The 72,089-nt window shown below is 42.4% G+C and overlaps 1 long non-coding RNA gene and 1 pseudogene across 2 annotated transcripts; both read left to right on the forward strand.

Moving 5' to 3' along the window:
* Positions 1-23,693: 23,693 nt before the first annotated feature.
* Positions 23,694-33,740, forward strand: LOC112587404. Of its 2 annotated transcripts, XR_003111883.2 has the most exons (4): positions 23,694-24,449; positions 28,669-28,779; positions 30,559-30,683; positions 32,656-33,740. It is a non-coding gene; the product is annotated as an uncharacterized LOC112587404 (long non-coding RNA). The 2 variants fall into 2 exon arrangements; XR_003111884.2 differs by lacking the exon at positions 30,559-30,683 and having other exon boundaries at positions 23,700-24,449.
* Positions 33,741-52,198: 18,458 nt separating this feature from the next.
* On the forward strand, positions 52,199-52,292 carry LOC112587693 (annotated as a pseudogene).
* Positions 52,293-72,089: the final 19,797 nt, after the last annotated feature.

A 72,089-nucleotide genomic window follows, 5' to 3' on the forward strand; every position in this document is an offset into this window, starting at 1 on the left:
CCACCAAATGCAAAGAGCTGATACATTGAAGAAGACTTTGATGTTGGGAAAGATAGAAGACAGGAGGAGAAGGGGGCGATAAAAGATGAGATGGTTGGATGGTATCACTGACTCAATGGACTTGAGTTTGAGCAAACTCAAGGAGATAGTGAAGGGCAGGGAAGGCTTGCATGCTGCAGTTCATGGAGTCGCAAAGAGTGGGACATGACTGAGTGAACAACAAAGCTAGTTCTCACAGGTTAGAATGAAACTGTGGCTTATTTAAAATGAAGATTCCAGCTCCAGCCTCAGGACTTCCCTCTCTACAGGTCTAAGGTGGGGCCACAGTCTTCTGCTTCTGTAAGAGGTACTCTGAAGATGTCTAACACCTTCAAGTTTTAGATTCACTGTCTACTTACTGAGAAAAGGGAAGGCTGAGAACGAGGCTGCAGTAGGAAGGGGGTGATTGATATATACATACAAGAAAACAAACACACACAAGAGTCTACAGAAGGAAGAAGAGTGCAGTTTCTCATGTTCTCTGGAAACGTCTATAGTAATATTTACACTTGAATTCTAATGATTAATAATTTCAACCTCTCAGGTTAAGAATGTATTTTTTTTTGACTAATCAGGCTTTCAGCGACCTTAAGCCTTAAACAAAGCCACATATTCTAGAGGAAATACCCCAAATGTACACAATGACCTCACCTGTCACTCTGAATTAAGAAATGATGTCGGTTGTTCCCCATCATTTTCAAGACTGTTCTTTTTTTGTTTGTAGTAATCCTTGCTTGGGCTTCCCAGGTAAAGAATCTGCCTGCCAATGCAAGCGACTCAGGAGACTTGAGTTTGATCCTTGGGTCAGGAAGACCCCCTGGAGGAAGAAATGGCAACCCACTCCAGTATTCTTGCCTGAAAAATCTCATGGACAGAGGAGCCCTGTGCGCCATAGTCCACAGGATTGCAAAGAGTCAGGCACAACTGAGCAACTGAGTGCGTGCATGCGCGGGCACACACACACACACACACACACACAATCCTTGCCTGGGGAGGAGCGGGACAATCTGTGAGAGATGTGTCTTCTGAAAAATCCTGTGAGGCTGTCTTTACTTTAAGCAGGACTTAGAAAAAAACAGGGTATTTTTCCAAAACCAAAGTTTATGGATCTCTGTATTTGTGTGTATGTATTTTTATATAGCAAAATGAACAAAGCTAGTGGAGGTGATGGAGTTCCAGTTGAGCTATTTCAAATCCTAAAAGATGATGCTGTGAAAGTGCTGCATTCAATATGTCAGCAAATCTGGAGAACTCAGCAGTGGCCACAGGACTGGAAAAGGTCAGTTTTCATTCCAATCCCAAAGAAAGGCAATGCCAAAGAATGTTCAAACTACTGCACAATTGCACTCATCTCACATGCTAGTAAAGTAATGCTCAAAATTCTCCAAGCCAGGCTTCAGCAATATGTGAACCGTGAACTTCCAGACATTCAAGCTGGTTTTAGAAAAGGCAGAGGAACCAGAGATCAAATTGCCAACATCCGCTGGATCATGGAAAAAGCAAGAGAGTTCCAGAAAAACATCTATTTCTGCTTTATTGACTATGCCAAAGCCTTTAACTGTGTGGATCACAATAAACTGTGGAAAATTCTGAAAGAGATGGGAATACCAAACCACCTGACCTGCCTCTTGAGAAACCTGTATACAGGTCAGGAAGCAACAGTTAGAACTGGACATGGAACAACAGACTGGTTCTAAATAGGAAAAGGAGTATGTCAAGGCTGTATATTGTCACCCTGCTTATTTAACTTATATGCAGAGTACATCATGAGAAATGCTGGGCTGGAAGAAGCACAAGTTGGAATCAAGATTGCCGGGAGAAATCTCGATAACCTCAGATATGCAGATTGACACCACCCTTATGGCAGAAAGTGAAGAAGACCTAAAGAGCCTCTTGATGAAAGTGAAAGAGGAGAGTGAAAAAGTTGGCTTAAAGATCAACATTCAGAAAACTAAGATCATGGCATCTGGTCCCATCACTTCATGGGAAATAGATGGGGAAACAGTGGAAACAGTGGCTGACTTTATTTTTCTGGGCTCCAAAATCATTGCAGATGATGATTGCAGCCATAAAATTAAAAGACACTCACTCCTTGGAAGGAAAGTTATGACCAACCTAGACAGCATATTAAAAAGCAGAGACATTACTTTGCCAACAAAGGTCTGTCTAGTCAAGGCTATGGTTTTTCCAGTGGTCATATATGGTTTTGAGAGTTGGACTATAAAGAAAGCTGAGTGCAGAAGAATTGATGCTTTGAACTGTAATGTTGGAAAAGACTCTTGAGAGTCCCTTGAACTGCAAGGAGATCCAACCAGTCCATCCTAAAGGAGATCAGTTCTGGGTGTTCATTGGCGGGCCTGATGTTGAAGCTGAAACTCCAATACTTTGGCCACTTGATGCAAAGAGCTGACTCATTTGAAAAGACCCTGATGCTGGGAAAGATTGAGGGCAGGAGGAGAAGGGGACGATAGAGGATGAGACGGTTGGATGGCATCACCGACACAATGGATATGGGTTTAGGTGGTCCCCGGGAGTTGGCGATGGATAGGGAGGCCTGGCGTGCTGCGGTTCATGGGGTCGCAAAGAGTCGGACATGACTGAGCGACTGAACTGAACTCAATAAAAGTCTATGTAAATAATACTAAAATATCAAATTACACAGGATATCACATTACACAGGAAGAAAGGGTGGTTAGAGAATATATTCTCTAGATCCTGTTATATGATTCTACCTGAATTTAACTCCATTACTCAGTCATTTGCTGAAAACTAGCTCAAATAAGAGTATTGCTGCTATATGAAAGACAAAATGACTCAATAGCCTCTTCAGTTCTCTCATTACAATGAATTTCTCTCCAGGAGCAATCAATGCCTTCCCAAGGGCCCCACCCAATGGAATTTCATGCACAAGTCATTTCATGACTGTTCCCACCCCACCCTAAATCTCAGGGCAAATTTTCTCATTCATTTTTGAACCTGTGAGACTATGGTCACCAGTGCTTCTTCGGGTTCCATCCCAGAGGATATTCAATATTTGAAGCAACTGGGTCCATATTTGCTGAATATAGCATAAATCTGAAGTTGCTATAGAAAGGAAAGCTCAGCTCACGTGGGTCTGAGTCACAGCTTTTAATATGATTAGCTCCACACCCTTCCCCACCCCAGCTGGCCTGTAGCAAATCATCCTTTAGGGATTTTATGAGTTAAGAGAACATGCTAAACATAAAGGAATATGTCTGAGATTTTTCTAAGTGCATTTGGTCAGATACAATATGTTTAAATATAGTTTCACATACAGTGAAATTAATATGTTTGCACAATTTGTTAAACTGTGAAAATTTTATGCTACACTCTATTATATAGCAAAAATTCTTTAAATAGTAAGCCTAATTCTTCCAAAATCTCATTAATTATATGACCCTTTGAGAAAATATGAACCACCTGAGAGTTGATAGAAAGTGTGTAACTTTGGGGTAAATGTGATCAATAGAAGGAGCCACATTAGGTAACATAAGAATTCAGAAATATAAATACATAGATTAGTATATATAACAAGTCATAAGAGAAGATGCTTGGCGATTTAAGAACTTACAACTTCCTAGTTCAAATTGCCACTGAAGACTTTCTCTAGACGTTCATCATTCATAGGTTAAATTTTGAGTATCTGCTCATCAATAGGCAATGTGGGATTTAGGATGTGGGGTGCACGTGTACATGTCTCTGGATTTTTTCTAGCAATTAGAGAGTGGGCGCCCACAATAGCATTTTAAAATGAAATCCAAGGACCACCATGACATCAAGGGCATTTTTAGTTAGACAAATCCATCGACGCATTTCAAATTCATCAAGGAACCTCTCTGTATTTCACCGTGTTAAATTCTCAGTAATCACCAAGCCCTTGGCTTTTCAGTTTTAAACTGTGCTACTTCTCCACATTATTTAAAATTAATCAGGGGTTTCTTGGGCACTTAGTGTAGCTAGGAGCTGGGGAAATACACAGAGAGGAATGGAACCTGCCCTCAAGGAGTTTGTATTTGAACTTGGATTACAAGACATGTCATGACTAATATTGGATAGTCAATATTAATGGAAGTTCTTGTCAGGAAAATACCACAATTCACAATTCCTTACTCTTAAAGTGTCATGAGAGCCAAAGTATTGAATGTATAAAAGTTTTAAAGATGATGAATATAGCTCAGAGATGAATGAATGAAACTTTTCTGTGTAGGTTACTGCAGGCTTCCCAGGGGGCGCAGTGGTAAAGAATCTGCCTGCCAGTGCAGGAGATGCAGGAGACTGGGGTTCCCTCTCTGGGTTGGGAAGAACCTCTGGAGGAGGAAATGGCAACCCCAGCTAGTATTCTTGCCTGGAAAATTCCATGCGCAGAGGAACCTGGTGGGCTACAGTCCAGGAAACTGCAAAGAGTCAGACATGACTGAGCACAGCACAGAGGATTACTTGTACGCACAGCCCGTTGTTAGAAAAATCCATTTTTTCCCTCTCTGATTTTTTATTATAAAAAATTTCAAACATACAGAAAAGTTAAAAATTTCACAGTGAACATCCATATACCTTTCCCCTAAATTCTACAGTTCGTGTTTTGCTACGTGTGTGTTTCACATTTTGATTCAACTTGCTGTGCACGTTGGAAGGCATCCTCTGTACTCTGGCGCCACCTAAGGACAGACTGGCGCCAGGCAGAGGACACAAAATAATTGGAGCAACCCCTGTTTTCAAACCTCGGGAACAGAGTCTTCTTTCTTGAGAGAAAGTGGAACTCACCACAATCTATGACATGATAGTGTCCTCATCTTTAACTTTATTATGGGCTTCCCTGGTGGCTCATCTGGTAAAGAATTCGCCTGCAATGTCGGAGACCTGGGTTTGATCCCTGGGTTGGGAAGATCCCCTGGAGAAGGGAAAGGCTACCCACTCCAGTCTTCCGGCCTGGGGAATTCCATGGACTGTACAGTCCACGGGGTCACAAAGAGTGATGACTACAAATTCATTATGTATTGTAGATATTAAACATGATTTTCCAATATGATAGAAAAATCAGTATTTTAGTTTATAAAATATACTGATTAATAAAATTTATAGCATCAAACACATATGGTACACCTATTGCCAAAGAACTGGGATATAGCAGATATAGTTGATGGTATATTAAGCGTCATGGACTCTTTTCTTGATGACTAGAAGTCCCCTCTGTATTGTTACTGTCTTGGTAATCACCGAACATTAGAATACAAGTCTACAAGATGTACTGATGGTTCAGTTGGTAGTGATAATCTGAGATTTAGCAAGCGAGGTCAGCTATTAATAGAAAAGGAAGAGGGTCAATAAGGATGTTTGTAAGAGTTATTATTATATTAACTATAATTTTTACTAGAAGGATAAACTGAAGAAATGTTTAAAGTGAGAAAGATATCTGTAACTCCTCCCTGCTTCCCTGGTAGCTCACAGCTGGTAAAGAATCCACCTGCAGTGCAGGAGATCCTGGTTTGATTCCTGGGTTGGGAAGATCCCCTGGAGAAGGGATAAGCTGCCCACTCCAGTATTCTTGGGCTTCCCTGGTGGCTCAGCTGGTAAACAGTCTGCCTGCAATGTGGGAGACTTGGGTTCAATCCCTGGGTTAGGAAGATCCCCTTGGAGGAGGGCATGACAACCCACTCCAGTATTCTTGCCTGGAGAATCCCCATGGACAGAGAAAGCTGGTGGTCTACAGTCCATGGGGGTCACAAAGAGTTAGACACGACTGAGTGACTAATTTGAATATGTATCTAAATTTGATGATAAGTGCCCAGCCCCAGGGAAGATGGAAGGCAACATTTTTTTGTCCCTTTAAAAAGAGAAACATTCTGTACAACTCAGCAATGGCACATCTTAGTATTTACTCAAATGAGTTGCAAACTTATGTCCACACAAAGTTTATGACTGTCAAAATTTAGAGGCAACCAAGATATCCTTCAATAAGTAAACTGTGGTAACATCAAGGCAATAGACTACTCTTCAGTGCTAAAAAGAAATGAGCCATGAAACCATGAAAAAACATGGAGTAACCTTAAATGTATATTACTCAGTGAAAGAAGCCAATCCGAAGGGGCTACGTGATGTATGATTCTAATTGTATGATATCCTGTTAATAACAGAACTAAAGAAACAGTTTTAAAAAAGTCAGTAGTTACCAAGAGGCGGGGGGAGGGAGGGATGAACAGGTGGAGCACAGAGGATTTTTAGGGCAGTAAATTACTCTGATACCATAATGCTGGATACTTGTTATTATACATTTGTCAAAACCCATGGAATAGGTCAAGTCCAGACAAAATCTATCCTCAGAGTCATTTCATGTTACAGTTATGACTAGCTTATTTTTGAAACAAAAATTGGGGAACTTTATCTGACAAATACGGGAACCATGGGAGAAAATGTTTGAAGTCTGTGCTACTTATATGAATCCTTGACCTGAACTAAAATGTAAGTTGGATTTTCCAGAAAAGGCTACCTTAAAAGAAAAAAAAAAAAAAGAGAGAGAGAGATAGATCCCTTAGAATTTCTGGCATTAGCATCTGGCACCTATGTAAATCTGGCTCTTCCTAGATTGGCAGCTTACCCATTGCGGTCATTTCTAGAGCTTGTAACACTCTCAGCTACCAATTCCGTTTTGAAAGCTATTTAAGGTTCAGTGTGCAAAGTCATTCTCAACAAATGTCTGTTTTTCTCCAGTCTTTTCTTTGACTGGTTTCTTCTCTTGTTTTGGATACTCTATTCTTGGAAATGAATTTGCAACTAAGAAGACACTTGGGCACAGGAATTAGACTATGTGTTTGAATACCCATACATTTATTCATTCCTGTAGTAAAAACTTCCTGAGCACCTGCCATGGACCCCGCACAGTTATAGGTGCTGGGGACTAAACAATGAATAAAGCTGGGGAACTCCCTCCTCTTCTGGGTCTGACACTGTAGTGGAGAAAAGTGACCACTGTAAATAATCAAGTCTACAGTATGTCTGATGGTGCTAAGAACAATGCAGAAAAATGAAGCAGGGAGAAGTGAATCAGGTGTCAGAGGCACACCTCACAGATCTTAGGAAGTGAAGGAACTGCCATGTTTGTATTGAGGAAGGAGACTTGGGAGGAGTAAGTGGCCAGAACAAACATTGAGGCAGGGATGTGCCTGGTGTGTTTGAGGAGCAGTGTGGGCTGCAGCTGAGTGAGCAAGAGGAGATGAGGTCAGAGAGTAAATCGGGGGCAGGTCGTGCAGGGTCTGTAGGCCACCCAAAGCCTTTGGCTTTTACTCAGAACACGATGGGAACCACTGCAAGTCTTTAAGCACAGATGTGGTACGTTGGGACTCACTTTTTTCAATACCAAAGAAAATCATTTTAATGTTTAGTAGCTTTCTTCTTGGGCTTTTATTATTCTCCACTTCTTACATGTGTAATTGGATTACACAAAATATTTTTGTATTTTGTTCTTGTTTATAATAAGCATTTGCTATTGCAAACATTTTAATGGTTGCACAACTTTCCATCATGTGGATAAATCGTAGTTTATTTGACTTTCTGAGCGGACAAAACAACAAAACCAGAATCTGCAGAAGGAAGTAGAATTACCATCTAAGTTATGCGAAAAAGCGAAAGTGTTAGTCATTTAGTTGTGTCCGACTCTTTACGACCCCATGGAATGTAGTCTGCCAGGATCCTTTGTCCATGAAATTCTCCTGGCAAGAATACTGCAGAGGGTTGCCATGTGCTGTATACAAACGTTGTTGTTGTTTAGTTGCTAAGTCGTGTCCGACTCTCTTGCAACCTCATGGACTGCAGCTCTCCAGGCTCCTCTGTCCATGGCATATCCCAGGCAAGAATACTGGAGTGGGTTGCCATTTCCTTCTCCAGGGGCTTATTTTTTTAAAGGATCATTGGCTGCTGTGTTGGGAAGTGATGGAGGTGGGGGGAGGACAGGAATCAGGACATACTAAGACCTGGTGAAGTTGTCTTTGATTCATTACTCGAAACACTAATTCTAAACTCAAATCTGGATGGCCACTTGCTTCTCACAACTGTCCTGTTCTGGAAACAAGGTGGCTCCACAGGTTGGTGCCTACCCACCTTTCCTCGCCTCACAAGCGCCCCCTACTGGCTGTAATCAGAACTGAAGGGCTCTGGCTCACAGATTTCAGAGCCTAGGTTCCCTGCACTGTCAGCTAATGTGAGGAGGAGAAGAGGGAAGTGAGAGTAAGGGAACATCATAGGCTGGGATTCCTTATTTGAGAGGCATGAACAGATAACCATATTCACAGGGCTTTCCTGGAGAATTCCCTTTTTGAATCTGGTTTGGCTGTACTAGTCGACTCCCCCTATCACAGAAGGGTATCAAGGAGAGCAGAATCACAGAGTAACAGACAGACGTAAACAGATGGGTCATGTAGACTGACATGCCTGGTCCTGACCAGGAAGATAAGAGCACCTGGAGCAAGACCTGGGAGAGGTAATGTGGGGAGAACCAGTGCATGCTTAATCAGGAATAATGAGCCTCCCTGCCCTGCTCTGTGGCGTGTGTGAGAAAGAAATGAGTTTGAAGTCCTGTCTGGGATTTCCTGAAGTCTGGAGGAAGCTGGGTGGTGTCTCATGGGCAGCCCCTCTGTTGCCCATATTGCTACGTGGAAAGGTCACTGATGGTCACTATCTGCAATACTAAATGACATTTCTTAGCAACATCATTTCTGCTTTATGGCAGAAAGCAAAGAGGAACTAAAGAGCCTCTTGATGAAGGTGAAAGAGAGGGAAAAAGCTGGCATAAAACTCAACATTCAGAAAACGAAGATCATAGCATCCTGTCCAATCACTTCATGGCAAATAGATGGGGAAACAGTGACAGGCTTTATTGTCTTGGGCTCCAAAATCACTGCAGATGGTGACTGCAGCCACAAAATTAAAAAAAGCTTGCTCCTTGGAAGAAAAGCTATGACCAACCTAGACAGCATATTAAAAAGCAGAGACATTGCTTTGCTGACAATGGTCCGTCTAGTCAAAGCTATTGTTTTTCCAGTAGTCATGTATGGATGTGAGAGTTGGACCATAAAGAAGGCTGAGTGCCAAATTATTAATGCTTTTGAGCTGTGGTGTTGAAGAAGTTTCTTGAGAGTCCTTTGGACTGCAAGGAGCTCAAACCAGTCAGTCCTAAAGGAAGTCAGGCCTGAATGTTCATTGGAAGGACGGATAACAAAGCTGAAGCTCCAATAATTTGGCCACCTGATGCGAAGAGCTAACTCATTGGAAAAGACCTTGATGCTGGGAAAGATCGAAGGCAGGAGGAGATGGGGACAACAGAGGATTAGATGGTTGGATGGCATCACTGACTCAATGGACATGAGTTTGAGCAAGCTCGGGGAAATGGTGAAGGACAGGGAAGCCTGGCGTGCTGCAGTCCATGGGGCTGAAAAGAGTCGGACACCACTGAGCAACTGAACAACAGCAACATCGTACCTTATAGAGCTTGGCACAGAGCAGCCTTCATTAATGCTTAGGGAGAAACACTGAAGACTCTGTTGTAAAAGTGTTACCTTTCGAATAGCGATGTCTGAGTTTGTCCACAACACAGTGCCTTCTAGGATAAAAATAGATTATAGTTGATTAAATGTCTTGCAATCATATTCTTACAGATTGAATTTGTCATATGTATTTATATGACTATTCAAGAAAACAAACTGAGTGATGAACTTCTAATCACTGTCTCTATAGGTAAACCAACAGATGGCTTACAGAATTGAATTATTTCAGATAGCTGAATGTATATGGAGTCCAGTGTAATTTAAATGTTTGAGACATGACAGGAGTATAATGTCCACAGTAAAACCAAAATATCAGAGATATTCAGCTTCTTACCCTGGCTCTCATCTTACCTAACTGTATATTCTTAGACACTTATGTTTGAGATGACATAATATTTGTGTTTACCATCAGTCAGGCACTGTTTTAAGTTCTTTATGTGTTTACTTGTATAAACCTCACATGCTGCTGCTAAGTTGCTTCAGTCGTGTCCAACTCCGTGCGACCCCATAGATGGCAGCCCTCCAGGCTCCTCTGTCCCTGGGATTGGATGCTATTATTATTCCCACTTTACAGATGAGGAAACCAAAGCACAGGAAGATGAAGTGACTAGTTCAGAGACATATGTATGTTGGGCATCTCTGAGACCTACCCCAGGTTGAGTGATTTGCTAGGACGACTTACAGGACTCGGCATGCAGTCATGCTGATGGCTGTGATCCATTACAGTGAAAAGATACCAAGTAAAATAAGCAAAGGAAAAAGGCACAGAGGACAAAGTTGAGGGGAAACCAGACACAAGCTTCCAAGAGTCCCCTCTTGGTACAGTCACCCAGGATGCACTTAATGTCCCCAACAATGAGTGGTGACAACACATGTGAAGTGACTCCCAAGGAAGCTCATTAGTGACTCAGTGCCTGGATACTTATTGGAGGCTGGTCATGTAGATGATCTCTGCCCAGCATGTGTACAAATACCAGGCTCCCAGAAGGAAAGCAGATATTCGGTGTGAATTGTACTGCTTGCCCAGTTCAGGGACGGGAGGCACTCTTATCAATTTGGGAAATGGAGTGAACAGTCTCAAAATCCAGGTTGCTAGATACCAACCAAGGATCAACCTCACAAAGAAGCCTTTTCAAGACCAGCAGTCACACTTAATACATCAACACTTTTCTGTTCACGCATCTGCTAAGTGGAAGGGCTAGGCTTCCATCATAAATAGATTCTGGAGGCCAATTGCTGAAGCACTGTCCATGGGTTATCAGAGGTGTCCAGCAGATAGATTCAGGATCCCGGAATTCAGGGGAGAGTCTGGTTAGAGATGTTGGTACGGGAGTTGCTGGCCAGAGTCACACTGAAAGCTGAGGAAGTGAATGTAGTCTGAGCTGAAAAAAGGTCAGAGGACTCTACCCTGAGGCACTCCCCACATCCAGAGTTCATGTGAGGATGAAGTTCAGTGGACAATAAAAAGAGGCCAGTGCATTCAGAGGAAAACCAAGAGGAAGTCATGATCGACCAGCCAAATGAAGTTAGTGTTTCAAGAAGGGAGAGAGGAACAACAGATACTGCTAATAGATGCGACAAAAAAGACTATGCAGTGACCCTGGGGCTTGACCGTGTGCCGGTTGCTGTCTTTGGCCAGAACTCTTGTAGTGGGAGAGTCAGGCAGAAGTCTGACTGGAGTGGGTTCTAGAGAGCATGGGAAGAATGGAAGTGGACATCACAAAGGATTAAAAACTCTTTAAGGAATTTTGCTCTAAAAGAAAAGGGACAAGTGGGATAATAACTGGAGGGGAAAGTAGATTTCAGAAGATGTGTGTGTGTGACATGGGAGCTATTATAGCAAGTTTGTATGCTATTGGGACTGGGCTAAGAGAGGAGGGAAATGAGTGATGCATGAGATCAAGTGGGCCACGGTGTCCTTGAGTAGGTGAAAAGGGATGGGACATAATGTACAAAATTGGTTTTATTGACCTAATGATCATGGGCTGCTCCTCCAGAGTTACAGAAGGGAAGGCAAATGGTCCGAGCACCGAGGCAGGTGAGGTGGCTGGGTGAATGTGAAGATGACAGGGTGTGGAATTTCTCTTTTGGTTGCTTCAACTTTCACCATAAAATGGAAGCAAATGTTTAGCAGAGTCAGGAAGGGGGAGAATGTGATGGAAGTTTGAAGAGGGGAGAAGATGCGTGACATCATCTACAAGGTCACAGGAGTGAGCTGACTCGGGAAATATGACAGAACTGCTTGGGCTAGGATGGGCCTAGCAGAATCTCAGATATCTGCTGCCAGGAATTTAAAATAAGACCAGCTGCCACATGGGGTGTTTTTTCCAGCCCTGTGCGGGGGTAGGGCTGCAGGCACAGAGTGATAGAGGGTGGGGTTAACCAGGGTGGGGTTTGGCCAGGCAAGTGTAAGGAAGAGCATGGAGGGTGGGAGCAGGGGTGTTTATCTACAGAAGCAGAGGTAGAGTGTGTGGGGCTCAATTCTCACTCCTTCCTGCCGGGAGGGACAGGAGGGCCTCAAAAGTCATTTCCCTTTCAGGTACAGTGTATTGTGCAATAAACTCACCAAGAGTACAAGGCTTATCTGTGATGTAAAGTCTATTGCTTTTGCTGACTCTGACTTACCTTTGTACCAACGGCCCAGGCTGGTAACCACTAATCCACAGAGAACCAGTGACAGGGAGCAGCAACTTTCTCTGGTTGTCCGTCCCTGTGGCCTTGAAACAAGCATCCTCTCCAAGATGCTCTCCAAGCCTGACCCTCACCCTTTACAATCAGTACACACCATTCACCATGCCAGCTGGGAAGCGGCCAGCCCTTCCTTGATGGGAAATAGGTTTTGACAGGTTGACGAGTTGTTCCCACCCAGGTGTGAGGCCCACTTCCTCCCTCTCCAGCCCCACACCCATCAGAGGACTTTGTCCTGTCCGATTCTCTACTTCTTACTCAGCTTATAGCCTCTTGTCAAGCACACATCTCTGGGGTCCCTCGGTTTTTTCCTTCTTGATTGCAGCCTGCAGTGACTCAGCCTGCTTTCCCAACCCTTCCTGTCCTCTGAGGGCCAGGCCAGCGCCCCCTCCTGGGTCCCTCCCTTCCTAGTCATCTCTGAAGAAAGTTCCCCAAGTCCTTTTGATTTTAAAACACTTACTGAAGCTCCAATACTTTGGCCCTCTGATGCGAACTGCTGGTTCACTGGAAAAGACCCTGATATTGGGAAAGATTGAAGGCAGGAGGGGAAGGGGGTGACAGAGGAAGAGATGGTTGGATGGCATCACTGATTCGATGGACATGAATTTGGGCAAACCCTGGGAGATGGTGATGGACAGGGAAGCCTGGCGTGCTGCAGTCTATGGGGTCGCAAAGAGTTGGACATGACTTGGCGACTGAACAACAACAAAATTGCATATCACAAATGTATAGGACTACAAATAGATCACAGATAACTAAAACTGGCATAATACAGAATTTCTAGAATCCCAACACAGTTGGCGTAACTGTGGTTCGATTTCTGGATGGGTTCCAGCTTGGGATGGTGGCTTAGAAAACTATCCAATCTTCCCTCCTGTGTGTCTCTCACCACACTTCTGACATGAGATGGGAATCAGGTTTTCCCATACTGAGCAATTTCTGTGACACCATCTGGGTGTTCTACAATTTAACTCAGTTCTGTACTGTCTACTTAGAGGTAGCGTCTGACCCCACAGGTGAAGAGCTCAGTCCCAACAGACTTCCCCTTTTCCCACATCAGAAGCCAAATGCAAGTGGAAGTCATTGGGTTTCCATGGCTTCTGTTGGACATGGCTACACACCTGATCTTCTCCCCTTGGGACTTGATTATTTACTAGAACAGCTCACAGAACTCAGGGAAACACTTTTGTTTACTAGTTTGTTAAAGGGTACAGATGAGCAGCCTGATGAAGTGCTACATAGGGTGAATTCTGGAAGGGTCGTGGATTCAGGAGCATCTGTCCCCGTGGAGTTGGGGTGCATCACCAGCTGGTACAGGGATGTGTTCACCACCCGGGAAGTTCTCTGAACCCCTTACTTTGGGATTTTCCTGGAGGCTTCATCATATAGGCATGATGGCACCTTCACTCCATTTCCAGGCCCTCTCCTCTTTCTAGAGAGGTGTGGTTGAGAGGATGAGGCTGAAAATGCCAAGCATCTAATCATGACTTGGTCTTTCTGGTGACCAGCCCCCATCCAGGAGTGCTCTCAGAGTCTCATCATTAGCACAAGAGATGCTCCTAGTGTTCTTGAAAGTGAAAGGGTTAGTCACTCAGTCTTGTCCAACTCTGTAAGAATACTGGAGGGGATAGCCATGCCCTTCTTCAGGGGATCTTCCTGACCCAGGGATCGAACTCATGTCTCCTGCATTGCAGGCAGATTCTTTACAGTCTGAGCCACCAGGGAAGCCCCCTTAGTGTACTTACCACTTAGGAATTTACAAGAGTTTCAGGAGCTCTGTGCCAGGAACCAGGACAAAGCCAAAGATGTATTTCTTATTAGAAATCACAGCATCACATCTGGGCGATGGAAACTTCTGCCTTTAGCTAATTCCCAAGGCTGAATTTACCATCAACAACAGGAAGGTCTCCAGCATCCCCAGGGTCTCCTAAGAGCTCCTCCCTCCAGTTCCCAGGGCTGACGCACCCCCTCCCTAGAGATGGAGGCTGGCACCATGGAGGACCACAGTCATCAGAGCTCATTTCCCCAGAGGCCCTGTTGCTTACGTTCTCTGGCTACATTTCCTCATTTTGAATTAGGGAGAGTAACAGATGTTTTATAGAGTGGGCGTAAAACCTGGAAACATAAAGATTAGTTTTCTTTCCCTTTTCCTTTTTTCAGAGCACACCAAAATCACTTTGAATGGCTTTCCCCAAACCACAAAGGCATAGAGAGGAACATTGAAAGCTTCTGAACAAAGAGAACCACAGAACTCAGGGTAAACTCCCAAAGCACAGAGTAAAAGCTCATGCTTTCACTAAGGGGCTTCCCTGGTGGCTCAGATGGTAAAGAATCTGCCTGCAGTGCAGGAGATCCAGGTTCCATCCGTGGGGAAGATTCCCTGGAGTAGGAAATGGCAACCCACTCCAGTATTCTTGCCTGGAGAATCCCATGGACAGAGGAGTCTGGCGGGCTACAGTCCATGAGGTCGCAGAGTCAGACACAGCTGATCAACTAACACCTTCACTTTCACTAAGGAGGCATCAGGGACCAGACTTACACTCATCCTCCAAACCCTTATCACATCCAATGTTTATACCAAAGGTAGTGGCCATCTCTCCATCTTTCCTCTCAGAGAGTCCTTGGAACTGCTTGTCAGGATAACAGGATTCTGATTCCAGGACTGCCATTAGACAAGCCACAGGATCATCCAGCCTTGCTGGGTGGGCCTGTTTCTCCCTGGAAGGCGCCCTAGAGTCTTCCTCACTCTAAAGTCTGATCTTATCTCACTGTTGCTGTGAACCACATTCAGAGGCAGGTTAAATCAATATCCCTGAGCATTACTATGCAGCAAGAAAAATGCCCCAGAGCTTCTACCCTCTTGTAACAGGAAAAACAGAGATGAAACAATGAATGATCAGCATTAGGACTGTTACAAAAGGAGAAGTACAAGTGCATGTAGACGGGGAACCCACCTAGTGAGAGAATGCACAGTGCTCGAATCAGAAGACAGCACATGCAGATGGACACAGGGGCCTAGGGCAGTACACAGGGATCATATCCATGTTGGTGATTTCAGACTGTAGTCTGAGGACAAAGGGAGCCAACGAAGGACATTAAGGATAGACATATGATCAGATAAGAATTTTAAAGAGATACAGTATGGCTGTGTGTGTGTGTGATGGATGTGAGAAGGCTGCTGCTGCTAAGTTGCTTTAGTCGTGTCCGACTCTGTGCGACCCCATAGACGGCAGCCCACCAGGCTCCCCCAACCCTGGGATTCTCCAGGCAAGAACACTGGAGTGGGTTGCCATTTCCTTCTCCAACGCATGAAAGTGAAAAGTGAAAGGGAAGTCACTCAGTCGTGTCCGACCCTCAGCGACTCCTTGGACTGCAGCCTACCAGGCTCCTCCATCCATGGGATTTGCCAGGCAAGAGTACTGGAGTGGGGTGCCATCGCCTTCTCTGTGAGAAGGCTGGGGGTAGGCAAATAGATGAGTGAATTTCATTTTGGACCTGCTCAGCTTGAGATCCTAGCATCATCTGCAGGGTACATCTCTTTAGAAAGAAAGAAAGTGTGCTCAGTCCTGTCCGACTCCTTGCGACCCCATGTACTGCAGCCTACCAGGCTCCTCCGTCCATGGGATTTTCCAGACAAGTGTACTGGAGTGGGGTACCATCGCCTTCTCCGGTGAGAAGGCTGAGGGTGGGCAAATAGATGAGTGAATTTCATTTTGGACCTGCTCAGCTTGAGGTCCTAGCATCATCTGTGGGGTACATCTCTTTAGAGCTTTCATTAAATACCACCCTTGTATTTTGTGTAACTCCCCTGATACAACAAGTCAATAGACATTTGTATGGTTTCATTGAGCAAATACTTTTGACCTTTAAATAATTTTAAATAAATAATTTTGACCTTCAAAAGTCTCGTGCTAACTTTTCTGTATTGTTTTGTGTCTGTCCCAGAGTATCTGGCTTTGGGTTGCTTATCTAGGTTAACATCATTATCATGACTTTGGGCAGTTCCCCTACGTTAATATTGTAGATCTTGAATCTACATGGATGACTTGGTACAAAATAATTCTGAATACTCGAAACCTGCTAAGTTCCTTCTAAAGAGCTAAAATGTGCCATAGGCCTATGGACAGGTTATTATTATTATTTTTTTCCTATACTCAAGAATTTTCAAGACTCATTTGATAATAATAAATTTGCCTCCTTTCTTAGGAGAAATCACAGGCTTTGGGAAAAAGGAGGGTTGTGGGAATTGAGGGGGCCTTAGCTTTAGGTTCTGGCTCGTAAATCGTGAGGTGAGATGAATGACACTGAGTCTCAGTTACTAGAGGTTGTGTATTTGTAGGTATTTCAATTATTCAGAAATCTGCATTTATTTGACTGGCTGAATATCTCAATTCACCACGAGATGGCAGCACAAAGTTAATTTTTTAAAAGTAGATGACTCTCTAGCGCTCACGTAGAAAGAGGACTAGAAAGGAACCATAATAGGTCTTTTCTTCTTGATCTTATAGTTGAAAAGAAAGGAAGAAAGAAATATAGAATAAAGTGACAAAGGAGAAAAAAGAAAAGAATGAGGGAGGAGAGATCATGAAAAAGGAAAGCAAAAGAACAAAGAGAAAACATTTCACAAACATTCAGCTAGAATACATTTAACGAAAGAAAAGAACCAAGCCACCAATGTAGGAAATTTCCGAGAGAGGAAACCAGTGTTATAACCACATTTATTCGCAGCCTCGATGTGTGAGTATAAGATAGACATTTGACCTTCTTATAAAAGCAGTTATGTCTTTGGGAAACTATGAGAATGAATTTACATTTGCAAAGGGTTCTGATCCAGTTAAGTCAGGCTTACGTTAGCATAATGATCAGCTTGGATTCAAGACTGTTTCATCTAGCACCCTTCATAGAGGTCTTTCATGTTGGTTTCCATATTTGTGTGGCGAAATAGGAGACATTATTCAAGAAGAGGATACCCAGAAACACGTTGGCAGCCGTGTCCTGAAGCACTGGAAATGGAAAGGGTGCCACGAGTTCAGTGATCCTAGAAGCCCCTGAGCTGGGAATCCTTTCATTCTTTGTCTCTCCATGGACCAGCCACTGCTTACTCAACCTTCTGTTGATCTCTTCCAGCTTCTTGCTCTCTCCCCATCTTGTGAATTTGGAATAGCAGAGAGTTCAAGAAAGGGAGCGATCTTAAGTATGGTGATTGCCTCATTCTTAGATTGAGGTTTTTTTTTTTTAAACCTTGGCACTAATGACATTTGAGGCTGGATAATTCTTTTTTGGGGGGATGAGAGTGTGGGGTATTCAGCAGCATCTTTGCCACGTACCACTAGATGCCTAGAACACCCCCACCCCAAGCTGTGACATCCCAAATGTCTCCAAATATTGCCAAGGGTTGTCCTGGGGAGTAAATCTGTCTCCACCTCCCCATTTGAGGGCCACGGGCTTAAGATAAACTCTAATGACAAAAATGAGGAAATCCTTTGTCTCGCTGTCCTGTTTAAGGGCAAAACTCATATTGAATCATCAGAGAAATGTGTGTTTTTCAAATCTCTGTTAGAGTTTTCCAAATTTGAAATTGGGCAAAAATGCCTTTGTTAGAGTCAGGATAGTGTTCTCTACATGAGACAAATCAACAAATACTTATTATGATTATTCTGTTGCATAAGACATATACCAGGCACTGTAGGGCATACAAAACAGCAAAAGAATTTTTATAAAAATGAAAACAATGCTGGTGAATACTTACAATGTGCCAAACACTTTTTCTATCCTTTGCAAACATCTGTTTTCTATTCATTTCCTTTAAACCCTGCAAGTTCTCTATCAAGAAATATTATTTGCACTTTATAGGTGAAACTGAGATTGAGAAAAAGTTCAGTCACTAGCTCTATGTCATATTAATGGTAGGTGACAAAGACCAGTCTTTCTAACACCAAGGACTGTGTGTACTCTTGTCCCAGACACTAACCCTTGAGGAGCTTACAGTCTAGTTGGGAGAACAATGTATATATACACAGGAAAGACGTCTAACGTCATAAGGTGGTAGATGATCTATGCCAAAAGCCATAAAAACTACAGGACACGTGGCTGTAGACTAGAGTGATCTGAGAAACTATTAGAATGTGTTGAGTGTTAATCTGTATGTCATGAAAGAGTGGGACATGAGGGAGATGGATTAGGAAGATGGGCAGGGGTAGGTTCCATTCTATGAGACGGCAATCTTCTGAGAGCAGTTAAGACTGTGAAAGGGTGTTGAGAGCATAGGGTACAGATGGCTAAACAGAGTGGAAGATCCATGCTGAGTAAGGGAGATAATACAGGTTGGAAAGGGCAGCTGGCAACAGTATCAGAGGGCCTTGAATATAATCCAGAAATAATAAACTAAAGGCCAAAATAATAGATTTTGTTAAGTTCAGAGTTGTGAAAATTGAGAAATTTGGGAAAAGATGAGATTTCTAACATTCCTGCATGTGGTGATATTGATTCTACATTCCTGTCTCAATTCTTGGCTGAAGCCAAGGAAGGCTTGCTGTTTTTAATGGGCTCTGGGCTCCCCAGTTCTGCAAAATCCACACCACACTCTATTACCCTTGCTTTACTTCACTATCTGCTTAACGCCTAAAAGCAGTGGAATTTGCACCTAAATTTAGAAAAGGGTTTTCTCAAAATTTAACCTGATATAACCAATTAAAGTTGCCTATTTCTTCTAATGGTCCAATCCTCCATTCAGCCTTTTCCCATACACCCAAAGACCGCCATTAGAGTGTACTTTCCTCCCTGTCTCCCCCATTGCCCTCACCGCTCGCTGTGTCGCCTTCTCCCAGAGCTGTGCACTGTTAACCTCCCGCTGTCGTTGTTCAGCGCTGGAGTTGATGTGGACTTGCACATCTTCGTAAACTTGTGCGTGAACCTGTGTACCCCAGCAATGCTGCCACTTCCTTTACTTTGCCTGGTTTATGACAACTCACATAGCAATGAATATTTTTACTATGTTCTAGGCACTGTGTTTGGAGAAGGCAATGGCACCCCACTCCAGTACTCTTGCCTGGAAAATCCAGTGGAGGGAGGAGCCTGGTGGTGGGCTGCAGTCCATGGGGTCGCTAGAGTTGGACACGACTGAGCGACTTCACTTTCACTTTTCACTTTCATGCATTGGAGAAGGAAATGGCAACCCACTCCAGTGTCCTTGCCTGGAGAATCCCAGGGACGTGGAAGCCTGGTGGGCTGCCGTCTATGGGGTCGCACAGAGTCGGACACGACTGAAGCGACTTAGCAGCAGCAGCAGCAGGCGCTGTGTTATGAATGTGGACTATCACTACGTAACAGAAAGGGAGCAAGAGGATTTATATGCTAATAGCAGAGACAGACAGCAATGAACAGAATAAGTACATTTTATGCATTTGAAAATGATATTTATGAAGGGAAAAAAATAGTAGAGTGGAATTAGAAGTCTGGCAAAGGGGATTCCCTGCTGGCTCAGACGATAAAGAATCTGTCTGCAATGTGGGAGACCCAGGCTTGATCCCTGGGTTGGGAAGATCCCCTGGAGAAGGAAATGGCAACCCACTCCCATATTCTTGCCTGGAGAAAGACTTGAAAGAGATTGTTGTGGGAAATGGCTGTGATGTAGTAGGAGCATTCAAGTACCAGGCAAGCTCTTCTGTTATGGAACAGAAAGGCTCACAGGTCAAATTAAGAGGCTCAAATCATACAGATTGTTGAATCAGCCTAACACATAACACATGGAGAGTAGCAAGAGGGAAGAGAGGAAAGAGCTGGTGTAGGTTGGCATACTTAGGATGTTGTGTAAGCAGGTGGATGGTGCACTAGATGAATCCTGGGTTGTGCAATGTTAATATATTCTCTCTCTCTCTCTCTCTCTCACACACACACACGTACCAGCCTTCTCACTGAGTAAAGTTATAGGACCAGATTTGAACTTAACCTGTAGCTCAACAGAGAGAAAATGTCTGGGGACCAATAACAATTGCTCTATCAGAGGGAATCGAGGCCAACCACTCCTGCCTATAGCTGTGGTTCATGTATGAGCCTGTTGAGCAGCCATGAGCTTTTCCTGGTTCTCTTGGGTGGAGCACATGTGGAGTCAGACTGGGGACCATATATCCCCAAGGGAAGGCCAATTTGAGATGAACATAGCTGTTCACCTGGGGATGACATGATCAGGACTTTCCTATTTGGTCCTTCCATCATTTTCTTTCTAGAAGCAGCACTCTTGTTTATTCCATGCTTGTAAAATCATATATTTCACTCATTATGTTTACCTTTGACATGTCTCATAGGATATTTACTTACAATATTTAACATATCTTTGGAGTTTTATCCATCCCATTGTTTTTCTCACCTTTGGAAGCAGAAGTGAAAATTCTAGCCAGGAGGATACCAGGAGAGAGTGATGGTTGGTGTGCCTGGTATGTTTCCAGGACAGCAGGAAGAGGTGGCTGGGGTGGAGGGGGCAGGTGAGTGGAGATTAGCAGGAGGGGAGGGCAGATTTTGCTGGGCGGTGGCCATTGTAAGCACTCCGTCTGTAATACTAGCACAACTCCATCCTTCACCGAATTCTACTGTGAACTCTCTTTTTCCATCCTCTAGGGATTACCCGTTACTCACACAGAGGAGGGAAATCACAGTAATGCAGCGTCATGTAGACTGGAGAGAGTTTCAAAAAGAGGTCAACTGTGTCAGCTGTCCCTGAAAGGACTTTGATAAACAATAGACCACGGGGGAGTGGAGGGATGATGAGAATGGGGTAAAAGAAAAGGCCATTTGAATTAGCAATAAAGATGTCATTGGTGACCTTCAAGAGACAGGTTTCGATGAAACAGCCAGGGCAGAGGCTGAGCGTAGTGTTACAGAGGAAGCTGTGGGGAGGAAATGGATGTACTGCTTCCTCAGGCCTGGTGACCTTTGTGCCTCACGCTTGCTGATATGAGAAAGCGCACCCTCTCCTCCAAGGACTGTGGCCCAGGCTGCGAGCACTTCCCAGCAGAGCCCCACAAACCCAGTTCCCATGTATCAGCCTGCTGATTAATGTATTTCCAGCAAAGTCTACCAGATTCTTTGAAAGGTCTTTGAGGTTGCTCACTGAAGTAAATCCTTTTACTCACTATTTTTGTTTGAATATGAGAGGAGTGAATGATGAGATTAATAATTCTACCTGATTGTTTCTAGGACTTAAAAATCTGTCATTCTGGTTCCAGAGCTTATCTGCACGTCTCTCCCTCCATCCCTCCTCCATCCCTCTATCATTTCTACATCCAACCCTCCATCCATCTCTCTATCCCTCCACCCATTCTCCCTTCCTCCCTCCTTCCATCCTTCTATCTTTCCATTCATCTGTCCTCTTCTTGATAGCTATCTCCTGTGAAAGGCAGGATTTTTTTTTTTTATCTACAAGTTTGCTTTGTCCACCTGACCCTGGATCTCAGTCCCCCCCAAACCCTTCTCTCATCCTCCTCACTCTCCCCCAGACAACGTGCAGATCAGTGAATTCCTTTTTAGTTCTGATCTCTAATCTCTCCCTGCATTGAATAAACCCAAATTCTTTCTGTCTTCAAAAATACCACTTCTACCCTTGCTGTCCATCTGTAGCTATCATCCTAGGTCTCTTATTAGCTGAGAACCAAGTCCCCTGAATGCCACATCTGCACAAGATTGTATCTGCCCTTGTCTCTCCACTAAAAGTGATGTCCAGACGTACCCATGTCACCTCCTGATACCATTACGTCTTTATATTTGTTTTTGAAATTGTCTATTTTCTTTTCTGTCTCACTCAATACTTTAAGTTACCTGAAAGCAAGATTGTTTCATAGTTACTGCTATCCCCAGCATCTAGACACCTATGGCATAGATCAGGCGTTCAATATTTTTTGAAAGAATGAATCAATGAATGAATGAATGAGTCCTGTCTGTGACTTTTTTCACATGTGACTCAGCTAACCATGTCCTCCTTTTAAAAAACCACTCTTCTATTAGTTGCTAGGGGAATTATTCTCCCTGGCTTTCATTCTAACCTCTGTCAGTTGTTCTGTGGCTTCATATCTTTAAATGATGCACTTTCTTGGGGGTCGGTTAGTTCCTTTCTTTTTTTTTTTTAAATTGGAGTATAGTTGCTTTACAAGGTCATGTTAGTTTCTGCTGAACAACAAGGTGAATCAGCCATATGTGTACATATATCCCCTCCCTCTTGAGTCCCCCTCCCAACCCCACCCCTCTAGGTTGTCACAGAGCACAGAGCTGAGCTCCCTGTACTATTCAGCAAGTTCTCACTAGCTATTTTCCACATGGTAGTGTATATGTGTCAACGCTAGTCTCCCAATTCGTCCTCCCCTCCCCTCCCCTCTCCCCACTGTGTCTGCATGTCTGTTCTCTATGTCTGTGTTTCCATTCCTGCCCTGCAAATAGGTTCAGCTGTACCATTTTTCTAGATTCCCTTCAGGGATCACAGCCTTGTGGAGAAGGGGCTTGTGTAACTCAATGAAGCTATGAGCCATGCTGTGCCGGCTTCCTAAGGTCCATTTGACTTCACACTCCAGGATGTCTGGTGTTAATATACAATAGTTGTTTTTCTTTTTCTGACTTACTTCGCTCTGTAGGACAGACTCCAGGTCCATGTTCCTTTCTTAGCAATGTTTATTTTACCTGGGCAAGCGCACCTGCAGCTTTAACTACAACCTTATCTGTACCTCCCATGCTGATCTCCCGTTGTTCTTCAGACCTGTGTATCTAACTGCCTTCTGATTATCTCCATTTAACCATTTCGTGGGGACCTCAAGTTTATAAGGTGAAACACTGGACTCATAACTCCTGCCGTAGTGATGATATAGGATCCACTTATTCATGAAAGCCAGAAATATGGAAATTTTCCTAGATAGTCTCATTTGATCAGATGGTCATTCCTTTAGATAAGTCTTACAAGAAATACCTGAAATGTGTCCTCTGTCATTTTTGGTGTTATGAGTGAGATATGAAGTTTTGGGGGCAGAAATAGGGAGTCCTGCCCTCTTTCTCCTGAAACCCCTCCACACACACACACAGAGTCAGCGAGCCCTGGGTCTGAGCATGTACACACAGAGCTGTGATCAGAATCAGGATGTTGCAAATACTTTCAGGGCTTCCAGTCACCGGTGAGACAAAGCTGTTAGTCTCCCCTCTGCCAGTAGAGATGAGACATTGGGGAAGGAGTGCTGAAAGCTAGGGTAGGACTCACATTAATGGCTTCCCCCCCACGCCTCCCACTCCCATCTGAGAAACTTCTCCCTCAAACAGAATAAAATAAAACAGAAGAAAAAGTGATGAAAAGGAACTAAAAAATATTTTGATTGGGGCAATTCCAACCACATATTTCAAAATTGCTGGGTAACTTCCCTCTCTCTATTTCACTGTGCTGAGCATCCCTCCACAAAGACTTGTCATTTCAGAATTGGAGGGTGTTGCCTTTTCTCGGCATCATTTTAATACAAGTTTATCAAATATCTGACACCCCAAGGCACTAACCATACTGTAGATGCATGAGCTAGGACAGCAGAGAGGTGGTGGGGACAGAGATAGGACAGAAGAGAGGTGGTGGGGACAGAGCTGGATCCAGGGAGAGATCCCCTGACTTCCTGGACTTAGACGGGGTCACCAGGTCCTTTAGTGCCACATTATCTGTGACATTTGAACTTACTCATGGTGATACTTCTTTACCGCGATATTACTCCTCTCATTCCAGTTCTAGGAAGTGGCCTGGATAGGAGTTGCCACTGAAACACCAGAAGGGGGAAGCTTCAGATAATTTTAGAAGGTTTGGGCTTACTGAAGGCAAAAGGAAACAACTCAAGGATTTTAAGCAGGAGAGTGATTGGATCAGCATAGTGTTGGAAATAATATAAGTAGCCAATATTTATTAGTGCTTATTATATACCAGACATTGTACCAAATGCTTCATATGGGTTATCTTACTTAATTTTAAAAGCAGCTCTGTGAATAAGTACTCTGCGTTTTCTTCTCTTTACAGATACTGAAATAAAGACCTAGAGGATCATTTGGTCAACTTCTCACAGATAAGAGGAGGAGAGATGGGATGCAACCCAGGTTCATTGGATCCAAGTCCATTTCAGCCATCACCCTAAGCCCAGAATCAAAAAGAAGGAAATTCATAAGAAGGTATCTTTAGCATAGGTTGTTTTTTCCTTAGGTGAACCTCCACCATCCTTCGTAGTCTTGTTTTTTATAAAGCCACTTGCCTGTGTTGAAGCTACATGACAGTCATATCCAAATATGCCAGGCTCTCTCCTGTCTTTGAGCCCTGGTCCCCCTCAGGAAAGTGGCCACCATGGTGGGCACTCCTAGCCCTTCAAGACTTCCCAGTCACCACTTCCAGCATATCCTCTGACTACTCCTCTCCATTCCCTGGCCCTGTACTAGGGGTTAACACAGATACCCATTGATCTTCAAACTTCTTTACTTTGATACCTTAAAGTTACTTGAGAAAGTAAGTACTGCCATGTGTATCTTCAACTTGACATTCTGAAATTTGTTATTGGAAGCTTAAATAGCTGCAAAGGATGTAATTTCTTACATATTGTAAATACTAGGCTTTTAGGAATGAATTGTCACATGACTTTTTAAAACCTATCCAATGGAAAGCAAGTACCATATCATTTGGCATTCATTATCAGATTCATCAGAACTCTAATTCTAAACACTCTAGGTCAGTCTTTCCTTCCTATTCAACAAAGAAACATAACAGGAATTTTTAACAGGTGAATAGAAACAGTTGACTTGCTCAGTTGTAGGACAGAAGGATGGCAACCTACTCCAGTACTCTTGCCCAGAAAATCCCATGGACGGAGGAGCCTGGTAGGCTGCAGTCCATGGGGTCGCTAGGAGTCGCAGACGACTGAGCGACTTCCCTTTCACTTTTCACTTTCATGCATTGGAGAAGGAAATGGCAACCCACTCCAGTGTTCTTGCCTGGAGAATCCCAGGGACGGGGGAGCCTGGTGGGCTGCCGTCTCTGGGCTTGCACAGAGTCAGACACGACTGAAGTGACTTAGCAGTAGCAGCAGCAGGACAGAAGGAAAGAAAATATGGCCCAGGCTATGCTTTCAGAGCCTGGAAGCTCCAGGGGCGAAGGAGGTTTCCATCTAGCACAAGTGCATGGACATGGAAAAACTAACTTATAAAGTATTCTGATGCAGCATAGGCAGCAGTGTCTATTCTCTTTGTTCATTCTATAGCAGTGCATGCTATAAGAATTGGGTAAGATTTTTATAATAAGGTGTTGAATTTATTGGGTGAACATGGCCAATACTTTGGTCCCTCTATTATAAACATTTAAAGAAGGGCCCGTGTTATTAAATTTAGTTTTTGAGGTGGTGAAAGAGCCTGATTGCTTATCACTGGTGGTTAAAACCATCTTTTTTTCCCAAGAGGTAGTGTGTATGGTAGTCAGATAAAGGGCCTTGGAGTCTTGTTTTGTTTTTTGTTGCTGAGTAGTGTCTGACTCTTATAACCCCATGTACTCTAGCCTGCCAGGCTCCTCTGTCCATGAGATTTTCCAGACAAGAATACTGGAGTAGGTTGCCATTTCCTTCTCCAGGAGATCTTCCTGACACAGGGATCGAACTCGTGTCTCTTGCTTTGACAGCCAGATTCTTTACCACTGAGCCACCTTTGGAGTCTAAGAGATTTGAATTTAAGACTCACCATTTTATCTACTGTGGGAACTTGAGCAGCTAATCTGAGTTTTGCTTTTCTTGTCTCTGGAATGTTCATACCTGGGATTATAACCAAAGTTCAAATTCCTGGAAGAAAACCCAATTTGGATTAAGTGTTCTCATGGCTAGAGCACCAAGAATTGATTGCAGCAAGAAGCTGTCCCCATTTCTCATCCCAGATCCTGGGTCTCTTGCAGGGCCTACATCCTCAGGATGGGACGTGATGCTGGGGAGAAAAGCTGGGTGAAGTAATGATGAAGCTAGTGATCCAACTCGGGGGGGCTTGATGAAGTGTCATGAGCACCTGTAAGAGGATAAGTGTTTGATTCCAGATCTCTTCCCTACCTGTGCTAACCAGAACAAATGCCCAAGTATTCCTTTATCAATTATCCTAGACTCATTTTATTTAGAATTCCCTGGTAGTTCAGTGGTTAAGACTCTGCCCTTCCAATGCAGGGGGCATGGGTTTGCTCCCTGGTGAGGGCATCCCAGGTGTTGCTAATGGTAAAGAATCTGAGTGCCAGTGCAGGAGAGCTATGAGGTGTGGGTTTGATCCCTGGGTTGGAAAGATCCCTTGAAGGAGAACACAACAACCCACACCAGTATTCCTACCTGGAGAATCCCAAGGACAGAGGAGCCTGGTGAGCTATGGTCCACAGGGTTGCAAAGAGTTGATTGGACACAACTGAAGTGACTTAGCGTGCATTTTATTTATAGACAGTTATACACTGTGAGTTGGAAGAGTGCCAAATGATCTCTGGCCCTAAAAACTCTTCCTTAGCTGGCTGCCCCAGTGCCTGCAGTTCCCAGACTGATTAGAATGGTTGCTTTGGGTAAAGCATTAAAGGTCCAAAAGACCTTACTGGAGTGCTAAGAGGTAACCTCAGACACTCATATGTTAGCAAGACTAGCTCATCTATCAGATCAACCAGGTTTCAATGAGCTAGGAGTTGGATCCCCAACTCATTGAGTGGCAGGACAAGTACGTTTTGCTGGAAATGAGGGGGGAGGAAACACTGCACTTGAAACATTAAGCAGTTCACAGGCAGAGCCAGACCACAGGAGGAAAAAGAGTGATAAGCAAGAGATGAAAGGGAGGTGAGGAAGGAGGAGGAAGGCAGGGACTGGAGGAAGACAGGCTCTTCATACTAACGCCTGCCTGATGTCTCCGGAGGGTCCCCAGGGAGCACTGACAAGCCATTCTCTGGTCATAGGACTTTAAGAAATGATAAACCAAGAAGTTTCTACCCCTAAAAAGTCTTCTCAGGTTTTTAATTATGCTTGCTGCTGCTGCTGCTAAGTCACTTCAGTAGTGTCCAACTCTGTGCAACCCCATAGACGGCAGCCCACCAGGCTCCACCATCCCTGGGATTCTCCAGGCAAGAGTACTGGAGTGACCATTGCCTTCTCCAATGCATGAAAGTGAAAAGTGAAAGTGAAGTTGCTCAGTCGTGTCCAACTCTTTGCGACCCCATGGACTGCAGCCCACCAGGCTCCTCCGTCCATGGGATTCTCCAGGCAAGAGTACTGGAGTGGGTGGCCATTGCCTTCTCCAATTATGCTTGTAGGCCTATAAATCTTAGACAAAATGTCAATCATCATCTCCATCATAATATTGATAATAATAGCAAATTCTTCTTGAGGACTTGCTTCAAATACTATAGCCAAATAGCCAACAAGCACATGAAAAGATTCTTGGGATTACTAATCATTGGGATCAGTCACTAAGTCATATCCGACTCTTTGTGACCCCATGGACTGTGGCCTGCCCAGCTCCTCTGTCCATGGGATTTCCCAGGCAAGAATACTGAAGCAAGTTGTCATTTCCTTCTCCAGGGGGTATTCCCAACCCAGGGATCAAACCTATGTCTCCAGCTTGACAGGCAGATTCTTTACCATTATGCCATCTTTGAAGCCCCAAGTATTATCGTTTGTGCTTTACATGTGGTGGGTATTTCACAGAATCCTCACAACCCCACAAGCCAGTGTTATTCTTGTAGATATTGTTCTAGAGATGAAAAAGCTGACATTTAGAAGAAGTTAAGAAACCTGGCTCACTGAATTCTCATTGGAATTTCTTGCTTTGACTCCAGTATAAAACCCTTAACCACTAAGGGTTATGTCTTGAAGACAGTGACGTTCCATAGCAGGGATTGCCCAACTTTTCTGGGTGAAGGGCCGGATAGGAAATATCTCTGACTTTGTGAGCCATGTGGTGTTGAGCCATATGGTGTCTTTTCCAATTACTCAACTCTATGCATGAAAGCAGCCATAGGTGATATGTAAACAAGTAGGTATTATATAAATAATGAAATTGTATAGGAGAATGGATTGTTCTAAAGAGACTTGAGAGACTGTCCTGGTGGTCCAGTGGTTAAGACTCTTGCTTCCACTGCAAGGGGCACTGGTTTGATCCCTAGTTAGGGAACTAAGATCTTGCATGCCACAGCCAAAAAATCAAATCAAATAAAGAAACTTCAGAAAGGTAAGGGCTTCCCTGGTAGCTCAGGGAAAAGGTAAAAATAGTATACAGTCAAAATGACCCTTCAAATAACAGTAGTTGCTTATAAGGAGGGTAACTACTTTTAACAATATGTTTATAGCTGGGCCGATTGAATCACAACAGCAGAGAATGAATGTTTTTGTTTCTTTTTGCATTTCAGTGGTGATCCCTCTGTTCTTTTGATGGTGGAGACCAAGTCTACTTTGAAACGGAGGAAGAGAAATAGAGGACATAAAGGATTCTCCTACCACTCCTTCCTTTTTTGTGTGAGGTAAGTGTGGTTAAGTTCCAGTGAGAAAAAAAGGCATGTGTGGTGCCCGTCCATTGAAAGCTTTTCCCCAGATGATTTAACTCACACTTTGGGAAGGGACTAAAGCATCTTATGGACTTAAAGTTTCCTGAACATTCTTGAGAAAATGCTTGCCTGAGAATGCATTTCTAGCTTCTCTCTCTGACTAAGGGAAAGCTGCACTTAGAAAGAGCTGGAAAAAAAGAGGTTTGTTGCTGAAAAATTAGACTAAATGGCCCTGGAAGCTGCCGACTGACCAGATGTTGTAGGGATACAAGTTGTTGAGCTATGGATATGGTTTCTTTGGAAGCATATACCGTGAATCCCATGAGATCTAAAGGAGAAAGATAATTTTCTTTAGATTCACTATAAAAACTCAACATGCATTGATTTCAGGGCAGCCAAGACTAGTCTACAGAGGAAATATGCATATTTGAAAGACCTGGGAAAGTCCTTAAGAAAGGCCCTTCAAGCACCAAATATCTCCCAGCTAGAGATTAGGAGCTCACTAATTCAGATTTATTTCTTGTGATTATACCTGTGCTTTCCAAGACTGTTGTCTTCAGCTACAGGTGTCTTTGGAGGGATGAATGGGGGATGCAGACCTGTGTGATGGTCAAGGACCAGGTTCACAATTTGCTGCCTGGTCCCATCCAGGCTCTGCCTTTTCTTAACCGTAACCTGGGAACACTCTGCCCTCTAAGCCTAAATGTCTTCATCTGTAAAATGAAAGTAATAGTAATGCCTACTTCTTAAAAATCTAGTAAGGATAGTATTGCATAAATAAAACATTTTGTTTAGTGGCTATCACACAGTAAGTGTTCAATGAACCTTACCTCTTGTGTATGACAGGCCATTATTACAACTTTATTAGCCCTTATGAGTAGAGCACATTTAATAGCTCGCTAGGAATATTGGCGATGGCACCCCACTCCAGTACTCTTGCCTGGAAAATCCCATGGACGGAGAAGCCTGGTAGGCTGCAGTCTGTGGGGTCGCAAAGAGTCGGACACGACTGAGCGACTTCCCTTTCACTTTTCACTTTCATGCATTGGAGAAGGAAATGGCAACCCACTCCAGTGTTTTGCCTGGAGAATCCCAGGGACGGAGGAGCCTAGTGGGCTGCCATCTATGGCGTCACACAGAGTCAGACACTACTGAAGTGACTTAGCAGCAGCAGCAGCAGGAATATTGGACAGGCAGGAAGGAGAGGGAGGAGGAGGGAGGGGGAGGGAGGGAGGAAGGAGGAATCTTACTTGTTCCATGAGGAAAATACAGGCACAGTGTGTACATGGGTCAGGCAAGAGAAGCAAGTTTAGGCATGAGATGAACCTGGACTCCAATCCTGATTTTGCTACTTGCAGTTCTTGGGATATTGGGAATTTATTTAGTTCCCTGGGTTCTATTTCCATTGAAAAAAAACAAAGACAAAAACCCAGAAAATAATCCTGCCAGCTTTCTAAAGCACTAGCTGGAATAGGCAGGGAGAGAATAAATGAATACATAATAAATAAAAGCTACCTTATGTGTTCCCAACACATCAGAGCCCTTCTTACTAATCATGGGAAGGTGTTGGGTATCAGGTGGGAACTCAGCATCCCAGTGAAGAGTTCAGCACAGTGTGGAAGGTGGTCCTTAGAATGGGAGATAGAAGCCAATCAAGGACAACCCTCACTTCACAATTTTATTGTCATTATCAAAGTATATTAGTTTCATGGCAGCTTTCTTTTCTTTTTAAAATTATATCCTGGACATATGTAGGATGATGGCTTTTAATGCTTTGGATTCAGCTTTCTGCAAATGGCACACAAATCTGATGAAGGAGTGAACACAGCTGGTGTCAGAGGCTTGGAAGTGAAGGCCCTCATTCACTCAGAGAGGACAAGGTGGGTGGGAAGAGGGACTGATGGGGATAAGTGCGAGGGTGTGAGTGCGCAAGGAGGGAGATATTTTGAGGTAAGATGTAAATACCCACCATGATTTCTACCATAAAGAGAAAACAGCTGAGAAGTCATGCTGTAAATCACGATGGTGTGATCACTGACCTAGAGCCAGACATCCTGGAATGTGAAGTCAAGTGGGCCTTAGAAAGCATCACTATGAACAAAGCTAGTGGAGGTGATGGAATTCCAGTTGAGCTATTTCAAATCCTGAAAGATGATGCTGTGAAAGTGCTGCACTCAATGTGCCAGCAAATTTGGAAAACTCAGCAGTGGCCACAGGACTGGAAAAGGTCAGTTTTCATTCCAGCCCCAAAGAAAGGCAATGCCAAAGAATGCTCAAACTACCGCACAATTGCACTCATCTCACATGCTAGTAAAGTAATGCTCAAAATTCTTCAAGCCAGGCTTCAGCAATATGTGAACCGTGAACTTCCTGATGTTCAAGCTGGTTTTAGAAAAGGCAGAGGAACCAGAGATCAAATTGCCAACATCCACTGGATCATGGAAAAAGCAAGAGAGTTCCGGAAAAACATCTATTTCTGCTTTATTGACTCTGCCAAAGCCTTTGACTGTGTGGATCACAATAAACTGTGGAAAATTCTGAAACAGATGGGAATACCAGACCACCTGACCTGCCTCTTGAGAAATATGTATGCAGGTCAGGAAGCAACAGTTAGAACTGGACATGGAACAGCAGACTGGTTCCAAATAGGAAAAGGAGTACATCAAGGCTGTGTATTATCACCCTGTTTATTTAACTTATATGCAGAGTACATCATGAGAAACGCTGGACTGGAAGAAACACAAGCTGGAATCAAGATTGCCGGGAGAAATATCAATAACCTCAGATATGCAAATGACACCACCCTTATGGCAGAAAGTGAAGAGGAACTCAAAAGCCTCTTGATGAAAGTGAAAGAGGAGAGTGAAAAGGTTGGCTTAAAGCTCAACATTCAGAAAACAAAGATCATGGCATCTGGTCCCATCACTTCATGGGAAATAGATGGGGAAACAGTGGAAACAGTGTCAGACTTTATTTTTCTGGGCTCCAAAATCACTGCAGATGGTGATTGCAGCCATGAAATTAAAAGACGCTTACTCCTTGGAAGGAAAGTTATGATCAACCTACATAGCATATTCAAAAGCAGAGACATTACTTTGCCAACAAAGGTTCGTCTAGTCAAGGTTATGGTTTTTCCTGTGGTCATGCATGGATGTGAGAGTTGGACTGTGAAGAAGGCTGAGTGCCGAAGAATTGATGCTTTTGAACTGTGGTGTTGGAGAAGACTCTTGAGAGTCCCTTGGACTGCAAGGAGATCCAACCAGTCCATTCTGAAGGAGATCAGCCCTGGGATTTCTTTGGAGAGAATAATGCTGAAGCTGAAACTCCAGTACTTTGGCCACCTCATGCGAAGAGTTGACTCATTGGAAAAGACTCTGATGCTGGGAGGGATTGGGGGCAAGAGGAGAAGGGGACGACAGAGGATGAGATGGCTGGATGGCATCACTGACTCGATGGATGTGAGTCTGAGTAAACTCCAGGAGTTGGTGATGGACAGGGAGGCCTGGCGTGCTGCGATTCATGGGGTCACAGAGAGTCGGACACGACTGAGCGACTGATCTGACCTGATCTGATCTGAAAGTATGGAAACTAAAAAACTGTCTTTTTTGAGTTCAAGACCATGTTGTTTGTCTCATTTGAAATGAAAATAACCTCTTATTTCAAAGAACACTGTATTTTTTCCAAGTTAGTAATACTTTGACAGTTCAAAATCAAAATGATATAAAAGGTACACAGGAAGAAGTCCACTTCACACTTGTCCCTTCCCATCAATCCTGTCCTCTCTCACTTCCTACTTTTCGTACTACTTTTGGTGTGTTGACTTATTTACCTTTCCAATATTTCTTTTTGCAGATGCTGACAGATAAGGACAGAACATACTGTTCCCACCCTCCTCATTTTATTACACAAAAATGCAGCCCACATTGTATTGAGCTTTGCACATTGCTTTCTCTGCTTAACTGGACAGCCTGAACACCTCTGTACATTGGTACAGAAAAGGCACTCATTTTGGTTTTTTTTTTTCACAGCTGCATAGGATTAATTTTGTAAATATGCCATGTTTTATTTGGGTCCCATCCAAACCCTGTCACAATAAATAGTCTTGTACACTTTCACTTACTATGTGTGCAGATGTAACTGTTGGGAAAAAGCCCAGATATGGGATTTCCAGATCCAACGGCAACTGAGCCCATAATTTAGGCAGATATCACCAGATTCTCCTGCACAGGCCTGCATCATTTCCCCCTTCATGATAAAGGAATGCCATTTTTATCTGTATTTCTCATATTAATTTGTAACCCATTTAGCTACGAATATTTCTTTTTCTATGAAATGTCTTTTATGTGCTTTGCCTGCTTTTTCATTGGATGAGATTGGTGCATCCAGGGTAGTATGGCATAGACTACCTGTTTTTCTATTGGGTTCTTTCTAGTCTTCTTTATTTCTGGAAGTGCCTTAGGAATTTATCGTTTATTCAGGAGAGTGATATTTGTTACATGATTTGCAATTTTTCTCCAGTTTATCATTTTGTCATTTACCTTGCTTATGGCATATTTGCTATGTTAATGGATTAAAAATACATATGTAATTTATCTTCTTTAATTTCATGAAATTGACTTTCAGTCATGTAAGGGACTTGCCTCCTCCAGGCTTAGCAAGGAATTCATATATTACCTTTTGCAATTTTTAAAAACTTTTGTTTTTAAATACTTGCTATAACTGAAGGTTTATCCTTATGTATAATGTGAGGTACAGATCTAATTTTATTTTATCTTTTCTTTATGTGGACAATCAGTTCTTCTGTTAATCTAAAGACCCATCTTTATTGATATAAATGTCATCTTTATCATATACTATATTACTGAATGTATTTGTACTGAAAACTTATGAAATTTTCTTCTAATCCACAGGTCTTTCTATTTATATACCAGACATGTAGTTATTAAGATTCTGTGGTATGTTTTAATATCTGGTAAACTGAATCTTCCACATTGCTTTTTTTCTTTTAGTTTTTCTAGCTATTTAAATTTTTTTTCCACATGAACTTTATGTGTTTTTGGAAAAGGTCAGTTTTTATTCCAATCTCAAAAAAATGCAATGCCAAAGAATGCTCAAACTACCTCACAGTTGCACTCATCTCACATGCTAGTAAAGCAATGCTCAAAATTCTCCAAGCCAGGCTTCAGCAATACGTGAACCGTGAACTTCTTGATGTTCAAGCTGGTTTTAGAAAAGGCAGGGGAATCAGAGATAAAATTGCCAACATCCACTGGATCATGGAAAAAGCAAGAGAGTTCTGGAAAAACATCTATTTCTGCTTTATTGACTATGCCAAAGACTTTGACTGTATGGATAACAATAAACTGTGGAAAATTCTGAAAGAGATGGGAATACCAGACCACCTGACCAGCCTCTTGAGAAACCTATATGCAGGTCAGGAAGCAACAGTTAGAACTGGACATGGAACAACAAACTGGTTCCAAATAGGAAAAGGAGTATGTCGAGGCTGCATATTATCACCCTGCTTATTTAATTTATATGCAGAGTACATCATGAGAAACTCTGGGCTGGAAGCAGCACAAGCTGGAATCAAGATTTCCGGGAGAAGTATCAACAACCTCAGATATGCAAATGATACCACCCTTATGGCAGAAAGTGAAGAGGAACTCAAAAGCCTCTTGATGAAAGTGAAAGAGGAGAGTGAAAAAGTTGGCCTAAAGCTCAACATTCAGAAAACGAAGATCATGGCATCCAGTCCCATCACTCCATGGGAAATAGATGGGGAAACAGTAAAACAGTGTCAGACTTTATTTTTCTGGGCTCCAAAATCACTGCAGATGGTGATTGCAGCCATGAAATTAAAAGACGCTTACTCCTTGGAAGGAAAGTTATGACCAACCTAGATGGCATATTCAAAAGCAGAGACATTACTTTGCCAACAAAGGTTCGTCTAGTCAAGGCTATGGTTTTTCCTGTGGTCATGCATGGATGTGAGAGTTGGACTGTGAAGAAGGCTGAGAACCGAAGAATTGATGCTTTTGAACTGTGGTGTTGGAGAAGACTCTTGAGAGTCCCTTGGACTGCAAGGAGATCCAACAGGTCCATTCTAAAGGAGATCAGTCCTGGATGTTCTTTGGAAGGAGTGATGCTAAAGCTAAAACTCCAGGACTTTGGCCACCTCATGCGAAGAGTTGACTCATTGGAAAAGACTCTGATACTGGGAGGGATTGAGAGCAGGAGGAGAAGGGGACGACAGAGGATGAGATGGCTGGATGGCATTGCTGACTCGATGGACATGAGTCTGAGTAAACTCCGGGAGTTGGTGATGGACAGGGAGGCCTGGCGTGCTGCAATTCATGGGGTTGCAAAGAGTCGGACACGACTGAGTGACTGTATTGAACTGAATGCCATATTTAGAAGTTAATGTTGGGACAACTGGCACCTTTTTGTTACTGAGTCTTTCTATCCGTGATATCTAAGATTATATCTTTATATACATTGAAGTTATAGGGGAGGAAAAACTTCCCCTCTAATATGTAGGTTCTTCAGTGGGTGCCCTGCATATTAGAAAAACAAATGAATAATGAGAGAAAACACTTTATTACCAAATGCTGAGCTAATCACAGGAGAAACTTCAGTGATGAAAATTCAAAGCGGTGGTTAGAACTGGGGCTTATGTAGTATCTTAGCAAAAGAACAATAATTTTGCTAAGAAGTGACAAAGCAAAGGATAAGGGGTTTAGGCTTCTAAGGAGTGGTAAACTGGGTAGGTAAACATTATCAGTTCAGTTCAGTCGCTCAGTCGTGTCCGACTCTTTGCGACCCCATGAATTACAGCACGCCAGGCCTCCCTGTCCATCACCAACTCCTGGAGTTCACTCAGACTCACATCCATCGAGTCAGTGATGCCATCCAGCCATCTCATCCTCTGGCGTCCCCTTCTCCTGCCCCCAATTCCTCCCAGCATCAGAGTCTTTTCCAATGAGTCAGCTCTTCGCATGAGGTGGCCAAAGTACTGGAGTTTCAGCTTCAGCATCATTCCCTCCAAAGAAATCCCAGGGCTGATCTCCTTCAGAATGGACTGGTTGGATCTCCTTGCAGTCCAAGGGACTCTCAAGAATCTTCTCCAACACCACCGTTCAAAAGCATCAATTCTTTGGCTCTCAGCCTTCTTCACAGTCCAACTCTCACATCCATACATGACCACAGGAAAAACCATAGCCTTGACTAGACGAACCTTTGTTGGCAAAGTAATGTCTCTGCTTTTGAATATGCCATCTAGGTTGGTCATAACTTTCCTTCCAAGGAGTAAGCGTCTTTTAATTTCATGGCTGCAATCACCATCTGCAGTGATTTTGGAGCCCAGAAAAATAAAGTCTGACACTGTTTCCACTGTTTCCCCATCTATTTCCCATGGAGTGATGGGACTGGATGCCATGATCTTTGTTTTCTGAATGTTGAGCTTTAAGCCAACTTTTTCACTCTCCTCTTTCACTTTCATCAAGAGGCTTTTGAGTTCCTCTTCACTTTCTGCCATAAGGGTGGTATCATTTGCATATCTGAGGCTATTGATATTTCTCCCGGCAATCTTGATTCCAGGTTGTGTTTCTTCCAGTCCAGCGTTTCTCATGATGTACTCTGCATATAAGTTAAATAAACAGGGTGATAATACACAGCCTTGATGTACTCCTTTTCCTATTTGGAACCAGTCTGTTGTTCCATGTCCAGTTCTAATTGTTGCTTCCTGACCTGCATACATATTTCTCAAGAGGCAGGTCAGGTGGTCTGGTATTCCCATCTGTTTCAGAATTTTCCACAGTTTATTGTTATCCATACAGTCAAAGGCTTTGGCACAGTCAATAAAGCAGAAATAGATTTTTTTCCGGAACTCTCTTGCTTTTTCCATGATCCAGCAGATGTTGGCAATTTGATCTCTGGTTCCTCTGCCTTTTCTAAAACCAGCTTGAACATCAGGAAGTTCACGGTTCACATATTGCTGAAGCCTGGCTTGGAGAATTTTGAGCATTACTTTACTAGCATGTGAGATGAGTGCAATTGTGCAGTAGTCTGAGCATTCTTTGGCATTGCCTTTCTTTGGGATTGGAATGAAAACTGACCTTTTCCAGTCCTGTGGCCACTGCTGTGTTTTCCAAATTTGCTGGCATATTGAGTGCAGCACTTTCACAGCATCATCTTTCAGGATTTGAAATAGCTCAACTGGAATTCCATCACCTCCACTAGCTTTGTTCATAGTGATGCTTTCTAAGGCCCACTTGACTTCACATTCCAGGATGTCTGGCTCTAGGTCAGTGATCACACCATTGTGATTATCTGGGTCGTGAAGATCTCTTTTGTACAGTTCTTTTGTGTATTCTTGCCACCTCTTCTTAATATCTTCTGCTTCTGTTAGGTCCATACCATTTTTGTCCTTTATAGAGCCTATCTTTGCATGAAATGTCCCCTTGGTATCTCTAATTTTCTTGAAGAGATCTCTAGTCTTTCCCATTCTGTTGTTTTCCTCTATTTCTCTGCATTGATGGCTGAGGAAGGCTTTCTTATCTCTTCTTGCTATTCACTGAAACTCTGCATTCAGATGCTTATATCTTTCCTTTTCTCCTTTGCTTTTTGCTTCTCTTATTTTCACAGCTATTTGTAAGGCCTCCTCAGACAGCCATTTTGCTTTTTTGCATTTCTTTTCCATGGGAATGGTCTTGATCCCTGTCACCTGTAGAATGTCACGAACCTCATTCCATAGTTCATCAGGCACTCTTTATATCAGATCTAGGCCCTTAAATATTTTTCTCACTTCCACTGTATAATCATAAGGGATTTGATTTAGGTCATACCTGAATGGTCTAGGGGTTTTCCCTACTTTCTTCAATTTAAGTCTGAATTTGGCAATAAGGAGTTCATGATCTGAGCCACAGTCAGCTCCTGGTCTTGTTTTTGCTGACTGTATAGAGCTTCTCCATCTTTGGCTGCAAAGAACATAATCAACCTGATTTTGGTGTTGACCATCTGGTGATGTCCATGTGTAGAGTCTTCTCTTGTGTTGTTGGAAGAGAGTGTTTGCTATGACCAGTGCATTTTCTTGGCAAAACTCTATTAGCCTTTGCCCTGCTTCATTCTGTATCCCAAGGCCAAATTTGCCTGTTACTCCAGGTGTTTCTTGACTTCCTACTTTTGCATTCCGGTCCCCTATAATGAAAAGGACATCTTTTTTGGGTGTTAGTTCTAAAAGGTCTTGTAGGTCTTCATAGAACTGTTCAACTTCAGCTTCTTCAGCTGTACTGGTTGGGGCATAGACTTGGATTACTATGATATTGAATGGTTTGCCTTGGAAATGAACAGAGATCATTCTGTCATTTTTGAGATTGCATCCAAGTACTGCATTTCGGAGTCTTTTGTTGACCATGATCACCCCTCCATTTCTTCTGAGGAATTCCTGCCCGCAGTAGTAGATATAATGGTCATCTGAGTTAAATTCACCCATTCCGGTCCATTTGAGTTCGCTGATTCCTAGAATGTCTACGTTCACTCTTGCCATCTCTTGTTTGACCACATCCAATTTGCCTTGATTCATGGACCTGACATTCCAGGTTCCTATGCAATATTGCTCTTTACAGCAAACATATGGGTGAACCTAATAGAAGATAAGGACTAGTCAGTAAGGTTTGTTATGTAAATTTCTCTGGGCTGATAAGATGCTGAAGCTGAAACTCTAATACTTTGGCCACCTGATGTGAAGAACTGACTCATTGGAAAAGACCCTGATGCTGGGAAAGATTGAAGGCAGGAGGAGAAGGGGATGACAGAGGATGAGATGGTTGGATGGCAACACTGACTCAATGGACATGAGTTTGAACAAGCTCTGAGAGTTGATGGTGGACAGGGAAGCCTGGCATGCTGCAGTCCATGGGGTCACAAAGAGCTGGACATGACTGAGCAACTAAACTGACTGACTGATTAAAAATTTTCCTCTCCTTTTTAATAGAGGAAGGAAGAGCAAGAAAGTTTGTGTGTGTTTGCTTCTTTTCAACTGCCTTTAGCTCAAAATAATTATGTTAGAGTGGCATATTTTGGGGCAGTATGCTTTAAACGCCTTCAAAGTCTTCAGGAGAGCTTTAAAGTTTCTCACATCAAGTTGCACATTTAAAATTTTTTTCTAAGTATTTTACTTTTTAGATGCTATGGTAAATATGGTCTTCTCTTCCATCTTATCTTCAGACTAATTGTCTTAAATTAGGAAGCACCATGAGACAAACTATATATTGCAATTAAACAACTTGTAAGGTCAATCAAGGAAAGTGCGCTAGTTACTCAGTAGTGTCCAACTCTTTGTGACCTCATGGACTATAAGCCCACCAGGCTCCTCTGTCCATGGAATTCTTCAGGCAAGAATACTGGGGTGGATTGCCATTCTCTTCTCCAGGGGATCTTTCTGACCCAGGGATCAAACCCAGGTCTCCTGCGTTGCAGGCAGATTCTTCATTGTCTGAGCAACCAGGGAAGCCCCTCAGTCAAGGAAAGCCACAATATCAGAAGCAGTTTAACAATTTGTACAGACACTTGTCAGTACCATGAAGTTACTGTATCACATGCTGGCTATATAGCTTCTAAAACCTGAAACACACACACACACACATACACACACCAGTTATTATTGAAAATATAATGCCAAAGCACAATAGGAGATAAAAGTGAAAAAGGGGTTTGTTCTAACTTGTCAGTGCCTTCTAATGGGTGGCCTTAGTATCTGAAGTGGCTGCCTCTTTTGCTGAGGTTTAGATGTGAGCCTAGGAGTTAAGAGGGATGTTGGATTGGGTGGAAATACACTGTTCAAGTAAGAAATAGAAGAGATTTAGATGCCTGGGGAAAGACTAGGAATGTGAAAGCCTAGAGCTAGCTGGGCTGGAAATTGGAGGGGGAAGAACTGAGAAGGAACCCCTCTGATAGGATGAAAAGTTTGGGGTAGAAGAAATATGCTGTATGGGGATGTTTGAATTCCTGTATTGAGAGCTGGGTTGTGGTTACCCTTCCAACAGCCCTGAGAAGTGGCTATAATCACTGAGAAATCTATTCTGTCTGGACTACTTTTTTCCCCATGCCCTCCAAAAACAAACAAAACAATCCATAAACACTTTTTTCAGAATTAGCCTTCCTGTGAAAAGATTACCTCTTCCTGTTGCATCTCTTATTGTGACAGAAGAGTGTAACAGTCAGTCCTGTTTGTGTAATGAATTCTGTGATGAACAAGCCTGTGGAACAGTTGCTCTCTTTCCTAGCTGTCCATGCTAACAAGCCAGATTCTGGTTGCCTTCTGGATTAAGAGCAGAGCATTAAGGGGGCTCTGCCCAGGTGCGTCACCATGTGGAGGGAAGGCTACTTCCTATCGGTAAGTTCCTGGCTCACAGGCCACCACGTTTTATCTTTTTCCTGGGAAATACCTGAACTAAAATTACTTTATTTACCAGTTTATTTCTTTATTACAGCATCTCTCACTCCAAAGCTCCATTCGAATGTCGATCTTACCTACTCTGTTAACTGCTGTATTCCCAGTGTTCAGAACAGTGGCACGTGATAGGCCTTTAATATTTGTTGAACAAACAAACAAAATATAGTTCAGCATCTGTATTTCTTTTGTTTTCTTAAAGCTGCAGTTTGTATCTGCTGCATTGGCTGAAATATGCATTCTGTATAAATGAGCTTATCCTCCCTGCAATGATTTAAAAATTGTATAACATTAAGCTTAGAAACGGAAAAGGCAATGGCACCCAACTCCAGTACTCTTGCCTGGAAAATCCCATGGATGGAGGAGCCTGGTAGGGGTCCTGGTAGGGGTTGCTAAGAGTTGGGCACGACTGAGCGACTTCACTTTCACTTGTCACTTTCATGCATTGGAGAAGGAAATGGCAACCCACTTCAGTGTTCTTGCCTGGAGAATCCCAGGACAGGGGGCCTGGTGGGCTGCCGTCTATGGGGTCGCACAGAGTCGGACACAAATGAAGCGACTTAGCAGCAGCAAGCTTACAAAATGACTTTCAATTTCCTTTTCTAATCTTACTGTTTCTATATCAAATGATTTTAAGTGTTCCCACAAATCATTATTATACAAAGTAAAACCAACACTTCAATCTCAAGTTTTAAAATTTAACAACTTAGAAAAAGAAAGTGAAATTATGATAGGAAGAAATGGCTGGGCTTGACTTATACTTGCAATTTTTTTTCACTTGCTATTGGATACTCTACTTTTCCTCTTTATGACATGAAGATGACAATTTCCAGTAATATATTTTTATAATATTCCAGTGTTAAATTTATTTTAGTCCAGTTATAATAAAATATAACTATTGGAATGCACCTAACATCTGCAAAGTAGTGGATGGGAAATAGCTCAAAGCAGAAAAAATATTTGGTTAAAGAATGAAGCAAAATACAACAAAATTTTATTTAAAATTTGTCAAATTCAAAAACATCTCTCACCAAAAGAATATTAACTAATATTCACTGATTAAAAACTGAAAGATGAAAATTATGTAGGCATTTAGCTTAATATTCTAGAGAAAAAAGAGTAAACAAATAAAAAGAAGGAAGAAATGAAAATAAATGTTAAAATTAAAGAGTTAGAAAGCATGTACTTGTACGCTAAGGTAAAAAGTGAATGAGTTTGACTATGTCAAAATTAAAGATTTCTGTTAAATAAAAGGCAACATAGAAAAGTTGAGATGCATAATATATTGAGAGAAGGTATTTGCAGTATTTATAACTGACAAGTAATGAATTGAGAAAACAACAAATTCCGGAAAATGGATAAAAACAAGAACATCAACCACCACCACAAATGAAATACCCTGGAAGAAAATGAGTGAAGATTCCTAGTAGTAAAAAGCAGAACTGATAACAAGCATATCAACAGATGGTCAACCTCACTAATTATTATAGAAACTTGATGACAATAATGAGAATACATTAACTTCCATAAAATAGTAAATTATTAGAAAATTAGGTTGTTGGGCCGCACCCTGCAGGCTAGCAAGTCTTACGGTTGCTCAACCTTTTGACCAGAGAAAGAAAACCCAGAGATAGCGACAGAGACATCAACAGTTTATTGGACAGGGGAATCTTCCATGTCCTGAGCAAAAGGGTCCTGGATTGAAATCCCACTGTGACCAGCAGACAGCAAGCAGAAAATGACAGCCATCTTCGATACATGGGGGAGGAGGAGGCTCCCTTTATAGGCGGAATTGACATCAGATTAGCTCATCAATTACCAGTGAAACCAGTGGCTGGAGCAGGAGGCAAGCAGGAAGGCAGTGACTAATTAAACCCTATAACCAAGAGTATTGGATAGGCAAGTGAATGAAGCAGGGTCTGCTGGAGCAGGAGATGTGCAGAGAGCAAGAGAACAGCCATCTTGACTGGCCTGATCTTACACAGGTATTACCAAGTGTTAGCAGGCATATGTGGGAAATAAGAAACTCCTTGCACTACTGGTGGAGAGCAATAGACATTTTGGAGAAATGGCCTGTCTGCACACTGCAATTAGTAATACTTCTGGGTATAACTCAGGGCATGAAATTTTTGTCCTGTAGGGAAAATTGTTTTCAAGTCTCCTACCAAGGTGGAATTGGCAAAAATCTTTACATGGGGGACTTCCCTGGTGATCTAGTGTTAACAGTGCCTACCAATGCAGGGGACACAGGTTCGATCCCTGGGAGGATCCCACATATCGCAGGGCGGCTAAGCCTGTGTGTCACAACTACTGAGCCTGAGCTCTAGAGTCGGTGCTTCCACGAGAGAAGCCACTGCAGAGAGAAGCTCAAGCGCCACAACTAGAGAGTAGTCCCCACCTGCTGCAACTAGAGAAAGCCTGTGCATAGCAACGAAGACACAGTGCACTCAAAAATACAGAAAATAAAAAATTTAAAGTCTTTACATGGGATTTGTATTGATACCTTTCTGGACCCTTGTACCATTCCAGAGGGTAGGGGTTGGTAATTTTTATCAGCTCCTTTCACTCTCCTTGTCCCTCTGTAGAGCCTTGAGAAATCTCACACAGATTCTTAAGGGGACTTGTTAGAGTATATTTAGTGAAGAGATGTAAATAGTAGCAGGTGTTCATCTCTAGGAGCACGGATAGGTGAAGGATGGTGCATGTATGCCTTGAGTACTACACAGTGGTTAGAAGAGATGAATTAGATGAGTACTGTTTCAGGCTGAAAAATGGCCCTCTGAGGATGGTCACCTTCTAATCCCCAGAACCTATGCAAATGGGATCAAGTAATGTTAATGGAAGAATTGATGCTTTTGAACTGTGGTGTTGGAGAAGACTCTTGAGAGTCCCTTGGACTGCAAGGAGATCCAACCAGTCCATTCTGAAGGAGATCAGCCCTGGGATTTCTTTGGAAGGAATGATGCTAAAGCTGAAACTCCAGTACTTTGGCCACCTCATGCGAAGAGTTGACTTATTGGAAAAGACTCTGATGCTGGGAGGGACTGGGGGAAAGAGGAGAAGGGGACGACAGAGGATGAGATGGCTGGATGGCCTCACCGACTCGATGGATGTGAGTCTGAGTGAACTCCGGGAGTTGGTGATGGACAGGGAGGCCTGGCATGCTGCAATTCATGGGGTCGCAGAGTTGGACACGACTGAGCGACTGATCTGATCTGGTCTGATCTGAATGTTAATGGAGGGAGAGTAGCCTGCATTATCCAGGTGGACCAGTGCAATAATAGGAGTCCTTATCAGAGGGAGGCAGTGGGCTCACAGTCAGGAATAGGAGATGTGAGGAAGGAAGCAAGAGATTGGAGAGAAGCAAGGAAGAAGTCCTGAACCTATTTAGTCTCTAGAGACTGAAAAAGTCAAGGAAACAAGATTCTTCTCTCAGAACCTTTGGGAAAAAAAACAAACAAACCCTGGCAACCCCTTGATTTTAGACCAGGGACTTTAGGTGGACTTTTGATGTTAACTTTGAACTCCTGATCTCCAGGATGGTAAAATGATGATTTTGTTGTTTTAAGCCACTGAGTTTGAAATAATTTGTTATGGCAGCAATAAGAAATTAACAGAAACATGCAATATGAATAATTCCAAAATTACAGGCTAAAATAAAAAGACATTACATTTTTCTAAAAAAGATACTGATCTGAGGACTGGAAGAAGTCTATTTAGAGGAAAGGAATGAGAGTATGGGTTACAGTAAAGTAGAAAATAAATAAAAGAACTGAAATAGAGAGTCCAGTACAGAACAGTTGTAAAAGTGAGTCATATAGAAGGGAGTATGATTAACTCATATCTCTACACCTGAGATTCCTTGTAACACTTCTCCTATTAAATTAAAAAAAGAAAGAAAGAAAGAAAGAAATGGACAATAGAATTGGCATGGAAATACAGAGGTGGTTCTATGAAAAGATATTGAATAGGCAAATCCTTCGCATCTGTGACCATGAAGGAAAGGAGAAAAACACAATAACATCATTTAATGTGGGAACTAGGTTTTAACCACAGATGATATAGAGGATACTTAAAAATTAAATGGGATTGCCTGGTAGCCCAGCTGGTAAAGAATCTGCCTACAATGTAGGAGACACCAGTTCGATTCCTGGGTTGGAAAGATTCTCTGGAGAAGGGATAGGCTACCCACTCCAGTATTCTTGGGCTTCCCTAGTGGCTCTGCTGGTAAAGAATTTTCCTGCAATGTGAGAGACCTGGGTTGGGAAGATCCCCTGGGGACCAGCTACCCACTCCAGTATTCTGGCCTGGAAAATTCCATTAACTGTATACAGCCTGCAAAAGTTGGATACAACTGAGCAACTTTCACTTTAGAAGTTAAATACTCTTTACAACACTAAGTAAAGAAATTGAATATTTTAATAAAATCAATAGTCTTTTTCAGGAATTTTAAATTACCAAAATTGACTCAGGGAATGGCTTTAAAAAAACCTTACCAAATCAATTAGATGGAAAACCGAAGAGGAATTTAAAATATTTCCTTAACTCTAATCCTCCTAAAGCCAGATCTGGATATTTTGAAAGACAAATTCCATAAATATCTTCTGCAAAAAGATGATTTCTATACTATTTAATCTGTTCCAAAACATCAGAAATGATAGAAACCTTCTGTTCTGCCCCTAATAGTAAGCCCTGTTAGGATGGGCAGTGTGATAAACAGAAATCCTATTTAGGAGTCAGAGGACCTGTTTTCCAGTCATGCTTGTTCCACTTGTACACTGAGTACTCTCCAGCAGTTTGCCTGGTACCCCCTGTTTTAGAGGCTCACCTGTCAATCAGGAGCTTGACAGATGGCTGATGTCAGCTCTGCCCTTTTATCCCCAGCCCGTCTCAGATTTTCACTATTAGGTTTGCTGTTGCCTCTCCTCCCCCACCTGCAGGCTCTATCCCAGTCCAGGGTCTGAACTCATCCTGACAGAGTAGACCCAGTTTCCTTCTCCCCACCTCTTCAATCCAAGACACATTTCATCTTTATGATGTTCATAGATTCTGGATCAAGAGGAGGAGGCAGGCCTGACCATGAACATCAACACGGTTCCCTAACACTCGAAGCTTCCCCACCCCACCCCAGGGCATTCATGTCATTCTCTGAATAGCTCCAGGATTCTGCTTTTGTTTCTGCCAACCTGAAGTTCTAGCCCAGGGTCTCCCAATCTACTGACTGTGGACACCTGGAAGATTATAGATAGCGGTTGTGAGAAAGTTAGGAATTCTTTTCTATTCTAGCTGTTGTTTGTGGATTGATTATCTCATGCACGTATGTGTCATTACTTTTCCAAAAGAACTTGTGTTAATGCTGGTTCAACCAAGAGATAGAAACCATACAGAGATGTAAAGCAGGGGATGTTTATTACAAAGAGTTATTAAACTATGATAGAAGAGTAACTGCAAAGATGTAAAAGGAACTTTAAAGGGCACCATAAGACTAAGAAAGAGGACCCATGGGATGACAACTTGGAAGAAGGGGTTCAGGCCTTGTTGGAGAAGGTGTGTTAGCATCCCACTGGATGTCAGAGAAGGTGGCTGTCTGCCAGGATCAGAGTTGGCCCATAGTCATTGGGAAAGCAGGAAGCAATCTCCAGTTAGGGCCTGGGAGAACAGGCAAGGGGATGGGCTTGTGAGGGAATGGGGGGAGGTGCATGTTGTGAACTGAAGGTTTATGTCCCCCTCCTCCCATCCATCGGAGAAGGCAATGGCACCCCCGCTCCCGTACTCTTGCCTGGAAAATCCCATGGATGGAGGAGCCTTGAAGGCTGTAGTCCATGGGGTCGCTGAGGGTCGGACACGACTGAGCGACTTCACTTTCACTTTTCACTTATGCATTGGAGAAGGAAATGGCAACCCACTCCAGTGTTCTTGCCTGGAGAATCCCAGGGATGGGGGAGCCTGGTGGGCTGCCATCTATGGGGTCACACAGAGTTGGACATGACTGAAGTGACTTAGCAGCCTCCCATCCATATGTTGAAGCCCAAAGGTGATGGTATTTGGAGGTGAGGCCTTTGGGGGCTAATTAGGTCTTAGGGTAGAGCCCCATGATGGGATTAGCATCCTTAAAGAGGAAGAGAGTTAGTTCTTTTTCCCTCTTTCTCTGCCAGATGATGGGACATTTAAGAGGAAGTACTTCATTAAGAACCTGACCATGTGGGCACCCTGATCTCAGACTTGTAGTCTCAAGAGCTAAGAGAAATAAATGTTTGTGATTTAAGGCACCCAGTCTGTGTATTCTGTTATAGCAGCTAAAATGGACTAAGACAATGTATTTTAGTGATTTCTAGTTGGTTTTTATCATTATGTGTTTCTCAATTGCTTCCCAGATGATGCAGTGGTAAGAATCCGCCTGCCAATGCAGGAGATGTGGGAGACTCTCCCTGACCCAAGGTTCAATCCTTGGGTTCAATCCTTGGATCAGGTTCATTCCTTGGGTCAGGGAGATCCCCTGGAGGACAACATGGCTACCCATTCCAGTATTCTTGCCTGGAAAATTCCGTGGACAGAGGAGTCTGGTGGGCTACAGTCCAGAGGGTCACAAAGAATCAGATACAGCTGAGTGACTGAGCACTGATTGACTGACTGATTTCCCAATTAATGGGTACAAAGAAGACAACAACAAGCATGGGGAGAGGGGAGTCCCTAAGATATTTTGTGGTTGAGCATGAATCCTTCTCCTTGACAAGATGAGAATCTGTTGCTCCAGTGAGCTGCCAAACATGAATCCCAGTGATGTCCACCTGGTGACTTGGCTCTAAAATAGCGTCCTTCCTGCCCAGCTGTCAGGTTGCAGTAAATCTCATGCTGTTCACTCTAGTGTGAATCATTTGTGTAAATTATGAGAGCCTCCTGAGTGCCTTGTGCATCACTTCTTGACCTCTGAGTCCTAGGATGCAGTCAGCCTCTGTAAGTACCTGGTCATTCCTCAAACTCTCTGTCCATTCAGCTCAAAGTGGCTGTTTGGACTTCTGCCCCTCTCACAAGATAGGACAGTTGGCTTGAGTGAATGAGTGAATGAATGTTCAACCACCTCCTGCACAGTTCTTTTTTATATTTATTTATTTGCACTGGGTCTTAGTTGTGACACTTGGAATCTTCGATCTTCCTGGAGGCATGAGTGATTTTTACTTGTGTTATGCAAGATCTTTTTTAAATTGTGGATTGTGGGGTCTAGTTCCCTGACCAGGGATTGAACCCGGGCCCCCCTGCCTTGGGAACATGGAGTCTTAGCCACTGGACCACCAGGGAAGTCCCTCCCGTATAGTTCTGAAGAACTCATACTAAATGTATGTGGAAGCACAGTGGCAGTATAAAGCATTATGATTATTATTGCCAGTAATAGCGTAACTTTTAAATAATGTTTTCTTTGATTTCAGTAGATTTCATCTGCAAACCAGTGAGATGGATATATATATATCCGCATATATTAGCAGACAGTAAAGAATCCCCCCACAATGCAGGAAACTTGGGTTCGATCCCTGGGTCAGAAAAATACCCTGGAGAAGGAGATGGCAACCCACTCCAGTATTCTTGCCTGGAGAACCCCACGGTCAGAGGATCATGGTGGTCTACAGTCCTTGGGGTCGCAAAGAATTGGACATGACCGAATGACTAAGCACACACTCATACACACACATTCTACTTTTATAACCAAACTCACTTGTAACTAAGCAACTCAAAATTTCTGTGAAGTCTGCCTTAAACATAAGATTCTGTCATAAGACACTTCTCCCTTACACACCTGCGTCTAAATGTTGCAGCCACAGCACCGTGTACTTTCAAATACCTCGCCATCTGGTCTGGAAGATAACCATCCCACATTGCATCTGAGAACTCTGACCTGAATGACATTTCCAGGTAATAGGTGAGAGTAGGGGAGAGGAGAGAAGGAGAAAGAATTAAGAGCAAAAGTGAGTTTCATTTCAAATGAAACAAACAGGTCAGCTGAGAGAGGACTAGTTGGCCCTGCTGACTTTACAGGTTGAAGTTTTACCTTAAACTCAACTTTTCAGTAACAGAAAAAAAGAAGAAGAAAATTGTGAAACTGGTAATGATTATGTGATACTTGAATTTGGTTCAAATACAGGACAATATAAGTCAGTACAACTTTTAGCTGACACAAATGAGGAGTTATGCTTAAGTGCACAAGAAGTTTCCCATGAGCCACTTGTTTTTGGTTTTAATAAGGCTCCACCTCTTTAAACGAATTGCCAGTAAATTTTTTTGCTAGTTTAATGCTAGAAAACAAATGGGAACCTTGAGGTTTTTCCCCTCAAGATGCCTGTTTCTAAAATCAAGATTACGACAGCCATCTGGGGGATGGGAGTATGGAGGAGAGAGAAGACATCAAAAAAATGTTGGGAGGGGTGGAGTCACAGAAACTTATGGTAAGGAAAGATATTTTTATTGGTGTGTGATATGTATAGCTAAGCAACCTGACAAGCTGATGTCGTGATTCAGGTATACAAATCCTGAGAAGTTATCACAGTAAACCTCTTCCTAGTATATACTGAGCCCCGAAGATGGACAGAGGGACTGGCTGTTGGCAGAGCTCTGTCTAATGATTGATCTGAGAATTTGTGTCTATTGTTCCTTTCACCAAGCCTCCTTGAATTGTAGAGGAAACATGATACTTGCATTTTTAATGCTCACTAAGAGGTATAGATCCTTAAAGATTATTTTCCAATTGGGATTTCAGTTGCTAAAGTTCCTTTCTCTAACCACAACCTTACAGGTCTTCTCTCCCACTGTCCAAATCTACTCAGCTTGTTTCCTAACCAACCATAGCCCAACACTGGACTCTATGGTCAATTGACTTCTTCCTTTGACTTTCCTGAGCCCGTGGATCACCCTCCATCAACTCTCTCTACATCTCAATCAGTCTATGAAGCCCAGCTATAAGAGGACCAATCTGTGTGAAATACTGGCTCAACAAACACCCAGGCACAACAACATCATTATTCCATGTTGTCTGTCACTCCTCTGCTGCAGGAGTCTCTTCCATGTGCCCCTCATGATAGCTATTTGAGGAGCCTCTGTCTTCAAACTTCCTTCTTCCCACTCCACTGATAATCAAATCAACTGTTTAATTTTTTTTTTTTTAACTAAGATGATCCAAGCCAACATGTGTGAGTTTCATCAGTTAAACTTGTCTTCAATTCAAATGATCTATCCTTACATCATTTTCTTAGTTCTTATTTTCAGATTCAAAGAGGAGAGAGTCTCTTGAGTCCTGGATCAGCAGTTCCCAAACTTGGCTGTATGTTAGAATCAATTAGGAAATATTACATGTTTTGATGCCCAGGCACTCCCAGACCAGTTAAATCAGAAGCTCTGGAGGTGGGATCCAGGCACTGATTGTTTTTAACCCTCCCAAGTGACTCCATGATGCATCCCAGCTTAAGAACCTCAGCTTTGGTTTCACATCAACGTTGAAGGGTGTTTTGCACCCATCATTATCCCCCTCCCTTTCCATATCTTTACTCTTCTCCCACCTCTTTTGCTTCTTGCATTCCACCTTTCAAAATTCATAGGTCTCTCAAATTGAGCAAATATTTCCCTTTACCTTGCTGCTTCTCTAGCAATCATGCCTCTTGCCTACTTCTGTTTGCTGTCAAATGTGTGGAAGACTCTCTATACCGTCCATTTATACTTCCTCCCTCAATTTGCTAGTAATCTGAGTTCTAAGTTCTCTACATAAACACTTTTCTGAAGTTAAATATGAACCTAATTTTCTTCCTCCAATTTAAGAGAGACTTGAGACTGTTGACCATCTCTTCCTTGAAGCGCTTGATTCTAAAGTGTGTGGAAGTGAAAGTCGCTCAGATCAGATCAGATCAGTCGCTCAGTCATGTCCAACTCTTTGCGACCCCATGAATCGCAGCACACCAGGCCTCCTTGTCCATCACCAACTCCCGGAGTTCACTCAGACTCACATCCATCGAGTCAGTGATGCCATCCAGCCATCTCATCCTCTGTCATCCCCTTCTCCTCCTGCCCCCAATCCCTCCCAGCATCAGAGTCTTTTCCAATGAGTCAAATCTTCGCATGAGGTGGCCAAAGTACTGGAGTTTCAGCTTTAGCATCATTCCTTCCAAAGAAATCCCAGGGCTGATCTCCTTCAGAATGGACTGGTTGGATCTCCTTGCAGTCCAAGGGACTCTCAAGAGTCTTCTCCAACACCACAGTTCAAAAGCATCAATTCTTCAGCACTCAGCCCTCTTCACAGTCCAACTCTCACATCCATACATGACCACAGGAAAAACCATAGCCTTGACTAGACGAACATTTGTTGGCAAAGTAATGTCTCTGCTTTTGAATATGCTATCTAGGTTGGTCATAACTTTCCTTCCAAGGAGTAAGCATCTTTTAATTTCATGGCTGCAGTCACCATCTGTAGTGATTTTGGAGCCCAGTTGTGTCCAACTCTTTGTGACCTCATGGACCAGTAGAAAGAGGAGATTCAGATTTTGTAATCTCTGTGTGATCTTAAACAAGTCATCACCCCTCTGAACTCAAAACAAGGGGGAGGCATGTCGATTAGACAATGCCTAAGGTCCCTAATATTCAATGGCTTTTGTGTTTGAAGCTGCCAAAGAGGCAGAATAGCATGGAGGTTATGAGAAACTTGGGCCTGATAGTCTCTGTCTCAGGGAAGGGAGGGATCACAGGATGGGTCTTTGGGATGTTGGTTATATATATTTTTTGACCTGTATGTGTGTATGTATGGAATTCTCTAGACCAGAATAGTGGAGTGGGTAGCCAGTTCTCTTCTCCAGGGGATCTTCCCAAACCAGAGATTGAACCCAGGTCTCCCACACTGCAGGCAGATTCTTTACTATGATCCATAAAACAATGCCTTATCCATCTTCTTTATCCATCAGCCTTATAGTCTTTGTTCTGTCTCTTCTATTCACCACTCTTCTTTTCCTTATTCCGGAAAACAAATATTTTATATATTCATCTAAAGTACTTAGAATAGTCCCTGACATATGGTAAGTGCTGGACCAATTTTAGCTATTTTTAAAGACATCAATATAAGAAGAGAAAGAGTTTTTGGTATCCTACTTTATTTTTTTATGCCAAAAAATTCACATCACCCAAGCATAATACAACATCAGACCTCAAAGGCCTGCTTCTGGGTCCTGAAGTTAATGCTTGAGGCCCACAAAGTGAGCCTGCAAAAGGGATACAGGATGCTGTGAGGAAGGATCTAGGATTAGAAAACAGAAGGGAATTCCAGTAGGGGGCAGGGAAGAGAGAGGGGCCCATCTGAGGAGCTGCCACTCTCTTTTGACCTCAAGGAGTACGTGTATGTGTGTTTCTGCCAACACTAAATGAACAGCTTTCTAGATAATGGTATTATGATCACAATGGAGAGGTTATATTCTTGGATACACAAATCTAAAACTGCTGACCTCTCACGTGAGTGAGACTTCTATCCCCGATATTCACTAGGCATCAAACCTTGGATATCCAGATACCTGCTCAGCATAACATATCTCTTCCTTTTAGAGTCCCTCTGTCCAAAGCTTGGTAATGCCATCGGAAACACCTCTCTTCTAATCACTAAGAAATGAGCTCTTCAGTCATTTCCAACTCCTCACTCTTAAAATTCAAGCTCTAAGGCATACTAAGTGATATTAACATAGCTATTTGAATGTCTAATCTTCATTTCCTTATTTGTAAATTCTAGATAATTTTAGCGACCTCATAAGGGCTGTTGAAAGAATAGTGGTACTACTAGTATGACTATTACTAGTAGTAGTATTGGTAATAATCATAGTGGCTAACATTTATTGATCTCTTAGAATTTTTTCACATTTAATCCTCATAACAACTCTATGAAACAGGGCTGTATCTTTTACCTTTAGGTCACAGAATAAGAAAATGAGGATGCTCATTTCAGCAGCACATATACTAAAATTGGAACGATACAGAGAAAACTAGCATGGCCCCTATGCAAATTCATGAAGCATTCCATATTTTTGTATGACTCAGGGAACTCAAACTAGGGCTCTGTAACCACCTAGAGGGGTGGGATGGGGAGGGAGCTGCGAAGAAGTTTCAAGAGGGAGGGGACATACATATACCTATGGCTGATTCATGTTAATGTTTGGCAGAAACACAATACTGTAAAGCATTTATCCTTAAATTAAAAATAAATAAACTTGAAAAGAAAAGGAGGCCCCCGGAAGCTCATCCATCTTTTCAGGAAATGTTTACTGAGTGCCAAGTCTGCACCAGATACTTTTCTAAGAGGTTGAGATCCTCCACTGTGTAAGACAGGGTCCTTGATCATATGTAACTTACATCCTAATTGGGGATAACAAAATCAGCAAATAAAATAATCATAGACTGTGAGAAGTCCTGAGAAGTAAACAGTAGAGTATTGTGTGAGAAAGTGATAGGTGGGTTGGACTACTTTGGATTGATTTTAAAAGGCATATATTTAAAATGGATAACCAACAAGGACCTACTGCATAGCACAGAAAACTCTGCTCAATATTATGTAACAACCTAAATATGAAAGGAATTTGGAAAAGAATAGACACATGTATATGTATAACTGAATCAGCTTGCTGTACATCTGAAACTAGGGCTTCCCAGGTGTCTCAGTGGGTAAAGAATCCGCCTATAACGCAGAAGATGCAAGAGATGTGGGTTTGATCCCTGGGTTAGGAAGATCCCCTGGAGGAGGAAACGACAACCCACTCCAGTATTCTTGCCTGGAGAATCCCATGGACAGGGGAGCCTGGCGGGCTACAGTCCAAGGGTTGAAAAGTGTCGGACACAACTGAAGTGACTTAGCATGTACGCACGCCTGAAAGTAGCAGCACATTGTTAATTAACGATCAGTTCAGTTCAGTCGCTCAGTCGTGTGACCCCATGAATCGCAGCACGCCAGGCCTCCCTGTCCATCACCAACTCCTGGAGTTCACTCAGATTCACATCCATCGAGTCAGTGATGCCATCCAGCCATCTCATCCTCTGGCGTCCCCTTCTCCTCCTGCCCTCAATCCCTCCCAGCATCAGAGTCTTTTCCAATGAATCAGCTCTTCGCATGAGGTGGCCAAAGTACTGGAGTTTCACCTTCAGCATCATTCCCTCCAAAGAAATCCTAGGGCTGATCTCCTTCAGAATGGACTGGTTGGATCTCCTTGCAGTCCAAGGGACTCTCAAGAGTCTTCTCCAACACCACAGTTCAAAAGCATCAATTCTTCGGCACTCAGCCTTCTTCACAGTCCAACTCTCACATCCATACATGACCACAGGAGAAACCATAGCCTTGACTAGACGGACCTTTGTTGGCAAAGTAATGTCTCTGCTTTTGAATATGCTATGTAGGTTGGTCATAACTTTCCTTCCAAGGAGTAAGCGTCTTTTAATTTCATGGCTGAAATTCTAAGTTTAAAAAAAGACCTAATGAGTTAAAAAAAGAAAAAATTCCTTTAAAGAAAAAAAAAAAAAGGCATCTCTAACTAGGTGACATTTAAGCTGAGAGGTTCAGGGTGAGAAAGGATTCAACCAAGAAAGGATGGAAGGGAGAGTGCAGAGGCTTCAGAACAAGCAGGAGCTGGAAAGGGAGTAGGGGAGTTGAGGGGAGTGAGGTGGAAAGAGGCCGCAGATGGAAAATGCTCTGCACAATGGCAAGGAATTTGGAGCTTATTCCATGCAATGGGAAGACTGGATGGAATGAGAATAGTGCAAAGACAAATCTGAATTAAAATTTCAAACATCATTCTAGCTTAGTGTGATGTAAGGCTGGTGAGGGTGCAAGAGGTGAACCTGGGAGACCAGCTGGGCAGCTACTGTAAGAGTCAGGGCAGGAGAGGATGGGGGTTGGGCTCAAGGAGCAGGTGGAATGCACACCAGTGAAGAGATGAAGGGGCTGTTTTTGAGACAGAGCCTTTGTGACTTGCTCATGGATGTGGAGGAAAGTGAGGAAAGGGGAAGATTTAAAGAGGTTTCTAGGGACTTCCTTCATGGTCTGGTGGTTAGGACTTTGTCTTCCAATGCAGGAGTGGGGCTGGGAGTTCAATCCCTGCTTGCAGACCTAAGATCCCACGTATCTTGTGGCCATAAAACCAAAACATAAAATGAAGCCATATTTTAACAATAAAGAGTTTAATAATAGCCCATATAAAAAATATCTGTAAAAAGAGGTTTCTAGCTTAAGCCTCTGGGTGAATGCCAGGGCCAGGAACTGAGCTGGGATGATTGGAGTAGAAGCAGGTTTTGAGAAAAAGAAATGGCACATGAAATCAAGAGTTCCAGTTTGATTGTTAAAAAAAAAAAAAAAAGGCGAGCACACAGCCAAATCTAGAGGTCACTTAGACAATTGAGTACCCAAATGTGGATGAGAGATTAAAAAATGGGATTATCTGCATATATATGGTGTTTAGGGTCATTGGCATGGAGGAGAAAAAAGAGAAGCCCTCAGGTCTGAATGCCCCAACATTGATCATTTATAAGTCAGCCAAGGAGAAGAAATCAGAGATTTGACAAGAGCCTCTTGCCCCAGTTTACCCAGTTAGAAAGGAGCTGAGCTGTGATGACTGATGCAGGATTTGTGAAGAGTCCCGTAGAGTCTGGCTCCTAAAATGCCCCTTCCCTGCAACCAGAATTACTGCAACCTCTTCTTCCACCTCAAAACTCCTAGTCTGTCCTTCAAGGCCAACTTTAATGGGCTCATTTTTACTTCCCCAAACTATTTCCAGCCATTCCTAAATGTTTGTTGTCTAAAAGACACTGCCCAACTGACAAACTTCTAAGTACTTGTATGGCAGTTTTAGGCAACAGCAATCTCACAACAACAACATTCACTCGTTCAATAAATATTGGGCATTTGCTGCCTGTCAGGCCCTCCTCAACTCCTGAGGAGACTCCAGAAAGCATATAGGTGAAGTCCCTGCTCTCCTGGAGCTGATGTCGCGGAGAGGGCTAGTGCCGTTCTAGTCAGCTCATGGGCCCATCCAAGGGTCATGGCCATTCCAACCTTCTCAAACATTCATTCTTCCTCCCTACCCTCTTTCCTTGTCTCCCCCATCTCAATCCTCCATTTCCATAGAAGCCATTCAGTCTAAAATTTAGCATCAGTTACATACCCACCTGTGAATGCTAATGTATCTAAATGTCACCTGCCCACCTCCACTCCCTCCTGTAGAGACACACACCTTCCAACAGAGATCCTGCCCCAGTCAGAAAGCCACATAGAAAGCTCTGCAGAGACCATCAGAGCTCCATGTGTCAGCTGACTGTGCTCAGTTGTGATGTCCGACTCTGCAATCCCATGGACTGTAGCCCGCCAAGCTCCTCTGTCCATGGAATTTTCCAGACAAGAATACTGGAGTGGGTTGTCATTTCCTACTCCAGGGGATCTTCCCGACCCAGGGATCAAAGCTAAGTCTCCTGCATTAGCAGGCAGATTCTTTACCACTGAGCTACCTGGGAAGCCTAGAGAGTGAAATCGAGAGGTACAGAGCCTCAAAGGAAGAGACTTGAGAGAGTGAGCTTTGATGACTGAAATGCAAAAGGGAATTTAGGGAGAAATGGGTAGTGTGGGGAAAATTATAGGGGAAAGGGGAGACAGCTGAGGGGGTAAATCAGAGATCACAAAACAACTTCAGACTGCCCAGAGGGACTGCTAAACCCAGAGAGCCCATTAATAAGCTTTCGTGGTCACCTGGGCTCCATGCCTAGCTCCTTACTTAGAGTCAACACCCAGAGGCCTTAATAGCCATCCTGGGGCTTTTCTCAGCAGACCAAGCTTAGAGGAAGGCATTTGCAAGGAAGGTCAATTCTTCATCCCCAGCAAGTGCAGGCTATATTAGGGAAGTTAACCTATTTACACTAAAGCCTTCTCAACTGGGTATCAATAGATTAGTCTAATGCTCTCCGATGGGGTCACACAGATAATTCTGTCATACACTCACCTACAGAGAACAAACAAATAACTTCCATCAGCACAACTGACACAGTCATACAGATTTTATTTCATATGATTATGATTTCATATATGTGGTGTTAGTTGCTCAGTTGTGTCCAACTCTTTGTGACCCCACAGACTGTAGCCTGCCAGACTCCTCTGTCCATGGGATTTCCCAGGCAAGAATACTGGAGTGGGTTGCCATTCTCTTCTCCAGGGGGGAATCTTCCCAACACAGGGAGTGAACTCAGGTCTCCCGCACTGCAGGTGGATTATTTACCATCTGGGCCACCAGGGATATATGTGCAGGATCATCTGTATTAAGCACCAGTGGGGCAATGGTTAATTGCCCTGTATTCCAGCAGATGGAGCTATAGCCTGGAGGGGTACAATATGCTTCAGTGGCTGATGCCCACCCCTCAGAAAAATCAATATTGAGAAGAGATGTGGGGAAAGAGAATTAATAATAATAATATAATAATACTAACATTAGTTATTATTCTGTGATTGTACATGCATCTGAATCGGTGTCTGATCCACAGCAAGGCATTCAAATAAGGAATGAATACATGTGACATAATCCAGTGAACATTCTGAGAACAGAGATTTTTCTTCCTCATTCAGCTTTGTTTTTCTCTCTCATTCCTTTGAATATCTGTATATACACACCCTTTGGACACCCACTTCCCATTAAAATGTCATGGAAAAATTCTGTGAAACTTGACTGTAGGGTCAAACGGATGTCAAAGGGAGGTGTCGGGAGAGGCATGTGATGAAAATAAGGCAGCTGGGGTTCCCACCTGTCTCCCATGCCCGGACTCTGTGCTCTAGGCAGTGTTCCTTGAAGTTTGTTTCCTCCCTAGCCCCCACCATTTGCCTCAGTATCAGCTGGGTTGTTTATCAAAAATTCTGATTCCCAGGCCACGCCCCAAAGAATCTTAATCAATAGTTGTAGGCTGGGGCACCTCCTGAAGTCCCTTCATGCAGTCAAGCTCAAGAATCTCTCTTCTGAGGGAAGGAGAGCTGACAAACTCTTATTCCCAATCCTGAGACACAGAGAGCATGAAAAACTCTGAACACTGAAAAGTTTTCATAACTTACTTTGGTGGCAAAATCTGGCCCATGAAGTGCCATGAAGCTATGTATGATTCTTATTAATTGCACATAATATGAGTATCCCACTCCAGTACTCTTGCCTGGAAAATCCCATGGACAGAGGAGCCTGGAAGGCTGCAGTCCATGGGGTCGCTGAGGGTTGGACATGACTGAGTGACTTCACTTTCACTTTTCACTTTCATGCACTGGAGAAGGAAATGATAACCCACTCCAGTGTTCTTGCCTGGAAAATCCCAGGGACGGGGGAGCCTGGTGGGTTGCTGTCTATGGGGTCGCACAGAGTCGGACACGACTGAAGTGACTTAGCAGCAGCAGCAATGTGAGTATGCATATGTAATGTGAATGCTCACACAGCCCACTAAGGCAATATTAATGTGTTTGGTTAGAAGGTGCTGTCCTAACCCCACTGAAGATATTATGGAATATATTGTGTGTGTGTGCTAAATTGCCTTTCTGAAGTCCAAACACTTCCTGAATTCATAAACACATGTGGTCTTGAGGGATTCAGATGGAAGGCACCTGTGCTGTTCTCACAGCCTGACCATAGGTGGTGCTTGAAGCAGTTAAATTTGAGTTTAACAAAGATAAGAAAGCTTAATAAAGAGATGACTGGATTGGGAGACAAGAGACTTCATCTTTCTGTATCTCTATTCTTTCTCCTGAAAATGAAGGAGGAGATGACATTTAAAGCCTTTTGGCTCTAAAATTCTGGTTTTCACTCCTTGCTTTTCTGGAGAAATGTTGAGGCATTAATGCCACAAAGAGTAGATTGTGGTGGCTTCTTATTTTCACTAAGAAAAATTTAAAAGGTAAAGACCTTTCACTATCTTCTGGATTTTCAGACAGATTCTTGACTGACATTTCCCTCCATGGTGTGAAAGGGCCTTTACCATAACTTTACAGATATCCTGATACATTATTGCTCTGAGCAGCACTGCTGGGAATCTACTAGAATAGAGAAGTGACCATGAACTCCACAGAGTGCTAGGAAACACTGAGGAAGAAAGTATTATATGTTAGTTATAGAGGAGGAGACAAGAGATACAAATCTGAGAAAGTCTCCATTACCAACTGCTTTCAGAGCTTAGAGCTTTCCAGGTGGTGCTAGTGGTCAAGAACCTGCTTGCCAATGCAGGAGATATAAGAGACACGGGTTTGATTCCTCGATCAGGAAGATTCCCTGGAGGAAGGCATGGCAACCCACTCTAGTATTCTTGCTAGGAGAATCCCACAAATAGAGGAACCTAGTGGGCTACAGTCCATGGGGTGGCAAAGAGTCAGACACGACTGAAGTGACTTAGCACATGGGCACGCACTCAGAGCTTCATTCATCAAAGGGGCAGCAAGCTGCCTCTCAGAGAATCCTAGTGATCCCTTAGCCTGTGTGACGGGGGGTGCTCTATGCAGTAACTGATGTTTAAATGCTCATCCTAAGACCCTGTGAAATCCCAAAGCAAAATATTGAGAAGTTAAAACACAAAGCAAGACAACAAGCTCTGAGTTTGTTCTATCAGAAGCAATGTGTTATGGGTTGAATTGCGTCCCCCTAAAATACAGAGGTTGAGGGTCTTCCCAGGTGACCCAGTGGTAAAGAATCTGCTCGACAAGCAGGAGACGTTGGTTCAATCCCTGGGTTGGGAAGATCCCCTGGAGTAGGAAATGGCAACCCACTCCAGTATTCTTGCCTGGAGAATCCCATGGACAGAGGAGCCTGGGGGGCTTCAGTCCACCAGGTCGCAAAAGAGTTGGACACAACTTAGCATCTAAATAGCAACAGCATAATAAATGGTAGGGTTTGCTTGCCCAATTTCATTAAAATTCAGAGGTTGAAGTCCTAACTCCCCCAGTAAATAAGGAATGTGCACTTATTTGGAAACAGGGTCTTCACAGAGACAATCAAGTAAAGTGAGGTCTTTAAGGGATGGCTCCATAATTGAATGACTAGTAATCTAATAAGACCGGTGTTCTCTAATAAAGGGGAATTTGTACTAACATTCAAGGAGAACACTGTGAGAGCAAGAAGATGGCCATCTCTAAACTAAGGAAAGTCCTTGCAAAAAATATACAATGTTTAGTCCTATGGCAGAGGGAGGCAACTGTGAGCTCTGGTGTGACTATTTGGACACCGATTTCACTCCTGGCTTCATTTACGCCCTGTGTCTGTGTGTGTGCGTGCACTAAGTTGCTTCAGTTGTGTTCAGGGTGGGTTCTTTACCACTAGTGCCACCCGGGAAGACCTTTTTATGCTCCATTCTTTGTTTTCATTTGTTTCATTTTTCTGATTTTGTCTTTTTTTTAATTGGAATACAATTGGTTTACATTGTTGTGTTGTTTCTACTGTTGCAGTCCTAGATGTATCTTTATCTGCTGCCTGAAATTCCTTTTAGGTTTACAAATGATAGATGTTGGTAAGTAACTTATCTTGCCTAGCACATTTGTGGACAGTTGATATGGAACGATTAAATGGTGAAGCCCAACTCCCCTATAACTATTGTGTAAGGAACTGTGAGAGAGGATAAGGTTTTGTTTCACAGGAAACAAGACTTCTGAATTCTGGGACAGAATTCTTCGAGCAATATGCCACTGTAAAGTAGGGCTTGAGTCACTCCAAAGTCAGGACTGTCTTCAGTTCTTCATGACACAGAGCAAAGAGGATGTGGGATACCATTTCCAGATGAAGGGCTGTGGCAGGAATTCTGTGAAGTGTGTCAAGAATTAAAGCAGAAAGGATGACTGTTTACTGTGCATTTGCTGTGTGCTAGAAAATATTATGTAACAGACTATTTGATTTTTACAATGGCTATGCAAAGAGGGAGTCCCAGCTCCCTGATTAAAACTGAAAAATACGTAGCTCAGAAAGGTATTTTGTCAAAGAGCAGATAGTTTAAAAAGTTGAGCTGAAATTTGAAATAGAGAAACCCGACTCTTCATAAATATTCCCATCCCTCCAAATTGCCTCCTTAAAATTCATATATTGTTTGGCTCTTATGATCAAATCAGGATCACCAATAACTGTAGAAATGTAGTTGGTAAAAAAAAATCTTACCTTTTGGAACATTTAGAAATGTTAGATGAGAAGACTCGAAAGGATCTGTATTTGGCATGAAAGTATAATGGCTGGAAAACATGTGGACCACAGAAGAGGATTTGGAAAAATGTTTGGAATCATAGCAATGAAAAGAGGGTAATTCCAGACAATGATTTTACTCAACTTTTAGTGAGAGGAGGTTGGAAATTAATATCAGAGCCACTCTATTGACTGTGGATGTTATATTATCCTTGGAAAGTAGGTGGTGGCAGAAATTAGTGGCTGTTCTCCAGAATCCATTCTCTCCTTTTTTTTTTTAAACTGGGTATTTGGTTACCCAGTTAAAGTTTTATTTCACAGTTTTCCTTGCAGAACAGGTATGACCATGAACTTGGTTCTGGCCAGTGGAATATGAGTGAGGTTCTGTGTGCCATGGCTCACTGTGCCCTCAGATGGTAGGGGTGCCCTCCTGTCCCCTGGATTCCTTCCTCTGGCTGGAAAGCAGGTGTGATGGTGGGAGATGAGTCAGCCGTTGTAGACCTTCAGATGGAAACCAGTCGTTGAAGATAAAAGTCTTAAAGAAAAAAGAGCGTCAAGATTGTGGGGCCACCTCACCAGCCTGAATTGCAAACCTGCCCTTTTGTATTCAAGATACATAAATGGTCTATGTTTTAAAAGCCACTGTTATTTAGAATCTCATTGTTACTTCAGCCAAACCAATATTCCAGTTAATAAGCTATATTCTAATAACTAAATAGAGCACCTCATTCCCATATCTTCTGAATGCAAATGTATGTGAAAGTTTCTCTGTAGAATTATCTACTCTGTTTCAGAGTTCCTTTTGTGACCCAGTTGCTACCAACAGGGAGAGATCTTTAAATACCAGGGGCTCTTTGTTTCCTTGGTTCCTGAACTCTTGTCAGGAAAAATCTACCAAGAGGATCCTGGCTTCTCATGCTCCCTTAGGAGCATCTGAACTGGGTCTGGAAAGTCTGGCTTATTTCTTTCAAGTGTAGGACATGAGCAGTTGTGAAAGTGAAGGTATTGTGAGGGTGATTTGATATTTATTAGTGATTTTGTTTAAGCCCGAACAGTCCAAAAAGTGAGTGGAAATTTCTGCCAAGATCTGACCTATAAAAGCCCTTTGAGAGCTAGCGCAGGGGGTAGGATCAGGGGTTTCTCAGACTTGCCTGAGGTTTCTAGAGATAGTACATTGGCAGCTTCCGGAAGAGATGGGGGAAGGGGGTGTTAGAACAAGAATTCCCCTATAGTCTCCTTTTCTAAAATAGGGTTTAGAGAAGGTGTGGGAGGAGTACCCCTAAACCACTGAGAAGTCTCAGTTGTAAAACCAGTGACTTATTGATGTGCACATGGGGTCAGCTGCAATTTCAATAATCCATTTCAATGAAGAGGAAAAGTGAAAGTACATTTACCCAATTTCTGTGGCAATTCTGATAGGCAGTTGCACTCGGTGAACCTGCTGGGAAAGTGATGAGAGAGTTTAAAGTAGAGTTAGTTTCAGGCAGGATCAGGAATTGCATGTAGTAAGACTCTTCAAGTCTTTGTCTTCACATCAGGTATGTTAGAGTGGAACACAAGGGGCCAGCCTGATGTAGTGGATGCTCGAGTTGGGGTGGGTGGGACATAAGAGGAGGGGAGACTACGTAATATATCAGCTAGTGCCATAAAAATGGGCCTGATTATTGGCAAGAAAAAAGTCCCAAAATAGAGATATTAGAATTATGTATTTTGTTTATTTGTTTTGCATAAGGTAAGAATGAAAAGTGAGAGAAAGAGGAAAATCACAGGGCTCATTGAATTATAAAAAAAAGAAAAGATCAATAAGGAATATTGGGAGGGAATTATGTTGTAAGGAGAGATAGAAGTATAAATTCCAAGGATTTCCCTGGCTGTCCAGTGGTTAAAACTCTGTGCTTCCACTGCAGGTGGCATGGGTTTAATTCCTGGTCAGGGAACTTAAGATCTCACATGCCAGGGGTGTGGTCAAATTTTTTCCCACTATTCTCTTTGCCTAATATAAGAAGTCTGTTGATCAAATTGAGAAGGCACAAGGCCCTATGGTTAATTATTCAAATAATGTTATCACAGTCAAGGCTATGGTTTTTCCAGTGGTCATGTATGGATATAAGAGTTGGACTATAAAGAAAGCTGAGCGCAGAAGAATTGATGCTTTTGAACTGTGGTGTTGGAGAAGACTCTTGAGAGTCCCTTGGACTGCAAGGAGATCCAACCAGTCCATCCTAAAGGAGATCAGTCCTGGGTGTTCACTGGAAGGATTGATGCTGAAGCTGAAGCTCCAATACTTTGGCCACCTGATGCGAAGAGTTGACTCATTTGAGAAGACCCTGATGCTGGGAAAGACTGAGGGCAGGAGGAGAAGGGGACGACAGAGGATGAGATGGTTGGGATGGCATCACCAACTCAATGGACATGGGTTTGGGTAGACTCTGGCAGTTGGTGATGGATAGGGAGGCCTGGCGCGTTGTGGTTCATGGGGTCACAAAGAGTCGGACACGACTGAGCGACTGAACTGAACTGAGTGTTATCAAGTCATATCTTCAAATCCTGGGCAGATCCAGGGGAAGAAAACTAAATGGATATGATGGTCTCTGTCTTAAAAATAAAATCCTAGGCAGATAACTGTGACCTAGATTGAGGCAAATTACAATGCTACAAGCTTTTATTTTCAACATTCTTGCTTTGTTTCACCTCCAAAGAAATTTCTGTTGCTCTGGACTTGTACTGAGTTAAAGCTGAAATTCAGGAACATGTGGGTTAATAATTTTTCTCTAGTAATAGAAAAACAAGTTATGCAAGAAGAAGCCTATTTTAATAGCAAGTGACTATTGGCATCTTAAGAAAACCTCTACATATCTTTCTTTTTATTTAGTTGGCAGGATGTTACTGGCAGAAAAATGGATGTTTTTGTTTAGTTACTAAGTCCTATCTGACTCTTCTGCAAACCCATGGACTGTAGCCTGCCACACTCTTCAGCCTACGGGATTTCTCAAGCAAGAATACTGGAGTGGGTTGCCATTTCCTTCTCCAAGAAAAATGGGTATTCTGGAACAAATCAGTGCAAGCCATTCCCACAGGTGGTTTCAAGCCAAAAGTCCCATCTTCACTTACAACAGAAGAAAAACACTGTTATTCTCTGAACATTTCCATCTCAGACTGCTGAAAGTCCTCTGTTTATTGGCATGAGGTGATGCTGATATGAGTTACCTTTCAAACTGAGGTTAATACATAGTCTTGCCAGCTAGCTTTTTTTTTTCTTTCCTGACTGAACAAGGCCTTCTCATGTCTCAGGCCTAATACTAAGGAAATGCCCAAGGCCAGAATAATTTGAAATAAGGAGAAAGTTGATGCCTCCCCTGAGTTTATGAAAGTAATGAAACCAATATCTGAAACACAAACTCTGACACACTGCAGTCACAAACTGGAAGCAAATATAGGGACTTTGAATGGAGGGTAACTCAGCCTGGTCTTAACAAAAACAGTGTTTGAAGCAGATGGCATGAAAGATTAAAAATATCCGACACAAATGGACTTAATTAAGAATGGCAGGGACCAGCTGAGTATGGAATGTGTCGGCAGATATGGAGTTAGCCTCAGTTTATAGAGCTAAGCAAGTCCAGTGTTTCAGAGAATCTGTGGATCTTAATGCATATGGACACCTCACCAGGGATATTTGTAAATGTGAACTTAACAGATTATCTCTTATTTAACTTCATTATGGCTTTTCTAAGAAAAAAAAAATGGCTTCTCTAAGAAGAAAATAGAAGTAGATAAAAATAGGATTGCCATATATTTGAATATGATTCAGTAGCTTTTGAATACATAGATAGGCATCACTTTGTGATCTTATATACTTTTAAAATAAAAATGCCCTGATTACTATCTAAAAGTTGTGCTGTTCTTTTGCATCTTAAAAAAAAATGTCTTCAACCTATGGACCCAAGACAAATGTATTATGGAGAAAGAAGGACCTCAAAATTTAAGGGATTGTAAAATAATAGAGTAAGATTTGCCAGAAGCATTTTTTCTGGACACTGTTAACTTGCATTCTGTAAATCACACACACTGACCCAGGTCAAGAGTAGGCATTAAGTAGATACCAGTGTGGTACCAGATACCAGTTAGGACAAAAAAGGAGAAATAATCTATTTTGAGGTCCATCCTGTTCAACTGAATATTCTAATATCATTTTCTTTAATATTTTAACTTATTGAAATTCTAAATAATTCACTTGATTAGGAAATCTTCCTTGGGTGCCATGGGATCTGACAGTAATAGAATCAATATGGGATACTGGTTGCCAGAGTTACCTTGTATGAACTTCTGGTTTACTTTTTGTAAAATGGTTTTGTTTTTGGTGAGCAAATCAGGTAATGTTTATGGAAGTACAGAGAAACTATAAACATTATACAAATGAAATGTACCATTTTATAAAAATTATTATCCTTTGATCATAGAATCATGACTTGGTTATCCTGAAAACTACGTGGCTTTTCTGTTTTATCAAAAAACAGAGGAAAAATCAACCATAACAAATCTTTTATTCTCACTGACTTACAAAGTCAGTAAGGTCAAGTGATCTAAAGCTAGCCTAGCAATTATCTTTCTTTTTTTCCTTTTCCTGAAAGGCAAGATTTTGTGCAAAGTCATCTGTTGACAGTTTCCTGTCCTTGCTGCTCAATACAACTGCTAATTGGTTAAGAGCCTTGATCCTTGAAAATAAGCCTTTCTTGCAAAAAGACATCATAAAGTTTGGCTATAAAATAAACTTCTTTTGTTTCATCTAGATAATAAAAAGGAACATTCATATTCTTACATTTCTTTGAACAGAAAAATATCTAAATGCTTCAAGACAAGTGTTTAAAAGACCAAGAGAGAATGGAATTAAATATTTAGACTGTATCTGATAGATTAAGGATTAAGTTAATTTGTAAAAGAGCCCATTAAGTTAAAAAAAATTTCAAAATAAGTGACCACATAATATAAACATGCAATTCCTAGAAGAAAAATAAGTGATTAATAAACCTGTAAATTATAAAGTCAATGAACTGTAATTGCATAAAGTTAAAAAAACTGATAACATGCAATGCTAATAAATATTGGGGAAATATGCATACTCATATATTACTAGTTGAGAGTATAAATAACTGAAATCTTTTTGGAAAGAATCTATGAACCACAATAATTCTAAATACTAGAGTAAAAAAGGATGATTGTCCATCTTTATTCACTTACTCATGAGACAAATATTTCTTGAATACCTACCCTATACTAGGGATGCAGAAGTGAACAAGATAGAAATACATCTCTCTTGTGGAGTTCATTGTTTATTGGGAGAAAATCAGAAATAGGCATAATAAATAAGTAAATTTCATAGGGTATAAGAAAGTGATATGTACGATGGAAAGAAAAAAACAGCAGAGTAAGGAAAATATATAATACTGAGATGGGCGTGGGGGCTGCAGTTTTATGTTGGGAGTCTGTGTAGGTCTGGACTGAGAAAGTTAAATTTGAGCAAAAACATGAAGGAAGTGAGGGAGTGGCTATTTGGATGTAGAGCGGAAGAAAATTCCAGGCATAGGAAACAGCTAGAATAAACATAAATAACTATAAATAGAAAAATAAATAAAGAAATGGGTTGAGTATAAAAAGCTGTACTCCTAAAAACAGAGACTAAAATGGTGTTACCAAGGGCAGGGAGGTTGGGGTGTAAGAAAGAGTACAAGCTTGCAACCAGTAGATACATGAGTCTTGGAGTTTGAAGGTACAGCACAGTGATTATAAAAAAATTGTTTGTTATTCTTTAGTAGCTAAGCCATGTCCGACTCTTTGTAACTCCCTGGACTGTAGCCCGCCAGGCTCCTCTGTCCATGGGATTTCCCAGGCAAGAATACTGGAGCGCGTTGCCCTTTCCTCCTCCAGGGGATCTTCCTGACCTAGGGATTGAACCCGAGTCTCCTGCATTGGCAGGCAGATTCTTTACCACTGAGCCACCAGAAAAGCCTTATACTAATTATTCCCACCCCCCCAAAGAAATGATAATTATATAATTTGATAGCAGTGCTAGCTCATGCTAAATATCGATCATACTGCAATATATAAATGAATCAGATCAGGTCAGGGAACTAGATCCCACATGCAGCAACTCAGACCCAGAACAGTCAAACAAATAAACAAATATATATATTAAAAAAAAGACTCCTAGAAGAAAACATAGGCAGAATTCTCCTTGACATAAATCATAGCCACATTTTTTTTAGATTTATCTCTGAAATCAAAGGAAATAAAAGCAAAAATAAGCAAGTGGGATCTTGTTTTTGATCAATCACTCAGTTGTGTCCAACTCTTTGCAACCCCATGGACTGCAGTGCGCCAGGCTTTCCTGTCCTTTACCATCTCCCAGAGCTTGCTCAAACTCATGTTCATTGAGTTGGTGATGCCATCCAACCATCTTGTCCTCTGTCGTCCCTTCTCCTTTTGCCTCCTATCTTTCCCAGCATCAGGGTCTTTTCAAATAAGTCTGCTCTTCACATGAGGTTTGTACAGCAGAGGAAACCATCCACAAAACGAAAAGACAACTTACTGAATGGGAGAAAATATTTGCTAATGATATGACAGATAAGGGATTAATATCTAATTACATAAACAGTTTATCAGCAAAAACACAAACAATGTTATTAAAAGTGGGCGGAAGATCTGAATAGACATTTTTCCAAAGACATACAGATGGCCAAGAGGCATATGAAAAGATGCTCAACATCATTAATCATCAGAGAAATGCAAATTAAAACCACAATGAGCTACCACCTCACACCTGTCAGAATAAGTAAGTAAGTAAGTGAAGTTGCTCAGTCGTGTCTGACTCTTTGCGACCCCATAGACTGTAGCCTACAAGGCTCCTCTGTCCATGGGATTTTCCAGGCAATAGTACTGGAGTGGAGTGCCATTTACTTCTCCAGGGGATCTCCCCAGCCCAGGGCTCGAACCCAGGTCTCCCGCATTGTAGACAGATGCTTTACCATCTGAGCCATCGTCAGAATAGCCATCATCAAAGAGACTACAAATAACAAACGTTGGGGGACTTCCTGGTGGTCCAGTGGTTAAGAATTCGCCTTGCAATGTGAGAGATGCGGGTTCCGTCCCTGGACCACCATGTGCTGGAGGGAAAGACCCTGCACGATGCAGCGGAGTTTCTGTGCGATGCAACAAAGACGTGATGCAGCCAAATAAATAAATACTGTTTTAGAAAAACCAAAACAAATGTTAGCAAGGATGTGCAGAAAAGGGAACTCCACTGCACTGTTGTTGGGAATGTAAATTGGTGCAGCCACTGTGGAAAACCATACGGCAGTTTCTCAAAAAACTAAAAATAGAACTACCATGTGTTGTGCTAAGTCGCTTTAGTCGTTTCAAACTCTTTTTGACCCTTTTGGACTGTAGCCTACCATGGGATTCTCCAGGCAAGAATACTGAAGTGCGTCACAGTGCCAGCCTCCAGGGGATTTTCCTGATGCAGGGATTGAAAACTCATCTCTTACATCTCCTGCATTGGCAGGTGGGTTCTTTACCACTAGCCCCATGTGCAAAGCCTGAGAACTACCATATTACCCAACAATTCCACTCCTGGGTATATACCTGACAAAAACCAAAAGCTAGCTTGAAAAGAAGCATGCACCCCAATTTTCGCAGCAACATTATTTATAATTCCAAGATATGGAAGCAACCTAACTATCAATAGATAAATGAATAAAGAAGACATGGTATGTATAGACAATGGAATACTACTGATCTATAAAAAGTAATGAAATTTTGCCATTTGCAACAACATGGATGGACTTAGAGATTATTCTAAGTGAAATAAGCGAGACAGAGAAAGATAAATATTGTATGATATCACATATATTGGAATCTAAAAAGTACAGCAAACTAGTGAATATAACAAAAAGAAACAGACTCACGGATACAGAGAACAAATTAGTGCTTACCAATGGGGAGAAGGAGGAGGCGAGAGACACTGACAATATAAGGAAGGGGATTAAGACGTACTATTATGTAGAAAATTAGTAAGCTACAAGGATATATTGTACAACATAGGGACTGTAGTCAATATTTTATAATAACTATACAAGGAGTATGGCCTTCCCAGGTGGCCCAGTGGTAAAGAATCTGCCTGCCAAACAGGAGACGTGGGTTTGATCCCTGGGTTGGGGAGATCCCCTGGAGAAGGAAATGGCAACCCACTCCAGTATTCTTGCCTGGGAAATCCCATGGACAGGAGCGCGGCAGGCTGTAGTCCATGGGGTTGCAAAAGAGTTGGACATAGCAACAAAACAACAACAACAAATACAGGGAGTATAGCCTTTAAAAATTGTGAATTATTATGTTGCATATCTGTAATTTATATAAAAATATAGTACATCAACTATACCTCAGTAAAAAAAGAACTGAGCCTAAATATCTATGAAAGAATGGATGAAGATTATTTATAGTAACTGTATCACTAATGCCTCTAACTCTTACAAAGGAATAGCAAAGATCCCTCAATTTGTGCTTTTCTGCTCTTTTAATTTGACAAGAGCGAAGAGCACTGTTTGGCAGTTGGGAGACCTAAACTGAGCTGTTTTTCTCTTATTTTAGTATAGTCACTTCTGTGCTTTGTTTTCCTAATCTGTAAAATGGGGCTTATAACTGCCTTGGCTATTTCTCTGTTTTTTTATAATGACAAACAAAACAACAAGATGAATAAATTTAATGATAGGAAAATGATTATAACATTAGTTTTGTGCCATGTGCTCAGTCACTCTGACTCTTTGTGACCTCATGGACTGTATAGCCCGCCAGGCTCTTCTCTCCATGGAATTTCCCAGGCAAGGATACTGGAGTGGGTTGCCATTTCCTTCTCCAGGAAATCTTCCCAACCCAGGATGGAACACGTCTCCTGTGGCTCTTGCCTTGCAGGTGGATTCTTTACCTGCTAAGCCATCAGGGAAGCTTTAAAAAATTATGTTATAAAATAATATATCAATGGAATTCCCTGGTAATCCAGTGGTTAGTACCCCATGCTTCCAGTGCTGGGGGCATGGGTTGCATCTCTGATTGGGGTCTAAGATCCTGCAAACCACACAGTATGCCCAAATAAAATACAGAGTTTAAAATAAAATACAGAGTTTAAAATAAAAAACAGAGTTTAAAAATAGTCTATCTAGCATGATCCTAATCCTAATTAGAGGGGCTGGGGTGGCAAAGTGTGCTTACAAGCATAGAAAAAAATTCCAGAAGATTATTTCCCAAAATGTTTAGAGGGATAATTTGGAGGAGATGATCCATATTGGTAATTTAATTTGCTTCTTGATGTTATAAAATCTTTTCCAAAATTTCCAAAGTAAACATGAATTCCCTACATCATCGGAAAGAAACATTAAGTTTTAAAATACACAGTGTGGTCTGAGAGGCTGCCTTTGCATCCCACACGGAGTCACCTCACTTCCTCTGTTTCCCATCCTTAGCTGAATAAGTCATAAACTCAGTTTGACAACAACAGAAGCAAACACTACATGAAGTAAGGAATTACAGTCATGAACAATACTAAGCCATTAGAGGCCTGTAATGGGATTTTAATTGTTTTCTCTTAATACTTAGGGGCCTTTGAGATATCATTATATTGTGTCAGGGTTTAACAAGGAAAATAAATGAAGAAAAGCTGCCTCAACATTGCCTGGAAGGCGTATGGGAAGTCGCTGTAAATTCCTCTCAGTTTTGTTGGAAACCTCCCATTGCTCTTAAAAAAACAGTGTTTGAAAGAAATTGCCTGGAAGTAGGTGACAGAAGTGGTTTGCTTCGATGGGAGTCTGGCGCTCAGCCTCTGTCCATAGAGGCCGTACAGGGGAGGAAGGCGTGAGAAGTTTTGCTGTACGTGACAGGGTCTGTCTTTAAACCAATTTCTGGAGAGGATGTGGCCTTGAACATCAAGAACGTAGAAGTTTCTGGGGAAGGCTGATTGGCACCCTAAATATAGCCGGACTCAAGTTGAACGTGGAAATGAACTTGAGGGAGTGTCTGCACATGGACAAGCTTGACTTTCTTTATGAAAGTGCCTGCTAGCTCTCTCCCGTATTTGAACTTTGCAAAAAGAAACTACCACATTTCTCCTTCAGTCCTTTCAAAGTTAGAGATGTATATGGAAGTGTATTTTCCAAAATATAATCCTCTTTTAAAAAAAAAAAAATTAAAGCTAAGATATGCAAAGTGTTTCATGGAGAAGTGTTGGCAAAAGTCCAGAAAGTAGTACAGAACTGAAATGAGGGTTAAAAAGAAATGCTTCAAAGGGAACATCTGCTGAAGTGGGAACCGCACTGGCGCACAGGATTCAGCTCCCAGGGCACCAGGTGTCACGTTTCGTTTGTAGCAGTTGTTAGTGTCCCCTTGGGTGGCAGGAAGGAAGAGGAGTGACCGTGACATTCACCGAAGGACACCCTGTCCCACTGGCGGCACCGAGGTTCAATTCTTAGACGGCTCGACCACTGACTTGTGTGCTTCAAGGAGGGGATTTCCACATTCAAAAATAGTACGACTTCAGTTAGGCTTGACTGCCTTTTTGGGAAGTTTGTTATATTTAGAAGCTTTCTCCTCCCCGCCCCCCATCAGGGCTTTTAAACTCCATCTGCAACATGGCATCAGTCTTCAGAATTCTGATGGCCTGATTTACCCCCAGGGCTCTGTTTGGAATCAAGATGTATTCCGAAAACATAGGAAAGAGCTGTTGTATTGACAACACATATTTTAATCAAAATGCTGAAAGCGGTGAAATGATAAGGGGCTTTTTTTTTTTTTTTTCCTTCCTCAGGCTTCTCTGTACTTTTGAAATTTTCTAGATTGTGGTTTTCACCTAGGAGATGTCACAGATCTGAGCAGCGGTTTCTCAGGGTGGTTCTCCCTCGCCCAGCTGGGCTCTGGTTACACCATCCTGGGAGCCGTGAAGACTCGGTCTGGAGCCAGAAAGCCTCAGGAATCTCCATGTAACATGGAATATCAGTTACACAGCATGCAAAAATAGAATCAGGAAAAAAATTCTATTATGAGCAGTTTTGCTTACATAGTAAAAATAAACTTACTTTTATTAAAAAGAAAAAAAACCCTTTAAAATGCCATAAGTCTATAAGGAAAGGCTGGTTTACAAAGATGCACTTTGTATGGAGGCTCCAGTGACGGTTCACATATAGTTTAGCGGGACTTACTTGGTCTGTTCTGGTTATCCACTAAGGTGAAAGTTAGAGAGATTGTGTGTTGCTGTGGATTCAATTTTGGATTCAGGAAGGCCTGTGATCAGTCCAATCCAATTTCTGTTTTACTTCCTATCCATTCTGCAAAGGACTTTCTGTGCAACTGCAATGTGCTTTGCCTCTCAGTAGCCCCAGAGTGAAGCTGATGGAACCAACCCAGGACGAGGGAGGAAGTTCTTTTTCGCCATAACATAAAGGATTCATAGAGGATGATTCTTTGCTTTCATTTAAAACGTGGAAAATCTCAGAGTTCTACTCACTTTCTGTGCACTCCCTTGAGCAGTGATGCCAAATTCACAAGTTGGTGGTGAGAGTTTTCCATCAAATATTTTAAAATGTCTCCTTTACCTGAGCACCATGCATGGGAGTGTGCTGAGTCACTTCAGTCGTGTCTGA

Source organism: Bubalus bubalis, chromosome 10 (assembly GCF_019923935.1).
Source record: "Bubalus bubalis isolate 160015118507 breed Murrah chromosome 10, NDDB_SH_1, whole genome shotgun sequence".
In the NCBI taxonomy this organism is placed as follows: Eukaryota; Metazoa; Chordata; class Mammalia; order Artiodactyla; family Bovidae; genus Bubalus; species Bubalus bubalis.